The sequence below is a fragment of the Oncorhynchus mykiss genome, chromosome 20 (genome assembly GCF_057628025.1).
Source record: "Oncorhynchus mykiss isolate SJ-2025 chromosome 20, ASM5762802v1, whole genome shotgun sequence".
Lineage (NCBI taxonomy): Eukaryota > Metazoa > Chordata > Actinopteri > Salmoniformes > Salmonidae > Oncorhynchus > Oncorhynchus mykiss.
Window position 1 is genome coordinate 29,792,320 of NC_143041.1, and position 72,089 is coordinate 29,864,408.

General features: G+C 41.4%; 1 protein-coding gene across 1 annotated transcript; it reads right to left on the reverse strand.

Annotated features, from left to right (window-relative positions):
* Positions 1–3,009: 3,009 nt before the first annotated feature.
* LOC149974557 (tektin-3-like) lies at positions 3,010–31,079 on the reverse strand. Its single transcript, XM_090212867.1, has 8 exons — positions 30,831–31,079; positions 27,326–27,944; positions 22,370–22,453; positions 22,193–22,263; positions 15,644–15,787; positions 12,721–12,943; positions 3,477–3,631; positions 3,010–3,342 (listed from the first exon to the last, which is right to left on the reverse strand). Exons 2-8 carry the CDS (start codon positions 27,908–27,910, stop codon positions 3,126–3,128), a joined length of 1,479 nt encoding a protein of 492 aa, XP_090068993.1. The 5' UTR covers positions 27,911–27,944; positions 30,831–31,079; the 3' UTR covers positions 3,010–3,125.
* Between the last annotated feature and the right edge of the window lie 41,010 nt (positions 31,080–72,089).

Sequence of the window (72,089 nt, forward strand, 5' to 3'; positions counted from 1 at the left end):
ACAGTGGTTCTTCCTTTAAAAGTTGAGGCGTGCTGCAGCACAGCTTGCAGGGTGCCACAGAATTCTATGGCACATTATTTAAGTGTCAGCCATTGTTGCCAGAATGATGCAATTTACCACAATCTGCCACCATCTACCACAAACGGTCACTGCATAAGCTCAAAACATTTAAAGGAAGAACCACTGTACATATGAGATGAGTAAAGCAAAAAATATGTAAACATTTTTAAAGTGACTAATGTTTAACAGTCTGATGGCTGTTTAACAGTCTGATGGCCTTGAGATAGAAGCGGGATTTCAGTCTCTCGGTCCCAGGTTTGATGCACCAGTACCGACCTCGCCTTCTGGATGGTCGCGGGTTGAACAGGCAGTGGCTCTGGTGGTTGTTGTCCTTGATGATCTTTATGGCCTTCCTGTTACATTGTGTGGTGTAGGTGTCCTGGAGGGCAGGTAGTTTGCCCCCGGTGATCCATTGGGCAGACCGCACCACCCTCTGCAGAGCCCTGCGGTTGCGGGCGGTGCAGTTGCCGTATCAGGCGGTGATACAGCCCGACAGGATGCTCTCAATTGTGCATCTGTAAATGTTTGTGAGGATTTGATGTGCCAAGCTAAATTTCTTCGGCCTCCTGAGGTTGAAAAGATGCTGTTTGCTCCTTCTTCACCACACTGTCTGTTTGGGGGGACCATTTCAGATTGTCAGTGATGTGTATGCTGAGGAACTTGAAGCTTTCCACCTGCTCCACTGCGGCCCCGTCGATGTGGATAGGGGGCTGCTCCCTCTGCTGTTTCCGGAAGTTCACGATCAGCTCCTTTGTTTTGTCGACATTGAGTGAGGTTATTTTTCTGCCACCACACTCCCAGGGACCTCTCCTCCTCTTTGTAGGCTGTCTCGTCATTGTTGAGAATCAGGCCTACTACTGTTGTGTTGTCTGCAAACGTGATGATTGAGTTGGAGGCATGCGTGGCCACGCAGTTATGGGTGAACAGGGAGTACAGGAGGGGGCTGAGCATGCACCCTTCCATCAGGAAGTCCAGGACCCAATTGCACAGGGCGGGGTTCAGACCAAGGGCTCCGAGCATAGTGATGAGCTTGGAGGGTACTATGGTGTTGAATACTAAGCTATAGTCAATGAACAGCAATCTTACATAGGTATTCCTCTTGTCCAGATGGGATAGGGCAGTGTGCAGTGCGATGGCGATTGCATCGTCTGTGGATCTATTGGGGCGGTAAGCAAATTGAAGTGGGTCTAGGGTGTCAGGTAAAGTAGAGGTGATATGATCCTTAACTAGCCTCTCAAAGGACTTCATGATGACAGAAGTGAGTGCTACAGGGTAATGCCTTTCTCTGTGTGTTATCGTATGTGTCTGGAAAACTATTACAGCAATCCATCACAATTCCCAATTTATAGCCCAATTCTGGACTATAAAGACATCAGGAAGAGGATGAGAAGGAAAGGGGAGAAGAGGGGGATAGGTATAATCTATACAGGGAGAAGGAGAAGATGGGTGGATGTACTATATACACAGCTCCACCATTGTGTCAAATTATTTATATACCACCAGTAAAGGCAATCAAATACTAAATTAAGTTGACAATACAATAAATCTCACTCACTGAATGGTTTAAAAATAATGGTATACCAAGCAGCCTGGAAGTAATAAAAAAAATGGCCACCTGTGTCAGTTTCACTTGAACTTTTAGTGTCTTTCCAGGGCCTGAGTTTTCTTTCAAACAGTAGTAAAACCACCACCAGTGAGTGTCAATGGCTCACAAAGGTATCATCCAGGCTAGTTATTGACTCTGACAGATCAGAGGTTGACTAAGTAACCCTCCAGAGGCCTATATATTTGTTCTAGCCTCTCTCCTACAGGAGCTAATCCTGTATGTTTGTTTGGAGATTACTGCCACATCTGCTGCCCGCCCAGAACCACTGTTTGGTTTCCATGGACTGTCAGACCAATAGGGCTGTCCCCTAACCTGAGTCCCAGACCTGATAATATATTGTCGTGATAATGTTCCACCATAGACTTAGATAGAAATCACATCATTGTATCTGTCCCATTATGGCATATGTTAGAGCATGCGCCATTGAGGCTATCTACATTTTGGAAGTAATCAATGTTTTTCTTCTACTACATATATGAGTTGGCAAACAAACTGAAATGGTATATACTGCCACCGGTAGTGTGTTGTTTGAAAAGGTATAAAGCCAAAGTTAGCGATTTACTGCCACCTGCAGTCATGGAATGTTTACTCACAAGTAAAATTAATTGGCTGATCTCTCCTGATGACCTGGACAACATTATTTAATCATTCCTTAACCTAAAGGAAGTCACACCCAGTTGACGACTCCCAAATGGTGAACGTCCTCAATGGCGGTGCTCATGCTAAATCAAGCTTTTGTGCACTAGAGTCCTCTATCATTCTCTATTGCCAAGCCACGCCCATCTGACTATTACTGCTCTGATCTGGTTCCTCAGCGTAGGAAGAACCAGGCCAGAGCAGTATAGCGCAGATTGGCTTGGCTGGAACCATGCTAGAAAGGAAAATGTGAAAAGCGGAGCCAGAATAGTATAGGTCAGGTCGGTACAATAGCATGGAAAGGATATGCGTTTCCCTATCCCTATATGATGCTCATTGCTATAGGATCCAGGAGTTTTCCCTTGTGCAATGCTCCTGACCAGGAAACATTCTGGGCCTTAGTTAGTGTGTACAGTACTTTGTCATTGCTCAAGTGTAGCCCACCACTCTTATGGTATACATAAGTGGAGGCTGCTGAGGGGAGGACGGCTCATAGTAATGTCTGGAACAGAGCAAATGGAATGGCATCAAAAACATGGAAACAATGTGTTGGATTTATTTGATACCATTCCACCAATTCCGCTCCATTCATTACCAAGAGCCCGTCCTCCACAATTAAGGTACCACCAACCTCCTGTGGTATACATGTACAGTGTATTCAGACCCCTTCCCTTTTTCCACATTGTTACGTTATTCTAAAATGTATACAGCCTTATTCTAAAATGGATTAAATGTTTTTGAAAAAACATTTAATCCATTTTAGAATAAGGCTGTAAAAGTCAAGGGGTCTGAATACTTTCCGAATGCACTGTATGTGATGGCTTTAGGTGTATCCCACCAGGCGTGGGGTGCTGGGGAAGCTCTTCCTTATGCCCATGCACTTCTCCTGATCCAGGAACAAGGAGTTAGCCTTGATGGAGAGGTCATGCTCCAGGGCAGCCTTGGTCTTCACCAGCTTCTGCAGGGTGTTCTCTGCCTCCATCAGTCTCTCACGCAGCTTGTGGATGGTGTCCTCTATCTCCCTCACTTCTCCCACCAGTCTGGAAATAGGGAGTGGGATAGGGACAAGACAAACAGAGGAGAAGAGGTCAATGGCAGAGAAGGAAGGGAATGTACGTGTAAAACGTCCTCATTTTACAGGCTATAAAATACCCACAACATGTTCGAGCCCTACCTGTGGTGTGGGTTGTCCCTGCAGAGCTCCACGTTGGGCCTGCGTGTCCTCTCGTCCAGCCTGGTCTGGGCCACCTTCAGGGGGCATTCCTTGTCCCTCAGAGCCTTCTTCAGGCTCTCTATCAGCATCTCTGTCTGGAAGATTTCCTGGAGGGTCTGCCAGTAGAAACAGGCGAGAGGGATGGTGAGACGATCCAGGGAGTAAGGAAACAGAGGAATTTAAGTGGTCAGGAATGGAGCAGTTCTAGCGGTTGAAATGGCGCTGTTACAACCAGTTTACAAACGGAACTGTCTATAATGCTATGGACGTCATTGCAACCAGTTTTGCCTGCTGTGTAAGGGTTTGAGGTAAAGAGTTCTAGGAAACTCAAAGAACTTGTTTATTTACACCACACTGTTAGGTGATGTGAAATGTATAGTACAGATGCAGGTGTCTAAAAAGCAAAACTAACACCAACTGTAACTGTAGATCAAATCAGATTAACAATGTACTGTACAGTACTTTCCTCCTTCTCATCCCACCATCATATTATCATGTTATCTCATTCCCCTGAATCACTCAACCAATCCTCAGAACCATCCCTGGCTGACTGACTGGCTGAGTGGCGTTATTAAAGACTGTGTGCCTCACATCATAGCTGCTGTCAATGGATAAACCCAGAGAACAGCTGAGGTGGATAGAGCCCTGCAACATCCAATTAACCGTTCGACAACAATGGGCTCCAGTGTCTACTACTCCACTACCAAGGGTATGTATCAGTGGAAAGTGTTGAACACAGGCAATGCAAGATAAATCTATTTTTGGTGTCCTTCTTTTGACAAGACTATTTTGCCTAGCAGTAACAAAGTTTGGTGAATTAGTTTGCATGCCTGGGTTCCATAACAAAATTACAGTAAAAATAAGGCCTAGACCAGTGAAGAGGGTGATCACTCCACCAAACTCACATGTCTCTGCCCATCAAACGCTGATCTTGTGAGACACAAGTAAAAGGGGCTGAAAGGAGTTGTATTTTTCTCCTCATTGAACAGTAAAAGCAATGTGATAGGATTAAACCTTTGTTTTCCATTATCATGAAAGATGTCAGGTGAAAATGCAATAGACCCTTGAATAGTTTGTTTACAACCCTGGAGAAAAAAATTGCATAGACCAGCATAGGCTGGTGACCAGCCTTCGTTGCGTTTTCGCTAGTGATGGAAAACCGAGGCTGTCTGAAGACTTCGAGGCTTTCACCAAATTGTTCCGAAAAACAGTTTATTACTCAGAGCGTCATTATCTGTTCACAATGCACATGAGTGACATTTGCCGTTCAACAATAAATAGCAGCCTGTGACTTTCAGATAGACATTTTTTTTCTCCACTGTTTTCATCAAAATTCCATGGCGCAGCAGTAAGTTATTGACTTTCGTAACCTATAATCAGTTGGAATACCAGGTTTGCATGCATCATGCTTAACTTTTTTTGCCTTGAAGTTGACTATTTTTCAAAAACTGAATTGATGGCATTATTTAGCATGCTTAACACAGAAGCGTATACTATACTAAATGAAACAAATGATTTTAACAACAGTGTGGTTTCACATAAAACAATTTTCAAAATAGTGTGCCTTCAACAGGATTCGACATCATACCCTCATTCCCCTGAGTATTCCATTGTCGACATGCTAAGCTACTGTACCAGTCGGATGAAACTTTTTGTACAAAATCCCAAACTTTTTATAGTCCCGTACCCCTTCAAACATTCAAACTCCAGCTGCGTACCCTGCGTACCCTGCGTATCATTGTAAGCCTGCCACACACACACACACTATACAATATATTTATTAAACATAAGAATGTGTGTGAATTTTTATCACAACCCTGCTTGTGGGAAGTGACAAAGAGCTCTTATAGGACCAGGGCACAAATAATAATATAATAATAATCAATCATTTTGCTCTTTATTTAACCATCTTACATATAAAACATTGTCTTCATCTAAAATTGTGAATAACTCACCACTGGTTCATTAGAAGGGTGTAATTGAAAGAATGCACATAACTCTGCAATATTGGGTTATATTGGAGAGAGTCTCAGTCTTAAATAATTTTCCACACAGTCTGTGCCTGTATTTAGTTTTCCTGCTAGCGAGGGCCAAGAATCCACTCTCACATAGGTACGTAGTTGCAAAGGGCATCAATGTGTTAACAGCGCGATTTTCCAAGGCAGGATACTCTGAGCGCAGCCCAATCCAAAAATATGGCAGTGGCTTCTGATTAAATTCAATTTTCACAGAAAAATTTCGATGAGGCTCTCTTCATCAGATATCGGTAAGTGAACTGGAGGCAGGACATGAAATGGATAATGAATCCATTTGTTTGAGTCATCCATTTTGGGAAAGCACCTGCATAATTGCGCACCCAACTCACTCAGGTGCTTCACTATATCAAATTTGACATTGCCCGCAAGATTGAGTTTATTTGCACACAAAAAATACAATGATGGAAAGACCTGTGTGTTGTCCTTGTTAATGCAGACAGAGAAGAGCTACAATTTCTTAATCATAGCCTCAGTTTTGTCCCGCACATTGAATACAGTTGTGGAGAGTCCCTGTAATCCTAGATTCAGATCATTCAGGTGAGAAAAAACATCACCCAGATAGGCCAGTCGTGTGAGAAACTCATCATCATGCAAGCGGTCGGACAAGTGAAAATGATGGTCAGTAAAGAAAACTTTAAACTTGTCTCTCTATTCAAAAAAACATTTTAATACTTTGCCCCTCAACAACCAACGCACTTCTGTATGTTGTAAAAGCATTACATGGTCACTGCCCATATCATTGCATAGTGCAGAAAATACAACAGAGTTCAGTGGCCTTGCTTTAACAAAGTTAACCATTTTCACTGTAGTGTCCAAAACGTCTTTCAAGCTGTCAGGCATTCCCTTGGCAACAAGAGCCTCTCGATGTACGCTGCAGTGTACCCAAGTGGCGTCAGGAGCAACTGCTTGCACACGCGTTACCACTCCACTATGTCTCCCTGTCATGGCTTTTGCACCATCAGTACAGATACCAACACACCTTGACCACCAAAATCCATTTGATGTCACAAAGCTATCCAGTACTTTAAAAATAATTGAAGAATTAAGTCCTCCACAATAGTATGGGGCTTGCCTGTCCTAGCCACTCAGTAGCTCACCATATAAGACGCTACTAGCCCCTTCTTATTAATGGTATCTGTTGCTTTTATACATGACTTACTACTCGAAAGTCATCTTAATTCTCTTATTTTTCAAATTGGCATGTTTTGTTTCAAAATGTCTGTGCAAGAGTGAAGGTTTCATTGAGTTGTGAGAGTGCTTTTGTGGCTGAGGAAAGGCACTACTCCCAATATAAGTGAACCCCAAATCAATGTAGTTCTCATCATATTTGTGCCTCTTGTATGGTCCAGGTGCAGGTGTAGTACTGCTGGTATGTGTCTCTATGGACGCAGGCCTTATTTTTTTTCTTCCAATTATCAATTTTCGCGCAAACGGAATGAGCAGCAGCTATGTTTCGCTACATACTGACCATTAGTGGAATTCCTGCGAGATGGTAATGGTTCATGTGATTGGATGTTAATTATTTGACTAGGCTACCTGTATTTGACGTTGTGTTGTTATTTCACTTCAACACTAGATGGTTTAATTGTATTTTTGACAGTGAAACGAGGCGAGAAAAAAAAACTGCCCCAGATGTATAGCCCCTTTGGAAAACATAAATGGACTGTTTGAAAATGTGAAGATTTTTTTATTTATTTTTTTAAATACAAAATAAGCTGAATTTTTTTAAATGTGAATCACATTTTATTTGGCGTACCCCGACGGCATTGCGCGTACACCTGAGGGGAATACCTGATCTACACTGATTGATGTGCATTTAACAAGTGACATCAGTTCACGGGCAGTGCAAGCATATTTATGTTTGGGAGAAAGTAAATGCAAAACATTATTGAATTCAAATGATCTGTTTACAGGTCCATAGCAATTTGTTATTATTTTTGTGTTTCAGAAACGATCAGATACAGCAAATGTCATTGAAAAAAACATTCTGTTAACACTGCTAAAGACATTTGATCAAGTTTACCATTTATAATTCCCTTTGATGGTAATATGGCAGTGGCATCTCTTTATTTTGGCCTAACATCTCTTTATTTTGGCCTAATTCCAATACTTACAAAGTAGACAGCTAATAAGGGTGTTATTGTCACCATAAAAGGTGACAATTCAGGCAGAGTTACAATGCTCCTTCACATTTGCACAGTTTTACATCAGGTTTTTTGTATTTTATTAGCTGTTGCGAAAGCAGCAGCTACTTTTTCTGGGGTCCACACAAAACATGAAACATTAAGAGACAAGAATAGCTCAAGGACAGAACTACATACATGTTAAAAGTCTCACATAGCCTACATATCAATACATACACACAAAATATATAGGTAAATTAGGGGAGAGGCTTTGTGCCGTGAGGTGTTGCTTTATGTTGTTTTTTTTTAAACCAGGTTTGCTGTTCATTTGAGCAATATGAGATGTATGGGAGTTTTACGTGATAATGGCTCCATATAATACTGTACGCTTTCTTGAATTTGTTCTGGATTTGGGGACTGTAAAAAGACCCCTAGTGGCATGTCTGGTGGGGTAAGTGTGTGTGTCAGAGCTGTGTGTAAGTTGGCTATGCAAACAATTTGGAATTTGAAACGCATTCACATGTCTTATAAAAAGAAGTGATGCAGTCAGTCTCTCCTCAACTTTTAGCCAAGAGAGACTGGCATGCATAGTATGCACATTTGATTACAATGTAAGACGTGCCGCTCTGTTCTGGGCCAGCTGCAGTTTAACTAGGTCTTTCTTTGCAGCACTTGACTACATGACTGGACAATAGTCAAGATAAGACAAAACTAGAGGACAGTATGACTCAACATAGCAGAGCATCTCTTTATTATGGACAGACCTATTCCCCATCTTAACAACCATTGGATCTACAGTATATGTTTTTACCACGACTCCATAACTTGTTCAACATTATCAGGTTCAGCTGAGGTTAGGGTTAGAGTTTAGGGAATGATTTGCACCACATATAATGACTTAGTTTTAGTTTATTACTGGACACCCATTCCAAACTGACTGTAACTCCTTGTAAAGGGTTTTAATGTCTTCATTAGCTGTGGTTGCTGACATGTATATGGTTGAATCATCAGCATACAAGGACACACAAGCTGTGTTTAATGCAAGTGGTAGGTCATTGGTAAAAATATAATAGTTGAGGACCTAGAGAGCTGCCCGGTGGTACACCACACCCTACATGTTTGACATTGGAGACGATTCCATGAAATAAAACTGAGTTTGATTAGATAGATAGCTAGGAGTCAACAATATGGCAGAGGTTGAAAAGCCATAAAACTATGAAATACTGTAACACATATGGAATCATGTAGTAACCAAAAAAGTGTTAAACAAATTAAAATATTTATATTTTATATTTGAGATCCTTGAAAGTAGCCACACTCTGCGTTGATGACAAGTTTGCACACTCTTGTGATTCTCTAAACCAGCTTCAATAGGTAGTCACTTGGAATGCTTTTCTATTAACAGGTGTGCCTTGCTAAAGGTTCATTTGAGAAATGTTGTTTCTTTTTTAATATATTTAAGCAATCAGTTATGCTGTAACAAGGTAGGGTGGTATACAGAAGATAGCCCTATTTGATAAAACACCAAGTCCATATTGTGGCAAGAACAGCTCAAATAAGCAAAGAGAAACAACAGTCCATCATTATTAAGACATGAAGGTCAGTCAATCTGATTGTTTTTTTTAAAGATTCCTCAAGTGCAGTCGCAAAAACCACCAAGTGCTGTGGTGAAACTGGCTCTCATGAGGACCGCCATAGGAAAGGAAGACCCAGAGTTACCTCTGCTGCAGAGGATAAGTTCATTAGAGATTCCAGCCTCAGAAATTGCAGACCAAATAAATGCTTCAGAGTTAGAGTAACAGACACATTTCAATATCATCTTTTCTGAGGAGACTGCGTGAATCAGGCCTTCATGGTTGAAATGCTGCAAAGAAACACCTACTAAAGGACACCAATAAGAAGAAGAGATTGCTTTGTCCAAGAAACACTAGCAATGGACATTAGACCGGTGGAAATCTGTCAAAATTTGACAGATGTCTTTGTGTGATGCAGAGTAGGTGAATGGATGCTCTCCGTATGTGTGGTTCCCACCGTGAAGCATGGAGGAGAATTTGTGATGGTGTGGGGGTGCTTTGCTGGTGACACTAAGTGATTTATTTAAAATTCATGGAACACTTTACCAGCATGGCTACCACAGCATTCTGCAACAATATAATTTGTTTTTCAACAGGATAATGACCCAACACACCTCCCGGCTGTCTAAGGGCTATTTGACCAAGAAGGAGAGTGATGGAGTGCTGCATCAGATGACCTGGCCTCCACAATCACCCAACCTCAACCCATTTGAACTGGTTTGGGATGAGTTGCACCACAGAGTGAAGGAAAAGCATCCAACAAGTTTTCAGCATATGTGGGAACTCCTTCAAGACTGTTGTAAAAACATCCCAGTTGAAGCTGGTTGTGAGAATGCCAAGAGTGTGCAAAGCTATCATCAAGGCAATGGGTGGCTACTTTGAAGAATCTAAAATATATTTTGATTTGTTTAACACTTTTTTGGTTACTACATGATTCCATATGTGTTATTTCATAGTTTTGATGTCTTCACTATTATTCTACAATGCAGAAATAGTAAAAGTAAAGAAAAACCCTTGAATGAGTAGGTGTGTCCAAACTTTTGAATGGTACTGTATGTAAATTTGATATTTCTGAATTTGATTTTCAATAAAATAGCAAAAATTTCTAAAATCATGTTTTCAATTTGTGATCATGGGGTATTTTGTGTAGATAGGTAAAACATTGATTCCATTTTGAATTTAGGCTGTAACACAACAAAATGTGGAATAAGTCAAGGGGTATGAATACTTTCTGAAGGCACTTTATCTAGCTATATAAACCACAACCCTCTGCAAAAACGCCTGTTCCGATATTATTTACGAGGCAGTACTTATTTGAATTAGGTAAGAGAATATCATGTTACTATCGTTGTATTAAAATGAGAGTTAAGGCGATTGCTCCTTGTTCCCTTAATAATGAATCCAAGTGTTTCACATGGGGTAACGAGTAACTTTATGTTTAAACTTCATCAATGTTGAAGCAACAGTCATTTTTTATACTTTCGTCATCATACTTTGATCTGGTTTCCTTCAAATATCATCTAGTTTCTTGAAAAACATGATTTTTACTGTTCATGACCTCTAAAAACATTACTTTGCAAGCCAGCATAATGTCACTTTACGCTGGTTTTGCTTTAGTTTATGCTGGTCACCAGTGTCCAAAACACAGCGAATGATGGTCATCAGTGAAAAACACAATGAAGGCGGTCACCAGCTAAATCACAACGAAGGCTGGTTACCAGCGAAAACACACCAAAGGCTGGAGCTTGATCAGCTAGACCATGCTGGTCGGCCAGCAGAACCAGCTAGACCATGCTGGTCAGACAAGGTAGACCATGCTGCAGTGTTGTGTTCGAGACCACCTAAAGCGAAACCGATTCACGGCCAAGATCGGAGCCAAAAGAATCCGTGTCAAGACCAAGGCCGGAGGGGGGCGAGACCGAGTCATAACCGAGACCGGGAGGGGGACAAGAGGTCCGAGACTGTATCGAGACCGAGACAAGAAAAATGAGAGTCCAATTCAAGACCATGATGGTAATTTTGTCAAATCCCCACCACAATAAGAGTTCAAAATGTCCAGTATTTCTGTGTTCATATTTCAGAACAACATATGGATTCTTTAGACATTCAGAATAGTGAATAAATGCAGGCTGAGGGAGAATAGAGCCACTATACAAATGATTACTAACCCAAACACAGTGGAGCACAATACGCCTTCTACACCTTCAGAGAAGGGCTAAGGATTTATAAAATAATGATTATAATAACATAATAATAATGATAATGATATTATTATTTTCAATTAAGTTCTGATTTAATCCCTTCAGTTTCAGTTAATAATCTCTTTGAAAATAACGTGTGTGTGTGTGTGAAAATTGTTGCATTTAAAGTGGAAGCAACAGCACTTTAGCAACATGAAATCTTATTAAAATTTGTTCATATACACCCCCAGGAAGAATGTGACACTTAAAAAAAAAGAATTCTGACAACATTCTTTTGGTGAACACATTCGCCAAAAGCCACAATACAGACCTGAATGGATTTCTGCAAATATGTAAACACCACAGGAGTCCTCTTACATTTGGAAACTTTACAATCCTATTGATCAAACAACCCTGAAAAGGTAGGCTCTCCCTCCCTCAGTTATGCACATCAATAACAACAAGATCAACAACTATTGCTAGCCAGAGCAAGATGAGCAGGAATCTAACGAAGGAACATTAGATAAACACTCTCAAACTTTTTCAGTTAGTTCCCTATCAAAATTGCACTGATAAATGATGGGGAACTGTAGCCTCCTCATCCTTCTGCAGCTTGCCTGCCAATGCATACTTGTCCCAACCAAGCACCCAAGCTAACTGGCTAAAGTTGGCTAGCTGGTTAGCTAGCTACTTCCAAACACAAATGAGAGAACACCTCACTCTGCCATTTTACTCTTTGATACAGATCGGATTAGGCTGTTTACATGATATCAAGAGCGTTCTTGACTAACTATTACTTTTCCCCCCTACATTTACTGACACCGGTCATATTCAGCAGGTGTTGCATGTTTGTAAATTTGTAATTTGTTCTGTGCTCTGGCACACTCAAACAATAGTACTCTGTAATCGGAGTAGATAGCATATTTGCATTGCAAATTCACTTTGGCTAACTGTATAGCAGTATGTCAAGTTCTTGCTAGCTAACCAAATGACACCTGCATCTCTGTGTATAGCCACCGAAAAACACAGCTTGAAATTTATGCTGGTCTATGCTGCTTTTTCAGTAGGAAAATCAATCAAAGACAGCAGTAAAATTTCAGCAATCATCAACTATGGTATGCAGGGAGTTAATAACCCCTTCCTTACTGTCCCCTGGACCTGATGTTGAAGTACAATGATGTTTAACAAGATACACGCAAACTGCATTTCAATGAGTTGAATGGAACTAAACAAAAAAGGAATTAACATGAAAGACGAGCTTGATGGTCATTGGTCAGGTAATGGTCAGTCACCTTAGCCAGGTGTGTCTGCAGGCTGTTCTTGGCGTCGGCGGTCTCTGACATGCGGTTGGTGAAGGCCACGTTGACAGTGTTGAAATGTTTCCACATCTCATTGGACGTGACGTTCAGCAGGATCTCAATAACATCACGCAGCTTGTGGGAAGCCGCCCGCTCGCTCTGGGAGTGAAGGATGTTGTCATCCGTGAACTTTGACCACGAGTCGGGCAGGGAGAGCCTGGTCAAGTGGGTGAGAAATGACAATGGACACAATGGTCAATGAATTGGGATGCCTTTGGAAGGCATGCAGGAGATACACTGGGGTGGATGTAGCTAGAGTTGAATTTGGGATTGGTGCTTTATAGTCAGAGAAAATGTGAAGCACCTGTGTCAATACAATCCGAAGGTGATGACCCCTTCTGCTTTACTTACATATCCAGTCCCGTAGTAGTTTGAATGGGATTAAAGATAATATCATCCCATTTGTGGAAATGCAGTCATTTAAAGGTAGAATAAAGGTAGCAAAATGAGGTTGGGTTGCTACGAGCAGCACCGCAGATATTGAGATAGGCGAGATGAAAGACTTCGCTCTCACATTGTCACACACAGTATCTGCACATGTGCAGAGAAGGGTGTGATTGCCGCCTGCAACTCGGGGCATTCCTGCATGTGGGCGTTCCTGCATGTGGGCGTTCCTGCATGTGGGCATTCCTGCATGTGGGCATTCCTGCATCTGTAGGAACCCGTTTATACCCTTTATACTTCTCCCGTCCATTTTTAAGCTAGGACTCTGGTAACGTTACACAGGAGGGAGACGGGAGGCAAATGTAAGTAGCTAGCAATCTAGGACACCAATAGACACTATCCTTCTGCCGAGCACTGCCTTCAAGGCAGGTCTGTTAATGTTACAGCAAGGGCAGGTGTTCGGCAGGCGGGGGCGAAGGACACTGGGTACTTGCTAGTTAGCTGGGCCTCCGGTAGTGATGTTATGTTTGATACAGGAGCTCTGAGGCATGTGTCGAAATCACTAAGCAGTGTACTTCGAAGTAGTGTGCCGATGCCTGTATTATTTTATCAGACACACATGATCAAAGCTTAGTTTCATCAAACAACCACCTGATTGGTTTGGTATTGGTTTGGTCGAAGACAAAAAGGCTATGCTCCGCATGCGCTACCGGAGTGTGGGACGTCATCTATAATAATTTGGCTGCTCTAAATTATTTTGACGAGCAGGTGCCACAAGAGTACACTGTGTTGATCAAAGCCTCGTAATGAGCCTATTTTTTGACACGATTGGCTGGAAAACCTCAATCCTTCAGGAAGCTTTGTTTCTCCATCGGAGTACACAGGAGGGGACGACACCGGTAGTTAGCTAGCTAGGACACCGGTAAACCGTGTCTTTTGTCTCCTCCGGCTGTGCTTTCCCACAGTTTTGTTAACGTTACAGCGAGGGCGTCTGTTTATTTATTACATCACTTCCTCACAGCTTTGATAAAGATAGGGTGGCATGTATATCTGTTACATCTGCTATACAATAAATCAACAGATTATACAGTTGAAGTCAGAAGTTTACATACACTTAGGTTGGAGTCATTATAACTCGTTTTTCGAACACTCCACAAATTTCTTGTTTACAAACTATAGTTTTGGCAAGTCGGTTAGGACATCTACTTCGTGCATGACACAAGTCATTTTTCCAACAATTGTTAATAGATAGATTATTTCACTTTTAATTCACTGTATCACAATTCCAGTGGGTCAGAAGTTTACATACACTAAGTTGACTGTGCCTTTAAACAGTTTGGAAAATTCCAGAAAATAATGTCATGGCTATAGAAGCTTCTGATAGGCTAATTGACATAATTTGAGTCAATTGGAGGTGTACCTGTGGATGTATTTCAAGGCCCACCTTCAAACTCAGTGCCTCTCTGCTTGACATCATAGGAAAATCAAAAGAAATCAGCCAAGACCTCAGAAGAAAAAATGTAGACCTCCACAAGTCTGATTCATCCTTGAAGTCGGAAGTTTACATACACCCTAGCCAAATACATTTAAACTCAGTTTTTCACAATTCCTGACATTTGATCCTAGTATAAATGCCCTGTCTTAGGTCAGTTAGGATCACCACTTTATTTAAAAAATGTGAAATGTCAAAATAATTGTAGAGAGAATGTTTTATTTCAGCTTGTATTACTTTCATCACATTCCCAGTGAGTCAGAAGTTTACATATACTCAATTAGTATTTGGTAGCATTGCCTTTAAATTGTTTAACTTGGGTCAAACATTTCGGGTAGTCTTCCACAAGCTTCCCACAATAAGTTGGGTGAATTTTGGCCCATTCCTCCTGACAGAGCTGGTGTCAGGTTTGTAGGCCTCCTTGCTCGCACACACTTTTTCACTTCTGCCCACAAATTCTCTGTAGGATTGAGGTCAGGGCTTTGTCATGGCCACTCCAATACCTTGACTTTGTTGTCCTGAAGCCATTTTGCCCCAACTTTGGAAGTATGCTTGGGGTCATTGTCCATTCGGAAGACCCATTTCAGACTAAACGTTAACGTCCTTACTGATGTCTTGAGATGTGGCTTCACAATATCCACATAATTGTCCTTCCAAATGATGCCATCTATTTTGTGAAGTGCACCAGTCCTAAAACGGGTTTTAATGACTCCAAACTAAGTGTATGTAAACTTCCGACTTCAACTGTATCTACAATTGTATTTGTTTTTTTGTGGATTAATTTACTTCTACCAGACGCCTTTTGTTAAGATTTTTAATTGTTTTCATTTTTGAAAGTTTTCGCGCTTGAAGATCATGATTTTTTTTTACAATGTTCATGGCTGAGGGGGCAGTCCCTTTCACAGCATATACAGTATCTCCCATTTCAATCACAAAGCTGTATAACATCCACATCTAAAGTAGTGGGTGGGTATGACTTACGATGGGTCCAGTCTCTCGATCCCTCTGTAGTAGCTGATCCCGTCTGACGCATTCCTGAGATGGTGACACCTATTATCTATTCTCTGGGCTGTCACCTTGTCACTGAGGTCTCTCTCCAGCTCATGCTGAGCTGCTCGGTTTGACCTGATGGAAGTAACACACCCAGAGGCACAGTAACACTTTAACACTTGACGTTGCACCGACAGGTGTAATGTTTTTTTATGTTATGAGCATGTATGAGCCGTTGTAATGTGTTATTATAAGACTCATCATTGTAAATATATTTCTATACCTGGAGAGAGACCTTTTTTTAGCTTGCTTTTTCCTGAGTAGGACTATTGGTTAAAATGGCCCCTACAATGCAAATTCTCCAGTGTTAAAAAACAAACAAAACTAACACAGAGTGTTAAATCAACACTCTGTGCACCCATATAGATGCTGGAACAGTGTTACGTTAACACAATGCTTAGTGTAAAGCATTATTCAAAAATATCCCAGAGTGCCTTGGCTTTCGAGTAAATTGTACAGTTACCACCCATGACTGTGGTTTGTTAGTGACATCAATGTTGCTTTATCAATTTTCAGTCGAACGTACTTCACCAAGTGAGATCCTAAGCAAATACGTTATCATTAAATAAATATATTGTTTAAATATATTATTTAACACAATATGGCCTGTTTTAGACAGGCAGCCTAATTCTGATCTTTTTTCACTAATTGTTTTTTTGACCAATCATATCAGCACTGAAAAATAGCTGATGTGAATAGATCTAATGTGATTGGACAAAATACCAATTAGTGGAAAAACTAATTGAGCTGCAGGTATAAACGCCGCCTAGCATACATATTTCATAAGGCCTTATTTTAAGGGGCTAGTTCTACCCTAATAGAGGGGCCTGAAACTAATACACACACTTTGAACCAAAAATATGCCCATCATCATCATATTTCCAAGCATGCTCTATTACAGGTTGCTTTTTAAAATTGTTTGTTTCAATATCTACAGTGCATTCAGACCTGACATTTCATCAATTTTAGAAAAAGGCTATAACGTAACAAAATGTGGACTGGATACTTTCTGCAATGTATGTTTGTGGATGTACATTGATTGATTGATTCATTAATTTGTCTTATGTTTTTGGTCACAAGTCCAGGAATGGCTGAAGAATTGCAATATTTACCTGGAGCTAAACCTGCAGATAGCACTACTGGGTAATCTGAAAAGTCATAGTCAATCAATCAATAATACTTTTAGCAAAACATTTTATTTTCAATATACAATCTGTAGAAACAATGAGAATAGAAAGGTTCAGAACTTTTGTTAAACATCTCAGCTTAGTTGAAAAATATATGGCAAATAGAAATCCAATTAGGATGGTGTTAAGAGATAGATGGGAGGGGTTGAATGGAGCTGAAGTTGGGACTAATAACAACAAGATAACTAATATAAAACATACTGTGTCCGTAAAACGTATATATGTTCAGAACTTTTTTGAAAAAGTACAGTTTGAAAGATATGGCTAATAGAAAAATAATATATGGGAGAGGTTGAGGAAGGACAAGAGTTAAAAACAAACAAAAAAAGTGTCCATTAAAATAACATCAAATTGATCAGAAATACATTGTTAATGTTGTAAATGACTATTGTAGCTGGAAATGGCAGATTTTTAATGGAATATCTACATAGGTGTACAGAGGCCCATTATCAGCAACCATCACTCCTGTGTTCCAATGGCACGTTGTGTTAGAAAACTGTTGTTTTATTAAAGAAGCAATACAACTGGCCTTCCTTAGACTAGTTGAGTGTCTGAAGCATCAAATCAAATCAAATCAAATCAAATTTTATTTGTCACATACACATGGTTAGCAGATGTTAATACGAGTGTAGCGAAATGCTTGTGCTTCTAGTTCCGACAATGCAGTAATAACAAGTAATCTAACTAACAATTCCAAAACTACTGTCTTGTACACAGTGTAAGGGGATAAAGAATATGTACATAAGGATATATGAATGAGTGATGGTACAGAGCAGCATAGGCAAGGTACAGTAGATGGTATCGGGTACAGTATGTACAAATGAGATGAGTATGTAAACAAAGTGGCATAGTATAGTATAAAGTGGCTAGTGATACATGTATTACATAAGGATACCGTCGATGATATAGAGTACAGTATATACGTATGCATATGAGATGAATAATGTAGGGTAAGTAACATTTATATAAGGTAGCATTGTTTAAAGTGGCTAGTGATATATTTACATCATTTCCCATCAATTCCCATTATTAAAGTGGCTGGAGTTGAGTCAGTGTCAGTGTGTTGGCAGCAGCCACTCAGTGTTAGTGGTGGCTGTTTAACAGTCTGATGGCCTTGAGATAGAAGCTGTTTTTCAGTCTCTCGGTCCCAGCTTTGATGCACCTGTACTGACCTCGCCTTCTGGATGATAGCGGGGTGAACAGGCAGTGGCTCGGGTGGTTGATGTCCTTGATGATCTTTATGGCCTTCCTGTGACATCGGGTGGTGTAGGTGTCCTGGAGGGCAGGTAGTTTGCCCCCGGTGATGCGTTGTGCAGACCTCACTACCCTCTGGAGAGCCTTACGGTTGAGGGCGGTGCAGTTGCCATACCAGGCGGTGATACAGCCCGCCAGGATGCTCTCGATTGTGCATCTGTAGAAGTTTGTGAGTGCTTTTGGTGACAAGCCGAATTTCTTCAGCCTCCTGAGGTTGAAGAGGCGCTGCTGCGCCTTCTTCACGATGCTGTCTGTGTGAGTGGACCAATTCAGTTTGTCTGTGATGTGTATGCCGAGGAACTTAAAACTTGCTACCCTCTCCACTACTGTTCCATCGATGTGGATAGGGGGGTGTTCCCTCTGCTGTTTCCTGAAGTCCACAATCATCTCCTTAGTTTTGTTGACGTTGAGTGTGAGGTTGTTTTCCTGACACCACACTCCGAGGGCCCTCACCTCCTCCCTGTAGGCCGTCTCATCGTTGTTGGTAATCAAGCCTACCACTGTTGTGTCGTCCGCAAACTTGATGATTGAGTTGGAGGCGTGCGTGGCCACGCAGTCGTGGGTGAACAGGGAGTACAGGAGAGGGCTCAGAACGCAACCTTGTGGGGCCCCAGTGTTGAGGATCAGCGGGGAGGAGATGTTGTTGCCTACCCTCACCACCTGGGGGCGGCCCGTCAGGAAGTCCAGTACCCAGTTGCACAGGGCGGGGTCGAGACCCAGGGTCTCGAGCTTGATGACGAGCTTGGAGGGTACTATGGTGTTGAATGCCGAGCTGTAGTCGATGAACAGCATTCTCACATAGGTATTCCTCTTGTCCAGATGGGTTAGGGCAGTGTGCAGTGTGGTTGAGATTGCATCGTCTGTGGACCTATTTGGGCGGTAAGCAAATTGGAGTGGGTCTAGGGTGTCAGGTAGGGTGGAGGTGATATGGTCCTTGACTAGTCTCTCAAAGCACTTCATGATGACGGATGTGAGTGCTACGGGGCGGTAGTCATTTAGCTCAGTTACCTTAGCTTTCTTGGGAACAGGAACAATGGTGGCCCTCTTGAAGCATGTGGGAACAGCAGACTGGTATAGGGATTGATTGAATATGTCCGTAAACACACCGGCCAGCTGGTCTGCGCATGCTCTGAGGGCGCGGCTGGGGATGCCATCTGGGCCTGCAGCCTTGCGAGGGTTACCACGTTTAAATGTCTTACTCACCTCGGCTGCAGTGAAGGAGAGACCGCATGTTTTCGTTGCAGGCCGTGTCAGTGGCACTGTATTGTCCTCAAAGCGGGCAAAAAAGTTATTTAGTCTGCCTGGGAGCAAGACATCCTGGTCCGTGACTGGGCTGGGTTTCTTCCTGTAGTCCGTGATTGACTGTAGACCCTGCCACATGCCTCTTGTGTCTGAGCCGTTGAATTGAGATTCTACTTTGTCTCTGTACTGGCGCTTAGCTTGTTTGATAGCCTTGCGGAGGGAATAGCTGCACTGTTTGTATTCGGTCATGTTACCAGACACCTTGCCCTGATTAAAAGCAGTGGTTCGCGCTTTCAGTTTCACACGAATGCTGCCATCAATCCACGGTTTCTGGTTAGGGAATGTTTTAATCGTTGCTATGGGAACGACATCTTCAACGCACGTTCTAATGAACTCGCACACCGAATCAGCGTATTCGTCAATGTTGTTATCTGACGCAATACGAAACATCTCCCAGTCCACGTGATGGAAGCAGTCTTGGAGTGTGGAGTCAGCTTGGTCGGACCAGCGTTGGACAGACCTCAGCGTGGGAGCCTCTTGTTTTAGTTTCTGTCTGTAGGCAGGGATCAACAAAATGGAGTCGTGGTCAGCTTTTCCGAAAGGGGGGCGGGGCAGGGCCTTATATGCGTCGCGGAAGTTAGAGTAACAATGGTCCAAGGTCTTTCCTCCCCTGGTTGCGCAATCGATATGCTGATAAAATTTGGGGAGTCTTGTTTTCAGATTAGCCTTGTTAAAATCCCCAGCTACAATGAATGCAGCCTCCGGATAAATTGTTTCCAGTTTGCAGAGAGTTAAATAAAGTTCGTTCAGAGCCATCGATGTGTCTGCTTGGGGGGGGATATATACGGCTGTGATTATAATCGAAGAGAATTCTCTTGGTAGATAATGCGGTCTACATTTGATTGTGAGGAATTCTAAATCAGGTGAACAGAAGGATTTGAGTTCCTGTATGTTTCTTTCATCGCACCATGTCACGTTAGTCATAAGGCATACGCCCCCGCCCCTCTTTTTACCAGAAAGATGTTTTTTCCTGTCTGCGCGATGCGTGGAGAAACCTGTTGGCTGCACCGCTTCGGATAGCGTCTCTCCAGTAAGCCACGTTTCCGTGAAGCAAAGAACGTTACAGTCTCTGATGTCCCTCTGGAATGCTACCCTTGCTCGGATTTCATCAACCTTGTTGTCAAGAGACTGGACATTGGCAAGAAGAATGCTAGGGAGTGGTGCGCGCTGTGCCCGTCTCCGGAGTCTGACCAGAAGACCGCCTCGTTTCCCTCTCTTTCGGAGTCGTTTTTTTGGGTCGCTGCATAGGATCCACTCCGTTGTCCTGTTTGTAAGGCAGAACACAGGATCCGCGTCACGAAAAACATATTCTTGGTCGTACTGATGGTGAGTTGATGCTGATCTTATATTCAGTAGTTCTTCTCGACTGTATGTAATGAAACCTAAGATGACCTGGGGTACTAATGTAAGAAATAACACGTAAAAAAACAAAAAACTGCATAGTTTCCTAGGAACGCGAAGCGAGGCGGCCATCTCTGTCGGCGCCGGAAGTATTTGTGGGTTCGATTACAGGCTCAAAATGACCAGAAACAAAGACCTTTCTTCTGATACGTGTCAGTATATTCTTGTTCTGAGAAATTAAGGCTATTCAATGCAAGAAATGTCCAAGAAACTGAAGATCTTGTACAACGCTGCGTACTACTCCCTTCACAGAACAGTGCAAACTGTCTCTAACCAGAATAGAAGGAGGAGTGGGAGGCCCCGATGCACAACTGAGCAAGAGGACAAGTACATTAGAGTGTCTAGTTTGAGAAACAGACGCCTCACAAGTCCTCAACTGGCAGCTTCATTAAATAGTACCCGCAAAACACCAGTCTCAATGTCAACAGTGAAGAGGCGACTCCGGGATGCTGGCCTTCTAGGCAGAGTTGCAAAGAAAAAGCCATATCTCAGACTGTTCCATAAAAAGAAGAGATTAAGATGGGCAAAAGAACACAGACACTGGACAGAGGAACTCTGCCTAGAAGGCCAGCATCCCAGAGTTGCCTCTTCACTGTTGATGTTGAGACTGGTGTTTTGCGGGTACTATTTAATGAAGCTGCCAGGTTTTTTTTGCAACCCTACCCGCAGGTCACATAATGCTGTCTTACAATGTTTTGGGTGGTTCCTACTGGAAACTAGCCAGAGTTCAGATTCTAATATGTGATTTATCTTTGTGAAGTATAAGAGTAACCAATCAATTATGCACAAACATAGATATTGAAGTAAACAATTCTCAAAATCAACCTGCTGTAGAGCATGCTGGGAAATATGATAATGATGGGCATGGTTTTGGTTCAAAGTGATGCGTATGAGTTTTAGTCCCCTGTATTAGGGTAGAACTAGCTCCTTAATATAAGGCCTTATGAAATACATATGGTATTGTGTTAAATACTAACAAAAATAACTTACTCACTTAGGATCTCACTTGGTGAAGTCCATAGGACTGAAAATGGATGAGTGCAACAACCATGTCACTGTCACTAACAAATATAGTCATGAGTGGTAATACAATTTACACGAAAGGCAAGGCACTCTGGGAAATATTTGAATAAGGCTGTACACCAAACAGTATGTATTTTAATACGGTTCTGGTGTCTATATGGGTCCATAGCCTTAACACAGTCAGTGTTGATTTAACACTCTCTGTGTTAATTTCTCTCTTTTTTTTTACACTGGAGGATTTGCTATGTCATTTTCAAACAGTGAAGGCCTATTATACAGTAGTCCTGTCCATACTCTAGGAGTGTAGACTCACGCTAGTTGAGCGATGGCTTTGTCTAGATGTCTCCTCATCCTCTCCTGGCATGACTTAATGGTCTCCACTTCCTGGTTACATAATGAGCAAAACAGGTATCAGTTCAGTTAATAAGGTTCTGATCATTAGGATAAATAGTCATAAGTCATGATTGTATTGACATGTCTTTGTTTGTACCCTTATGAGATCTTTCTCCACGTTGTCGTGAACCAGATCAATGGACATTCGCTTCTCTCTGTGATACAGGCATTCTTGGGACACCTGTTGATGGTCACACAATATTAATTCAGTGTCCCGAATGGCACCCTATTCCCTTACATGGTGAACTACTTTTGACCAGGGCCCATCGTGCACTACTTTTGATTAGAGCCCTATGGGCTCTGGCCCAAAGTAGGCACTATATGGGAAATATATTAGTGCAGTAGTGTAAAGCACAGACAGAGTCTGGTGTGGTAGAAGGATGGTCTTCCAATCTAATGGCCAAATAACTCTACGTTATCTAATATTAAAAACAAAAAACAATGTTTTGCTGAAAATTAGGCATTGGTCTGAAGCTGAAAAATGATGGAAATTCACATGCGCACCACAATGCCCACTCCACCCATTCTCTACCCAGATTTTCCAGCACACAGCTCTGACCTACTAAAGTAGGTATGTTGTTCTGTTGTACTTCAAACAATGTGTAGGCAGGTGTCTTCGAATTCAAACCTTCTCAAACGGCCTAATTTATACTCTTACAGGAGGTGCTCCCACAATAATGGGATTTGTACCGCATACAAGGTAAGTAAATCAAATCAAAATCAAATGTTATTTGTCACATACACATGGTTAGCAGATGTTAATGCGAGTGTAGCGAAATGCTTGTGCTTCTAGTCCCGACAATGCAGTAATAACCAAGGACTTAACCAAGTATTTGATTCTTCACACAACACAGTAAGACATTATCCCGTTCCACTATCTTTTCAATGTTTTTTTATGACATGAAAGCAAGCCTTGCTTTTATACTTACAAGACCCTCAGGCTTGATTTAGTTAGGGGTTTTGTTGTGTAGTAATGTATTTCCTTAAACTTTATTTTTTATTTTTTTACCTGTCATTGAGAAAAATAACATCCTTTTTTTGGTCATTATGTGTCCAACATAACAACAAGGGGTATTGTGTCACTCATATAAATATAATGATCTAGCCTGTCTGCATTCCTGATTTACAGACCCATAGTCTTTTTCCACATTTTGTTACGTTATAGCCTTTTTCTAAAATGGATTAAATAAATATTTTTTCTCTTCGATATACACACAATACCCCATAATGAAAAAGTGAAAAACTGATTTGATTTTGTAGCGAATTTATGAAAATTAAAAACCCGAAAAAACTTATTTACATAAGTATTCAGACCCTTTGTTATGAGTCTCAAAATTGAGCTCAGATGCACCCTGTTTCCATTGGTTATCCTTGATGTTTCTACAACTTGATTGGAGTCCATCTGTGGTAAATTCAAGTGATTGGACATGATTTGGAAAGGCATACGCCTGTCTATATAAGGTCCCACAGTTCACAGTGCATGTCAGAGCAAAAACAAAGCCAATAGGTCGAATGATTGTCCTTAAAGCGCCGAGAAAGGATTGTGTCGGGGCACAGATAAGGGTACCAAAGAATTTCTGCAGCATTGAAGGTCCCCAAGAACACAGTGGCCTCCATCGTTTGGAACCACCAAGACTCTCCCTGCCAAACTGAGCAATTGTTGCGAAAGGCCTTGGTCTGGGAGGTGACCAAGAACTCGATTGTCACTCTGACAGAGCTCCAAAGTTCTTCTCTGGAGATGGGAGAACCTTCCAGAAGGACAACCATCTCTGCAGCACTCTACCAAACAGGCCTTAATGGTAGAGTGGCCAGACGGAAGCTACACTTCAGTAAAAGGCACGACAGCCTGCTTGGAATTTGCCAAAAGGCATCTTTGAATGCCAAGCGTCACGTCTGGAGGAAACCTGGCACCATTCCTACGGTGAAAAATTGTGGTTGCAGCATCATGCTGTGGGTATGTTTTTAGCGGCAGGGACTGGGAGACTAGTCAGGCTTGAGGGAAAGAAAAACGGAGCAAAGTACAGAGAGATCCTTGATGAAAACTTGCTCCAAAGTGCTCAGGGCCTCAGATAGGGACAACGGTTCACCTCCCAACAAAACAATAACCCTAAGCACACAGCCAAGACAACACAGGAGTTGTTTCGGGACAAGTCTCTGAATGTTCTTGAGTGGCCCAGCCAGAGCCTGGACTTGAACCCAATCAAACAACTCTGGAGAGATCTGATAATTGCTGTGCAGCGACGCTCCCCATCCAACCTGACAAAGCTTGAGAGGATCTACAAAGAAGAATGGGAGAAACTCCCCAAGTACAGGTGTGCCAAGCTTGTAGCGTCATACCCAAGAAGACTTGAGGCTGTAATCGCTGCCAAAGGTGCTTCACCAAAATACTGGGTAACGGGTCTGAATACTTATGTAAATGTAATATTTTCATTTTTAATAAATTAGCAAAAAAAATCTAAAAAACAGTTTTGCTTCGTCATTATGGGGTATTGAAAAAAACTATTCCATTAATTTTAGAATAAGGCTGTAAACCTACCAAATCATATCCAATCAATTGAATTTACCACAGGTGGACTCCAAGTTGTAGAAACATCTCAAGGATGATCAATGAAAATAGGATGCACCTGAGCTAAATTCCGAGCCTCATAGCAAAGGGTCTGAATACTTATGTAAATAATGTTGTGACTTGACTTTAACGTTAATTTGAGGACTGTTGTTTATCTAATCAACTAACTATGTTTAATTGTTACCCAATTTAAATTAATAATGTAACAATGAACTCATTAGGATTTGGGCACCTTGAGAGTGGTTCTTTTAAGAGTTACCATCTCCCGAAGTCAACTCTAAAAGGTCTTTCCCTATCACATCTATAAACAGTCAACTTCTAAATCATAACCTTGTATCATATCATCATTCTGAACAGTTGTAACCTCCTTGCACCTGCAATGATTCAGTATTACACATATAGGTTTAATTATTTATTTACTAGCTAATTAAATGGTAACACAGGATAAACATACACACTTAACATGTTAAAAACAGGTCCCTAGCGGAATGACACAACATGGCGGCTTGTTACTATAACTTAAGAAGACTCTAACTTAATAAGATTCTAACGTAATACTCTAACAGTAATCATATACTTTGCACACAAACCGCCGTCCTCTTTGAGCAAGTATTCATGATTGTTTATATATGAAATGTCTGGGTTCTCCATGTTTCTCTCTCTGAACCAGGCCTCCTTGGAAAGGGGGTTGGGCCTTTTCCCGGGATGCTTGTAAGGCTATTGTTTGTCCAAAAAGGTTTCCAACAAGTCTTCTATTGTTGTTCTCTTCTGTAGTTGTCTGGTATCCAGTGACTTGTCGTGTAAACCTGAACAGGACAACAGAGTTTATGTTCCTTCTATTCGCTCATGAAGATGCTTCTTTGAGGATAGCCTAGCCAGCCGGGTCGATGGTTCCCAGTGGGGTGATGAGAGTAGCGTAATACGATGGTTTGAGCAGAGTAGTAGGATGGTCCTACTTAAATTCGCTTTCGAAGATACTTTACTTAGGACAGCTAATCAGTTGCACCAGTGATTTACACAGTTTGGTTCCATCAGACTGACACACTCTCTGACCTCACTCGGGGGCGTGACTTGTCACTTGTACAAAGTAATGTAAAACAATTATCTCTTATAGTTTCTCAAATCACGGCAAGCGGTACCGGAGTGCCATGTCTAGGACCAAAAGGCTCCTTAATAGCTTCTACTCCCAATCTATAAGACTGCTGAACAATTAATTAAATGGCCACCGGACTATTTACATTGACAGCTACTCGTTGTTTATCATCTATGCATCGTCACTTCACCTCTATCTACATGTACAATTTACCTCATCTAACCTGTACCTCCGCACACTGACTCGGTACCGGTACCCCCTGTATATAGCCTCGTTATTGTTATTTTATTGTGTTACTCTTTATTATTTTTTACTTAAGTTTATTTGGTAAATATTTTCTTAACTCTTCTTGAACTGCACTGTTGGTTAAGGGCTTGTAAGTTAGCATTTCACGGAAAGGTCTATACTTGTTGTATTCGGCGCATGTGACAAAAAGTTTGATTTGATTTGATCACATCCCTCTGTTAACAAAAACACTAATCATTTTTCAAATGACATGCACAATGCATAGCATGGAAACTTTGCACATGTAGTGGGTATACTTTCCAAATTACAGTATTTCCTTTATAACATTTTTAATGACATCACAAAATAACAAATACAATTTACATTAGTGTTCTATAGATCGCCTCTGACCATTCTCAACGTTCTATGTTAGAAATATTGCTCTAGTATTCAGCTTTGAACGTGTTAGAGTTTCAACGGGAAATATAATCTTGAAACAAAGAACATTCCTTGGGTGAATATTGAATACTGCATCTTCTCCACTTGATTCGAGTAGGTGTGTCCAGACTTTTGACTGGTACTGTATATACACAAATTATGATTTGATTGGTATGACTCTCTATACAGTGAGTATACATTCTTTTCATAGGTTCCAATTACTTATTAGAGGTCCTCTCTGAAAACAATCTATTGCTACCTGATCTCCACTACCATGTGTGGGTCCTTCATGTCACCAGATCTCCAGCCAGATCAAGTTGACGCTACTATACACCCCAAAGAACTTTGGGTTAGGACAAATGACCACCGGTGCTGTTCTGTGGAAGGTTTTGCCTGGTTGCCCAGCAACCTTCACAGGACACGTGTGACCTAATTTAGAGTATTGTGAATGATGACCCCATCTGCTCTGAAGTGGTGTGAAGGACCAATAACTCTACTGTCACTTTATCCACTACCATCAGACACAGTAAGATCCTGTGTTGAGTAAGTGACATGCATGGATGATTAAATAGGTGCACTGGAGATGGAGTTTGTTATGCTTTATACTGCACAATCTGCATTTCTGTGTGAATGCATTGTGTACTGTTGGAGTTACAGGACACTCTTACAGTACATAGAGCTTAGCACGCACACGTGCAAGCGCGCATGCACGCACGCACACACACCATTACCTGCAGAGGCCCCTCCGTCTCCTGCAGGGCTCTCTCCAGCCTTCTCTTCACCTCAGTGAGGGCCATGATCTCGCTCACCATGTTGTCTATCTCATGGTTCAACTCTGACCTCCAGAAACTGATGTCGTTGAGGCGTTCCCCGATGTTCTTACTGGTGGTCTCCTGGGTCCTCCTTGTCAGCTGCTCTTTATCTTGCATCAACCTAATGGTATCCCTTCTCAGCCGCTCCGCACTGTTCCTGGACGACTCCGACTCACGGTAGTTGCTCTGGTTGGACTTGTACCAGTCGTCTGGGGTGTAGCGGGTGATCATGGCTGACCGGTTTGACGGGTAGAACATAGTCTTGGCTCGGACCAGGTCGAAGCCTAGGTTCTCCCTCTGGATGGAGGAGAGGGAGGGGATGGCGGCAGCGCTGCCTGTGCGGTAGTAGGCGTTAGTCCTCCAGGGCTGGTTGGCACTGGGGTTCATGGCCAGCACAGGCTGGTTGCTCCGGTAGGAGGACACCATGTTGGAGATGGCTGGGAAGTATTGGCTGGTTTTGGGTCGGGTGTACTCCGCCGTCAAGGTGGATCCCATTAGCTCCATTTGTCGCTCTTCTTCTCAGGGCTCTTCTTTTCTCCTGAAAACATGCAATATTGGATCTGTGTATTAGTGTATTTGCATATCACATGTCATCTGTTATCATTAAGTCTTTATAAGACTGAGAAAGATTGGTCTCTTATATTTTCTTATATTTTCACAAGACCAACACATTCTAATGTCTTCTAGGATTGAAAAGGAGTCGTGATTTAGCCATTTTGTCAATAAATTGATGATTCTGTCAAACAGTTGAGTCATTCTATCGCCGTTTGCAGTCAACAAATGTTTCACTAAACATGTCATGACGACTGATTTAATTGAGAATCTTTGAAGGCAATAAGATACAAAAATCTGAAGTGATGATGCTATACTTGCTCGGCAGTTTCCACAAGTATAGGTAGAAGCAGCCCAATATGGCAACGGGAGTATAGGCAAGTGGGTATGTCGAAAGGAGTGGGTGTATGGAAAGCGAAAGGAGCCGATAAGCCGGCGACCAGTTCACCGGTGTTGTATTGACGTGCCTGCCGACATGCTTCCTACTGGTTATCACGACAGCTAGAACAAGGGGCCAGATGTTTCACTGGATGTATAATTCTGAAGCATCCGGTTGGAATTTCCACTCCCCACCAATATGGTGAGGAGAGGAAGCCCAGTGGCCATCAGTGAGAGCGAGATGGAACTGGGCTGACATTCTGCTGATTTTCTCATCAAATAAAAGCCTGAGCCCAATACAGTTTTCTGTTGTCAAAACTATGATCTGTTACGAAAATAGTGCATTAAGTTTTGTAGACGTGAACCTTTGCGTTGTTTACAAGGAGTGCAAGGGTGAACTGAGTTATTGTGCTCACTCACTTTACAGAGAAGGTGTTCCCCAATGGAAATATGCAAAAACATCCTATCAAGCGCCAATATGATCTTGCTAGCTCATGCTTGGCTCTAACCACCTCCTTGCTTGTTCTGTCCACTATGCTTAATTTGCTCCCATTGATAACGACACAGATGAACAATCTTGGATTACTTGTAAATATCTTTGGTATCATCATTGTGTTGCTGAAGTTGCCAATTTTTCTCCTTCCCATGATTTTATTTCAAGTAGGCCTACACAAGAAATAACTAAGGTTGATAACCATCTAGATGTCATCTTGATAGATACATACAGTCTACTACTCAATGGGGAGGGCAAGAATGGCAACAACACTGGGACACAGTGCCCTTCGCTCCTAACAGGCACTACTGACCGGCAATAGCATGGGAAGTAGCTACCTGTATTAGTCTGTATTAGTCTGGATGACATTCACAGTAAGCACACACATACTGTACAACACATAAGGAAACAGTACACCCATCGTCAGTACTTTTAATAAAAAATAAACACTTGCCAGTTTAATAACCGACAATGTACCATTCTTTGTGTAAAACCAACAGTGAAATTATTTTAAACTGCAAAACCCTTACGCACCATTGTACATTATATATATACAAGGGTTGGCTGGCCTTCTCTAGTCAATCGTAGGCTCAGTCACTGGTTTACCTTTATTTACAAAGCCCTTTTGGATTTACAACCATTTTATTTAGGCATTTTTATTGTTCAGAAATGTGGTTGGTACTTTCTTTGTTCGCAGGACTTAATCCTGCTAACTGTTCCAAAGGTCCGAACTTAATTTGGTAAAATGGTTTTTATTTACTCTGTGCCATTGGCTTGGAACGCCTTACAAAATACTTTTAAACTGGAAGAACTTGTCCTGATTGGTGTTTTTAAATCATTGATGAAGGATTTTGAGGCTGATTCCCTGACCTGTCAATGTTTTTCATTTGATGTTTTATGATTTTGTTATACTCTTGTGAATTCTGTTTTTTTACTAGACTACCTGTAGTTTTTCATGTTGTCTGTCTGTAATTGTTTAATGACTTGGTGCTGCCTATCTTGGTCAGGACGCTCTTGAAAAACAGATTTCGAATCTCAATGAGCCCTTCCAGATTAAATAAAGTTTAAATAAAATAAATAAATCCTCTGGCTTCAAAACACAAATCGTAGCTCAGTGTACGGTAGTTGAGTGGTAAGAATTGAAATAAATAAAACACTGCTCAATCAAAACCTTCTAACATATAGCAGAGCGCTTTCCACTCACCCACTCCCTTCCACACGCCCACTACTTTCCTTTCCACTCACCCACTCCCTTCCACACGCCCACTACTTTCCTTTCCACTCACCCACTCCCTTCCACACGCCCACTACTTTCCTTTCCACTCACCCACTCCCTTCCACACGCCCACTACTTTCCTTTCCACTCACCCACTCCCTTCCACACGCCCACTACTTTCCTTTCCACTCACCCACTCCCTTCCACACGCCCACTACTTTCCTTTCCACTCACCCACTCCCTTCCACACGCCCACTACTTTCCTTTCCACTCACCCACTCCCTTCCACATATCCACTACTTTCCTTTCCACTCACCCACTCCCTTCCACACGCCCACTACTTTCCTTTCCACTCACCCACTCCCTTCCACATATCCACTACTTTCCTTTCCACTCACCCACTCCCTTCCACACGCCCACTCACCCATACTCCAGTCGCCATATTGGGCCGCTGCTATTCCCATTTCAGTTTCTGAGATGCGATTTGGAAAATTCTAAAGTTAGGCTACTTTCTGATGCCAGACATTTTAAGATATTTAAAATATTTTAGAATATTTCAATATTCCACATTTGCATGAATGTCACAAATTTTTGGCATCATTAACATATCATTGATATATGAAGTAATTGCAAATAATATGAGAAAATTAAATGTCCACTGGGAAAAACGTTAATTGAAAGAAATATCACATGGCCAATTGTCTGCGAAAATAGCCATTTAGTCACAGGTATGTGAGCATCTTTTATAAATAACAGTAGGCTGAATTGAAATAAAATCCACTTACACGTGAATAGGCAAAGGTTTCCCCGACACCCAGCGCTAACGGCACACAGGCTCACCTCGACCGGTCCTCACCTAAGAATGAGCTGAAGAATTTAGAAAGGTAATCCAAGATACATTATTGATGGACAAGTTCGCAGGCCACTCCTGCTGTGGGCTCAAACAAACCAATGGCATCTTGGACCGTCCGAAAAGCTGGTTGCTTCAGTTGGGAGGTGAGTTGTCCTACATTCCGGTTGCCACAGAGGTAGTTGCTATGGGTTGCTATGAGAAGCAGTGAGAAGCATTTGGGGGGTGGGGGGTTAAATACTTCAAGGTAGGCTAGGCCACTACATAGGAGTATGCAGTTACACAGAACCTTTTCCTTCTGCATACGGTTCAGAGCTATTCCTTATAGATTGAATCCATCAAAAAATGTGCTTGTACACTGCGGACGTTATACTTTCAACATCAATGGGTACAGAGAGAGTCCCCACAAAACTGCATGCATTGTGTCTCTTGTAAGCAAAATAATTACTCATTTTGATTATGGGATTTGCTGTGACTTGGAGGACAGTTGGAGTTTAGAGTTACCCACCAAATCCAGCATTCTCTTTGGACATAGTCACAGTATAGCCGATTCCATTTGAACAACAGCCATCTACAGCCATTGCAGTAGCTGTAACAGTTGGAGACATTCTGAAATAATTTGCCATGAAAACAAAGCAATACTTTTCAGAAGGTTCAACACATGCTCACCTGTTTCTCTCACCATTTTGAGCCTCAAGCTTATTTTATCACAGCTAAAAGCCAGGGGGCAGGTTGTAACTCCTGAACTGTAAATACATTTTTTTAAATTTAACCAGGCAAGTCAGTTAAGAACAAATTCTTATTTTCAATGGCGGCCTATGAACAGTGGGCTAACTGCCTTGTTCAGGGGCAGAACAACAGATTTTTACCTTGTCAGACCAGGGATTTGATCTTGCAACCTTTGGGTTACTAGTCCAAGGCTCTAACCAGCAAGCTACCTGCTGCCCCATGAACTGCAAAGAAGCAGTAAATACTCAAATGGATAGTTAATATTAGGAATACAATTTTCCTTTGAAGAAAACACCTGCCACTTCTGATGTGATATTTCACCCCAAAATGAGGAGATCCTTTGCTGATGAAAATATACAATTATTGCTAAATGCCTTGAAGGTTGCATTTCAAGGCCTCTAAATGTGAATATCAACTTTATGGTTTTTAAAATCAGGCTTCCTGCCTGGTTATGACCAGATGAAATGTGAATGTTGAACATCTGGACGGTAAACGTGTCTGTAATATGTGCAGTCTGTCTGGGCGTTAAGCCCCTCAGCTAAATCATCTATGGCTCTGTTGGATCTAGGCCCAGATCCATGTGCAGATGAAATGGACCATGTGTGGGGGAGAGATAATATCTCCATGGTGTGATTTTGGACATTGGCTCCTGTTGGTTAGGCCTAGGAGTGGCAGACACATCTGGTGGGTGCATTTGGACAGTGGTTGTAAATCTTGGCAGGGGAGGGAGTATGGGCCTCCCTCGCACTACAGCTGTGTATAATAACTCACATTAGAACACACAACTGGACTTCTCCACCACCACCCTCCCAGAATACCTTTTAGTCAAATCAGAATAGGAGGAACTCAAACACCAGCAGAGCTGAAAACCTTCTGATTAGCCATGAAGGAATGTTATGGGGGAAACATTACTTTAGAGTGGACATCTGTGAGTCATATGGATAAGTGTCTGCATTATAACAGCCTGAAAATGGTTGATGGATGGAAAATAGCAGCGTAAATTTGCTTTCACTTTGGCATTTCTGGTAGGATCTCCTCATTTTGGGGTGCAATATCACATCAGAAGTGGTAGGCTGCTGTGTTTTCATCACTGAAAAATTGCATTTCTATTATTAACTATCCTTCTGATTATTTACTGCTTCTTTGCATTTCAGGAGTTACATGGCAACTTTTATCATTATAGATGTGATAAAAATATCTGTCACGTATACTCCCTCTCTGGCCTCTAGGTCACCAGGCTGCTGATTATCCCGCACACCTGTCACCATCGTCACGCGTACCAGCGCCTCATGATACTCACCTGGACTCCATCACCTCTTTGATTATCTTCCCTATATCTGTCACATCCATTGGTTCTTTCCTCAGGTGTTATTGACTCTGTTTTCAAGTCGGTGCGTTGTTTGTGGTTCGTGTTTACAGTTTGTATTCATTCGTTCATTCATTGATTCATTTATTAAAACACTCACTCCCTGAACTTGCTTCCCGAATCTCAGCGCACTCGTTACAATATAAACGATATTCAACCAAGATGATGGAAATGCCATTCACGCATTCCCCTTTGGGGGAAGATTCAGAATCTCCTCATTGACGCCAATCAAAATTAGCCTACTTTTAGGCTATTGTTTATATACAGTACCAGTCAAAAGTTTGGACACACCTACTCATTTAAGGGCTTTTCTTTATTTGTACTATTTTGCATTTTCTAGAACAAAAGATAGTCCCACTAAGCGCAAACCAGATGGGATGGCGTATCGCTACAAAATGCTGTGGTAGCCATGCTGGTTAAGTTTGCCTTGAATTCTAAATAAATCACTGACAGTGTCACCAGCAAGGCACACCCACACCATCACACCTCCTCCTCCATGCTTCACGGTGGGAACTACTCATGCGGAGATCATCCGTACATCCACTCTGCATCTCACAAAGACACGGCTGTTGGAACCAAAAATCGCAAATTTGGACTCATCAGATTTCCACCGGACCATTGCCTGTGTTTCTTGGCTCAAGCAAGTCTCTTCTTATAATTGTTGTCCTTTAGTGGTGTCTATGCAGCAATTTGACCATGAAGGCCTGATTCATGCAGTCTCCTCTGAACAACTAATGTTGAGATGTGTCTGTTACTTGAACTCTGTAGCATTTAGGCTGCAATTTCTGAGGCTGGTAACTCTAATGAACTTATCCTCTACAGCAGAGGTAACTCTGGGGCTTCCTTTCCTGTGGCAACCAGTTTCATCATAACACAAAGTTCTTGAAATTTTCCGGATTGACTGACCTTCATGTCTTAAAGTAATGATGGGCTGTCTTTTCTCTTTGCTTATATGAGCTGTTTTTGCCATAATATGGACTTGGTCTTTTACCAAATAGGGCTATCTTCTGTATTCCACCCCTACCTTGTCACAACACAACTGATTGGCTCAAACGCATTAAGGAAGACATAAATTCCACAAATCTACTTTAACAAGGCACACCTGTTAATTGAAAAGCATTCCAGGTGACTACCTCATGAAGCTGGTTGAGAGAATGCCAAGAGTGTGCAAAGCTGTTATCAAGGCAAAAGGTGGCTACTTTGAAGAATCTCAAATATAAAATACATTTTTGTTTGTTTAACACTTTTTTGGTTACTACACTATTCCATATGTGTTATTTCATAGTTTTGATGTCTTCACTATTATTCTACAATGTAGAAAATAGTAAAAAATAAAGAAAAACCATTGAATGAGTAGGTGTGTCCAAACTTTTGACTGGTTCTGTATATATTTCACACATTGGGGTAAAAATTGGAGTGTAATGCTTGAATGGATGTCAACTACAATACATGTCATTGTCACTATTCAACTGCATCACACTTAAAATCGACTAACAACCACCACCGATTTCTATATGGCTAGAGATGCATGTACTGTACATACAGGGCCTTCAGAAAGTATTCACTCCCCTTGACTTTTTCTACATTTTGTTGTGTTACAGCCTGAATTAAAAATTTATTAAATTGAAATTGTGTGTCACTAGCCTACACACAGTACCCTATAATGTCAAAGTGGAATTCTGTTTGTAGACATCTTTACAAATTAATACAAAATTAAAAGCTGAAATGTCTTGAGTCAATAAGTATTCAACCCCTTTGTTATGGTAAGCCTAAATAAATTCAGTGTAGAATTGCGCTTATCAAGGTATAACATAAAATGCATTGACTCAATCTGTGTGTAATAACAGTGTTTGACATTATTTTTTTAATGACTACCTCATATCTGTACCCTACACATCCAATCCAATCTGCAAGGTTCCTCAGTCGAGCAGTGAATTTCAAACACATTCAGCCACAAAGACCAGGTTCAGTCTTCTTTCCAACAGACACTGGGAGACAAATTCACCTTTAAGCAGGACAATAACATAAAACACAAGGTCAAATATACACTGGAGTTGCTTACCAAGACAACATTGAATGTTTTTGAGTGACCTAGTTATGGTTTTGACTTAAATTGGCTTGAAAATATATGGCAAGACTTGAAACTGGTTGTCTAGCAATGATCAACAACCAGCTTGACAGGGCTTAAATAATTTAAAAAGAATAATGTGCAAATACAGTACAATCCAGGTGTACAAAGCCCCTGAGGGACCCAGAAAGACTCACAGCGGTAATCATTTCCAAAGGTGATGCTAACATGTATTTACTCAGGGGTGTGAATACTTGTGTAAATGTGTTTCTACAAACATGTTTTCACTTTGTCATTATGGAGTATTTTATGTTGATGAACATGACAAAATGTGGAAAAAGTCAAGGGGTATGAAAACTTTAAGGCAAAGTATATTTAGTTCAACTAGCAGTTGGTTTTATCACACCAAAGTGCTATCAGACTTCTAATTTTCACTGCAGGGTGATAGGGGGCCATATAATTGTGAATCACAAAAAAAAGAAAAAGTATCAAAGTATTTTGTGTTTTGAAAATACAAATTTCAGTTCTCAAAAGTATTTTGTTATTAAGAACATCAAATCAAACTTTGTCACATGCAAGTGTAGACCTTACCTTATCACATGCAAGACCTTACCGTGAAATGCATACTTACAAGCCTTTAACCAACAGTGCAGTTCAAGAAGAGTTAAGAAAACATTTACCAAATAAACTAAAGTAAAAAAAAATAAAAAATACAATACAAAGTAACACAATAAAATAACAATAATGAGGCTATATACAGGGGGTACCTGTCACGTTCGTTGTAATGAGGAGACCAAGGTGCAACGTGATATGAATACATTCTTCTTTATTAAAACGAAGAACACTAAACAAACTAACAAAATGAACGTGAAGCTATATAACACAAGTGCTGAGAGGCAACTACACATAGACAATAACCCACAAAACCAAAATGTAACCTAAATAGGATCCCCAATCAGAGACAACGCTAAACAGCTGTCTCTGATTGGGAACCAATTAAGGCCACCATAGACCTACATTTACCCAGACAATACCAAAACCCCATAGATATACAAAAAACCCTAGACAAGACCAAACACACATACCACCCTCGTCACACCCTGACCTAACCAAAATAATAAAGAAAACAAAGATAACTAAGGTCAGGGCGTGACAGTACCGTGTCAGTGTGCGGGGGTACAGGTTAGTCGAGGTAATTTGTACATGTAGGTGGGGGTGAAGTAACTATGCACAGATAGTAAACAATGAGTAGCAACAGTGTACAAAACAAACGGAGGGGGGTTATTTCTCCAATTTGAAGTTTTTCACATGTATCCTAAAAAAATTATCTAAAAGTATATTTTAAATGTATTTTTTTCTGTATGTGTAGTGTTTGAAGCAGATGAGTTCAGTCCGTCTTCACTTCCAGCAGCATCAGAGCGGTGTCCCAAATGGCACCCCATTCACTTCATAGTGCACTGCTTTTTACCAGAGCCCAATAAGTAACGCACTGCATAGGGAATACGGTGCCATTTTGGACACATCAACAAACAACCTAACCCCACTCTGAGGTAACTACCCTAGGGCCTATAGGTTACAGTCTCCTGGTTAATAATTCATAGCACAGTAGGAGTCCACACAGTAAGCTAATGTAGCACACAATAACAATATGTGTGTCATGTTACCAGAATCTTTTACACTAATCTGGGTAATCAGGATTTTGGGTTTGGACTGACAATGACCGTAGCCCTCCACTCCCAGGGCTTGTCTCCAGTTGTCGTCAGTGACAGACAGGTGATGAGATGTACTGTATTATATGCAAATTATGGTATCAAAAGTCTGATGGCACTATGATGTGATGAGTGTCTGCTAAATGTATATGCATAGAGTGCCTACAGAAGGTCTATACCCCCTTTACATTTATTAACATTTTTCACACATTTTTCACACAAGAAAGCTGTGAATAATTTGGAATAAGATATTACCAACTGCATAACATCTTTGGGCAAGATACAGTTCTTTCAGAAAATATTCATACCCCTTGACTTATTCCATATTTTGTTGTGTTACAGCCTGATTCAAAATTGATTAATTCCCCCAAAAATCTCACCCATACCCCATAATCACAAAGTGAAATTTTTTTTTTAGAATTCTGAGCAAATGATAATGAAATACGAAAATACACTACATAAACAAAAGTATGTTGTCACCTGCTCACCGAACATCTCATTTGAAAATCATGAGCATTAATATGGAGTTGGTCCCACCTTTGATGCTATAACAACCTCCACTCTTCTGGGAAGAGTTTCCATTAGATGTTTGAACATTGCCGCAGGGACTTGCTTCCATTCAGCCATAAGAGCATTAGTGAGGTCGGGCACTGATGTTGGGCTATTACGCCTGCGTCGCAGTCGGCTTTCAAATTCATCCCAAAGGTGTTCGATGGAGTTGAGGTCTGGGCTCTGTGCAGGCCAGGCATTGGGGCAGGTAGCGTTCTCCTGGCATCCACCAAACCCAGATTCGTCCGTCGGACTGCCAGATGGTGAAGCGTGATTCATCACTCCAGAGAATGTGTTTCCACTGCTCCAGAGTCCAATGGCGGCGAGCTTTACATTACTCCAGCCGACGCTTGGCATTGCGCATGGTGATCTACGGCTTGTGTGCGACTGCTCGGCCATGGAAACCCATTTCTTGAAGCTCCCGATGAGTAGTGCTTGTGTTGATGTTGCTTTTGGAACTGTTCAGACTGATGACGAACATTTTTATGCTCTACATGCTTCAGCACTCGGCAGTCCCGTTCTGTGAGCTTGTGTGGCCTACCACTTCGCAGCTGAGCCATTGTTGCTCCCAGACGTTTCCACTTCAAAATAATAAAGCATACAGTTGACTGGGGCATCTCTAGTAGGGAAGAAATTTGACAAACGGACTTGTTGGAAAGGAGGCATCCTACTGTATGACGGTGCCACGTTGAAAGTCACTGAGCTCTTCAGAAAGGCTGTTCTACTGCCAATGTTTGTTTATGGAGATTACATGGCTGTGTGCTCGATTTTATACACCTGAAATAGCCAAATCCACTCATTTGAAGGGGTGTCTACATACACTATATTCTTCAAACTCTGTCAAATTGGTTTTTGATAAATGCTAGACAACCATTTTCAGGTCTCGACATAGATTTTCAAGTAGTAAATTGTCCACTAAGGAACATTCACATTCTTGTTAAGCATTTCCAGTGTAGATTTGGCTTTGTGTTTTAGGTTATTGTCCTGCTGAAAAAGTGAATTTGTCTCCCTGTGACTGTTGGAAAGCAGACTAAACCAAGTTTTCCTCAAAATGTTTGCCTGTGCTTAGCTCCCTTCTTTTTATTTTTTATCCTGAAAAACTCCCTAGCCCTTAATGATTACAAGCATACCCATAACATGATGCAGCCACTACTATGCTTGAAATTATGGAGAGTGGTACTCAGCAATGTGTTTTACTGGATTTGCCCCAAACACAACACCTTGTATCGAGGACAAAAGTGAATTGCTTTGCCACATTATTTACAGTCTTATTTTAGCCTTGTTGCAAATAGGATGCAGGTTTAGGAATATTTGTATTCTGTACAGGCTTCCTTCTTTTCACTCTGTCAATTAGGTGCTATTGCGTAGTATCTACAATGTTGTTGATCCAGCCTCATCCACAGCCCTTAAACTCAAACTATTTTATAGTCACCATCATGGTGAAATCACTGAGTGGTTTCAAATCAAATTATATATGTCACGTGCCGAATACAACCTTACCTTGAAATTCTTACTTACAAACCCTTAACCAACAATGCAGAGTAAAAAAAAGTAAGTAAGGAGGAAAAATATTAACACAATAAAATAACAATAACGAGGCTATATACAAAGGGTAGCTGTATCAAGTCAATGTGCAGGGGTACGGGGTTGTCAAGGTAATGTCCATGTGAGCAGGGGTAAAGTGAATATGCATAGATAATAAACAGAGAGTAGCAGCAGCGCATGTGAAGAATGTGAATGTATATGTGTGTGTGTGTGTGTGCGTGTGTGTGTGTGTGTGTGTGTGTGGTTAGACTGCAGTGAGTGCACATCAAGCCTATGCAGGAGAGTCAGTGCAAGAAATAAGAAAAAATATAGAATACAATAAGGGGTCAATGCAAATATTTGATTAACTGTTCAGCAGTCTTATTACTTGAGGGTAGAAGCTGTTAAGGATCCTTTGGTCCCAGACTTGGCACTCCGGTATCGCTTGCCGTGTGATAGAACAGTCAATAACGTGGGTGGCTGGAGTCTTTGCCAATTTTTAGGGTCTTCCTCTGACACCGCCTGGAATAGAGGTCCTGGATGGCAGGAAGCTTGGCTCCAGTGATGTACTGGGCCGTACGCACTACCCTCTGTAGCGCACTTCCTTCTGTAGCACCTTGCGGTTAGATGCCGATACCACTGCTTGCCATACCATACTCTCAATGGTGCAGCTGTATAACATTTTGAGGATCTGAGGAACCATGCCAAATCTTTTCAGCTTTCTTAGGGGGAATTAGTGTTGTCATGCCCTCTTCACGACTGTGCTGGTGCGATTGGACCATGATAGTTTCTAAGTGATGTGGACACAAAGGAACTTGAAGCTCTCGACCCGCTCCATTAGAGCCCCGTCAATGTGAATGGGGGCGTGCTTGGCACTCATTTTCCTGTAGTCCATAATCAGCTCCTTTGTCTTCCTCACGTTGAGGGAGAGATTGTTGTCTTGGCATCACACTGCCAGGTCTCCGACCTCCTCCCTATAGGCTGTCTCATCGTCATTAGTGATCAGGCCTACCACAACGCGTCGTTGGCTAACTTAATGATGGTATTGGAGTCATGCGTGGACACGCAGTCGTGGCCCTGAGAGGCCCCAGTGTTGAGGGTCAGTGTGGTGGATGTGTTGTTGCCTACCCTCACCACCTTAGGGCAGCCCATCAGGAAGTCCAGGATCCAGTTGCAGATGGACGTGTTCAGTCCCAGTATCCTTAGCTTAGTGTCCAGGTGGGAAAGGGTAGTGTGGAGTACAATATAGATTGCGTAATCTGTGGATCTGTTGGGGAGGTTTAGGAATTGGAGTGGATCCAGAGTTTCTAGGATGATGGTGTTAATGTGAGCTACTACCAGCCTTTCAGTAGTGAAAAAGCTGTGAGTCGAGAAGCAGGTGCAGGTGAAACGTTTAATAAAACAACAAACATGGAACAAGACAACATAACTGTAGCATTTTAGCCTAACACAGGATTAATACTGACTGGGGAAGCAACCTAAGAGAGTGCCAGATATAGGGGAGGTAAGAAGAGTGGTATTGGAGTCCAGGTATGCCTCATGCAAGTGCGTGTAATGATTGATGCCAGGTGTGCGTAATGATGGTTAGCATACCGGCGACGTCGAACTCCGTAGGGGAGAAGCGGAGGTAGACATGACACTTTCAAAGCATTTCATGGCTACAGATGTGAGTGCTACGGTGTGGTAAAACATTTAGGCAGGTTAACCTGGCATTCTTGGGCACATGGACTATGGTGGTCTGCTAGGTATTACATACTGGGTCAGGGAGAGGTTGAAAAATGCACTTTTTCACCAGTGAAGACCAGTGAAGACACTTGCCAGCTGGTCAGTATGTGTCCTGGCAATCCGTCTGGCCTTGCGGCCTTGTGAATGTTAACCTGTTTAAAGGTCTTACTCACATTGGCTATGGGGAATGTGATCACACAGTCTTCCAGAACAGCTGGTGTTCTCATGCTTGGTTCAGTATTGTTTGCCTAGAAAACGGGCATAATAGGCATTTAGCTCGTCTGGTAGGCTCACGTCACTTTGCAGCTCGCGACTTGCTTTCCATTTGTCCATGATAATTTGATAGCCCTGCCACATCTGATGAGCGTCAGAGCTGGTTTTGTAGGATTCTGTCTTTGTCCTGTATTGATACTTTGCCTGTTTGATGGTTCATCGGAGGGCATAGCAGGATTTCTTACAATCGTCTGGATTAGTGTCCCACCCCTTAAAACGGCAGCTCTAGCCTTTAGCTCAGTGCGGATGTTGCCTGTAATCCATGGCTTCTAGATGGGATATGTACGTACGGCCATTGTGGGGATGGCTTGTCAATGCACTTGTTAATTAAGCTGGTGACTGATGTGATATACTCCTCAATGCTATCGGATAAATCCCGGAACGTATTCTAATCTGTGCTAGCGAAACAGTCCTGTTGCTTAGCATCCGCTTCATCGGACCACTTCCCTATTGAGCACGTCACTGGTAATTCCTGTTTGAGTATTTGCTCTGAGGCACGAATCAGGAGGATAGAGGTCAGGTTTTCCAAATGGAGGCCGAGGTACAGCTTTGTATGAGTCTCTGTGTGTGGAGTAAAGGTTTTCCTGTATTAAAGTCCCCGGCCACAAGGAGCGATGCCTCTGGAGGAGCATTTTCTTATTTGCTTAAGGCCTTATACAGATCGTTGAGTGCGGTCATAGTGCCAGCATCGGTTTGTGGTGGTAAATAGACAGCTACAAAGAAAGTAGATGAAAACTATCTTGGTAGATAGTGTGGTCTACAGCTTATCATGAAGTACTCTAACTCAGGAGAGCAAAACCTTGAGAATTGCTTGATATTAGAGATCGCGCACCAGCTGTTGTTGACAAAGAGACACACCACACGCTCCTTGATCTTACCGGAGGCTGCTGTTCTGTCTTGCCGATGCATGTAAAACCCAGCTACAGTACATTCGGAAAGTATTCAGACCCCGTGACTTGTTGTTACAGCCTTATTATAAAATTGATTAAAATATTTTTTTCCCATCACCAATCTACACACAATACCCCGTAATGACAAAAAAAAAGAAAATTCTGAAAATGTATTACAAATAAAACACTGAAGTATCAAATTTACATAACCATTCAGACCCTTTACATTCCTTTGCTGAAGCACCTTTGGCAGCGATTACAGCCTGAAGTTTTCTTGGCTATGCCGCTACAAGCTTGGCACACCAGTATTTGGGTAGTTTCCCCCATTCTTCTCTGCAGATCCTTTCAAGCTGTCAGGTTGGATGGAGAGTGTTGCTGCACAGCCATTTTCAGGTCTCTCCAGAGATGTTCGGTTGGGTTCAAGTCTGAGCTCTGGCTGGGCTATTCAAGGACATTCAGAGACTTGTCCATAAGCCACTCCTGCGTTGTCTTGGCTGTGTGCTTAGGGTTGTTATCCTGTTGGAAGGTGAACCTTCACCCCAGTCTGAGGTCCTGATGTCTCTGTACTTTGCTCCATTCATCTTTCCCTCAATCCTGACTAGTCTCCCAGTCCCTGCCACTGACAAATATCCCCACAGCATGATGTTGCCACCACCATGCTTCACCGTAGAGATGGTGCCAGGTTTCCTTCAGACGTGACCCTTTGCATTCAGGCCAAATAGTTCCATCTTGGTTTCATCAGACCAGAGAATCTTGTTTCTCATAATCTGAGAGTCTTTAAGTGCCTTTTGGCAATCTCCAAGAAGGCTGTCATGTGTATTTTACTGATGAGTGGCTTCCGTCTGGCCACTACTATAAAGGCCTTATTGGTGGAGTGCTGCAGAGACGGTTGTCCTTCTGGGAGGTTCTCCCATCTCCAGAGAAGAACTCTGGAGCTCTGTCAGAGTGACCATCGAGTTCAAGTCACCTCCCAGACCAAGGCCGTTCTCCCCCGATTGCTCTGTTTGGCTGGGCTGGCCATCTGTAGGAAGAGTCTTTGTGGTTCAAAACTTATTCCGTTTAAGAATGATAGAGGCCACTGTGTTCTTGCATGTTTTGGAACCCTTCCCCAGTTCTGTGCTTTGACAATCCTGTCTCGGAGCTCTACAGACAATTCCTTCGACCTCATGCCGTGGTTTTTGCTCTGTCATGCGCTGTCAACTGTGGGACCTTATATAGACAGGTGCCTTTCCAAATAATGTCCAATCAATTTAATTGACCATAGGTGGACTCCAATCAAGTTGTAGAAACATCAAGGATGATCAATGTAAACAGGATGCACTTGAGTTCTATTTCGAGTCTCATTGCAAAGGGTCTGAATATTTATGTAAATTTGTTTTTTCTTTTTTTGTTTCTATAAACATTTGCAAACATTTCTAGAAACCTGTTTATGAGGTATTGTGTGTAGATTGATGAGTTGTATTTTTTTTTATTTAATACATTTTAGAATAAGGCTGTAACGTAACAAAATGTGGAAAAAGTCAAGGGGTGTGAATACTTTCCGAAGTCACTGTAACTGTCTATCATCCATGTCCTTGCATGTTCGCCAGTGGAACGGAGGTGAAGGCGGATTATACACTCCCCAACGCAGTCTCTCCAGGCATCCGGCTCGTTGTCCTCTGTAGTGGCCTCTCCTCTTTTTACCAATGACAGGGATTTGGGCCTGGTTCGGGAAGTGCAGTATATCCTTCGCGTCCGACTCATTAAAGAAAAAAATCCTTGTCCGGTTCGATTTGAGTAATTGCTGTCCTGATGTCCATAAGCTCTATTCAGTCATAAAAAAGCTCTATTCAGTCAGAAAAGTGAAAAACTGCACAAAAATTGCACAATTGGTCATGAGCCCGAGTTAGGAAGGATGCCTGTATCTTTGTTGTGACTGGGAGTATTGATGCACCATCCAAAGTGTAATTAATAAAATCATCACGCTGAATGGGATATTGAATATCTGCTTTAAAAAAAAACTTTACCACCAGTATTTGCTCTTCTTTCCTTCTTTAGGGCTCCAGAGAGGCACAGCGGTCTAAGGCACTGCATCTCAGTGCAAGAGGCATCACTACAGTACCTGGTTCGAATCCAGGCTGTATCACATCTGGCTGTGATTAGTCCCATAGGGCGGCGCACAATTGGCCCAGTGTGTTCCGTGTTTGGCCGGGGTAGGTCGTCATTTTAAATTAGAATTTGTTCTTAAACTTCATTGGGATAGGGGGCAGTATTTTCACATCCGGATGAAAAGCGTGCCCAAAGTAAACTGCCTGTTTCTCAGGCCCAGATGCTAGGATATGCATATAATTGGTAGATTTAGATAGAAAACACTCTAAAACTTCTAAAACAGTTAAACGCATGTCTGTGAGTATAACAGAACTGATATGGCAGGCGAAACCCAGAGGACAAACCATCCCTCCGCCAAAACAAATTCAGCTTACCACTGTTTTCAATGGCTAGTACTATAATTATAAGTCCAAGTCCTCCCAAATTGTAGTTCCTAGTGCTTCCACTAGACGTGGAAAGAGTTTCAGGCTGGTTTTTGGAAAAATGACCCAGAAATTGTAGTTTTTCTAGGTGGCTCCCATTTTGGCTGTAGTGTTTCCAAGCGCGTGGAGGAAAGCGTGTTCTTTCTTATTTATCTGTGGTAATGAACAAACTATTCTAAACTATTCTCCATCTCAACTTTTATCATTTATTTGTGTATTAGGATACCTAAGGTTTGATTATGTTTGGAAAAGTTTATTAGTAACGTTTGGGATTCATTTTGTATGCATTTTGATGGAGGGAAACTGGATGGATTATTGACTGAAGCATGCCAGCTAAACTGAGTTTTTATGGACATAAAGAAGGACATTATCAAACAAAAGGACCATTTGTGATGTAACTGGGACCTTTTGGAGTGCCAACAGAAGAAGATCATCAAAGGTAAGGCATTTTTTATATCGCTATTTCTGACTTTCTGACCAGCACCTGCCTGGTTGAAATATGTTTTTTATGTGTTGGTATGCGGGGCGCTGTCCTCAGATAATCGCATTTGGCGCTCTGCAATTTCACCGGATGTTGTTGAGATGTCCCGCTAGCGGCACGCCTATCCCAAACAGGTTTTAACTGACTTGCCTAGTTAAATAAAGGTTACATTTGGAAGCAAAAACAAACAAAAACGCAAAGCATTAGAAAAACCTCCCTGTTCTTTGTGGTTAAATCTGTGTTTGAAATTCACTGCTCGACTGTGTGGGTTACAGAGATGAGGTAGTCATAAAGAAAATATGTTTAACACTATTATTGTACACAGAGTGAGTCCATGCAACTGATTATATGACATGTTAAGCACATTTTTCCTCTTGCCATAACAAAGGAGTTGAATATCTATTGACTCAAGACATTTCAGATTTTAATTTTTAATTAATTTGTAAGAAAAAAATAATAATCATAATTCTATTTTGACATGGGGTATTTTGTGTAGGCCAGTGAAAAAACAAATCTCAATTTAATTAATTTTCAATTCAGGCTGTAACACAAAACAATGTGGAAAATAACACTTTCTGAAGGCATCCATATTTTTTGTCAAAATTGCATAAACTCATTAAATTTGGTTGGGATGGACAGCAATATTCAAGCATTGTCTCAGATTTTTTAAACAGATTTAAGTCAGGACTGAGACTAGACCACGCAGGAACACTCAACACCTCCTGAATAGCCAATATAGTGTGCTTTGCATAAAAATGTGTGTAACTGTCCCACTGAAAAATTATACTCTATCCTAGGGTTAGGTTTTCAGAAGACTGGGGTGTGTTTTCCTCTAACGTCTTTGCTCCTTTCATATTTATTTTGATCATAACAAACTCCCCAGTCCTGCCGGTGACAATCACCCATAACATGATGCTGTTTTGTCAAATCAACTGAACTTAGGCAAAACTTAGACTTCAGCAACCAGGAAATTGTGAAGTGATTTCTCCATATTGCACCTTTAATTTGAAAAGATTTGTGTGACTTTCTTTCACTTTGAAAATGTGGAGATTTGTAATTTAAAATGATAAGGCAGCAAAATGTGAAAAAAAAAGATTAAGGGGGTGTAGACTTTCTGGCACGGTCTTTTAAAAATGAACAATTACACACCCCGCTCCAAAACACCGCTCCGAGACAAGACCGATGACAATGCTTTGCAGTTGTTCATTTTCACAAATAAATGTATATCTTGGTAATTTAGCAGATGCTCTAATCCAGAGTGACAGTGCATTCAACTAATGTAGATAAACAACAACATATCACAGTTATAGCAAGGAAGACGTTTCTGTAACCTTTACTGAGAATGTTGTTGCTGTTTGGCCACCTACTTGCACAGTTATTTTTGTGTTTTAAATACAAAATATATGTATTTTAATTCGTTACAATACTTTGCAATAGTATCTTCTATTTTATTGCGATACATTTATCTTTAGGGTATTTTGTAAGAGTAACTTGTGATGTATCGCCTTCCCTGGTTGTCATCAGTGTCATCTCACAGCTGCAGTTACTCAGCAGAGTTTTTTGGATTGTTTGCGGAATGGGTGTCACAAGGAGGAATATGTACACAACAGCAGGAACTATGTACTGTAAGTGCTACTGTCTCTGCTTGATCACATGAATATGATCCTGACAGCAAATGACTGAGGATCACTTCCTATTTCCTTTCCTTTCTGAATGTATTTACACAATGAAAGGCGTGGTTGTGAATGATTTAGGTCCTTCCGTAGTAGATACACTCACGTAGTTGAGCTATTGTAGCCTAGCCTAAATATTCTCACCCAACAGTCAGCCCAATACGGATCCCCTCCTCTGCCTAATATAGACAGTGCCTCATGCTGGACTGTTGTCTTAGCGATAGGACTCCTCATTGTTTTGTTTTCCATGGCATGAGCCTGTCACTATTACTCTACTGTGATTGTCTCCCCTGGGGTCCTGTGCTTTCACTACAATAACACTGCATTACCGCTTTGCTTTTCCACCAGCCTGATTTAACAGGATGACTGGACAGACTGATGCCCTCCAGACCTGGATTCAAACACTATTTGAAATCATTCAAATACTTTGAGCATTTGCTTTAGCCCACCTGGAGTGTCCGGTGGGTAAGGTTTGCACTTTTGGCACTGTCTATTGGTTATTTTGCAACAGGCAAACTAAATCAATCCCAGAATTTTTTTTTTCTTTATGATTTCAAATAGTATTTGAACCCTGGTCTGCTGCTCTCAAACAGAAAGTTAAAAGCTATTCCCACTGAGTCACACTCCCCAGTAATGCTGAATTAACAGGGCTTTTAAAGCCAGAGATTTTGGCAGTGTATTTCCACAAAGGTATGTTCCTATATCATTGTTTGGCACAACATTCATTTGGAGACTTGAACTGTATAGCAAATAAGAACGTTTGGGTGTTCGTTATTAAAGAGGCAGTGTTTCACAGGTCTGTTGTGACTGGAATTACCAGATAAATCATGCTGCCCTACCTGTGAATCTCACAATTTGCATCAGAGATACTAGGCATTTGCATTAGACATTTGCAATAGACAAGCTAACCTCATAGACATACCGGGTCCAGAGTGTGCACTATAGAGATTATACTATACGTTTCTAGGATCAAGGTAGTTTGCTACTGTGCGTCTCTTATACTCTTTCCTGACCTGCTCTTGGCTACACTTACTACACTTTCAGTCCTCTATTAATGAAGGATGTCCAACGGGCTGCAGGCTTCTGTTTCTCACTATCTACTGTAGTTTAACTCCAGTGGTTCTAGGGAGGCGGGGCCTCATGGTCCACACGGTCCATGTTCATTACAGCACCGTTTCCGTTCAATTGAACATTCCATAACGTAAAAACATACTGAACACAGCCCTGGTTATACTGGGACTGAACGCTGCCCGGCCTTATCATACTGGTGAGTGATGCATTCAATTTGGTGCAACCAAGCCAGGGTTACTATTGTCCCAGGGAGGTTTAGATTTAGAATGGAAGGAATGTCATTTCATTGCTCCACCCCCACCGCTGACCCATTGGTGGCCTCCCTTCCAGGCAGATTGCTCAAGAGGGTCTTTAAAAATGGATGTCTATCCACGTCCTGAGGATGTTGGGAAATGCCTTCAAAACTGGCCACTAAGGGCAATAGTAAGTGCTATTCCCATCAAGTAAGCTTGGGTTTTGCTAGCGCTCTCTAGACTGGGGTGGCAGATGAGTATAATCCCATGACTCTGGATCTGAAGGTTGCATGTTTGAGCCCAGTGGTGGACACTTGTTTTTTTTGTTTTGTTTAAACCCTATCCCAAACCTTAACCCTTGCCTTAACTATTCGGAATGAGTGCCCAAACTTGATGTTGAACCCTATCCAAAACCTTTACCTTATACAGTTGATGTTTGGAGAAACAGAACAATACTGAGCCAGGAGTCAACCCAGGGTGTCAAAACCACTTTAAATTGAACGTTTGGAGTAACTTTGATATTTGACGATGGGAAAACGTGGATAAACGTCTAATTGTGCAGTGAGACTGTGAGTGCTGGTTGCTTTCCTCAACAGCATCACTTAACATGCAGCTAAGTTTAAAAAGGCCATCCGTATGGTTCAGCCTCCTGCGCTGACGCCCTGATCTCACACACTAAAAATACAAACCCAGAAAAACACGAACAGGTTTCAGCCCCCTTATGAAAGTCCTCCCGATAATAGTTCTGTTCTAAACGTCCTTTGGAAAAGTGCTCCCTTGCCGTCCCTCTGAGCACTCCCAGTAGGCCTCAGCCTAGAACGTGAGTGGAACGTTATAGGGGCCTATATTTACTCCAGCCCTGTGCACCACATCACAAGGGTCTGTTCTGAACCACTACATACTATATGTCTGAGGGAGCAAACAGACTCACTATCCCAATCACTTAGAGGATTACATTTTTTTTACTGGTCTTCCAGTGGGAACATATGAGGTCATTAGTACATTAGTTCAAATTAAAAATTAATCCACATTGTTTTGCTCAACATCAACACACTGTATTCACATGGGGACCATATTAGAAATAGTCTCTCTCTATCTCTTTGATTCAAAGCCAGTTTATGCAGTACAGGGATTATAAGAATTAAACTAGACACATAAAATATTTGGTATTCAGATGAATCCCGACAACCAGAATGTTATCCATGAAATTCCATCCAAATGCATTTAAATCTGAGGGTATCTTGAAACGGTGACAGCACTCGGTTTAGAGAGATGCTGCCCAACCCAGTTGAGATCCCTGATGAAAAGTGAGCCGGGCAGGGCAGGTATCAAAGCATCATCTGACCGGTAAGCTGAGTCATGTGGTCTGATATTAAGTCAGTGTTGCCAGCCCTGAGCAGGGTGCTGTGGAGAGAGCCAGGGAGGCATTTGAGGCCTTACTGGATTTGTTTGATTGGGGCATGCCAGTACCTGCGTGGGTCTGAGACCTGAGACCTGAGACCTGATACCGTGTTACATTTGGAGAGAGAGAGGAGAGATGGACGCCGGCACAGAACCTAAAACCAGTGCTCTCGGGTGACGGCAGTCACGGCACGCAGGGGCTTGGATTTCAGCGTTCCATCCATCAGTCAGTGTGTGTGACAGTGTGACAGCAACCTGGGGTGACTGGGACTACACACACACATTGGGGAAAGGAGTTGGACAGTCTCACACGCACGCAGACATGCATACACACAAACACGCACCACACACTGCCTTAGACTAAGCCTTGCCACACCCTTCACCCCTCCACCCCAAAACATGTCACACGCTTGTCAGGTAAGAATAGACAGGAGCAGAACCAAGATGTCCGACTTATTCTCTAAACACTGTTAAGCTCCAGTGAAAACACACTCATGTCTGTTGCCTCTCCGGCTGCTATGTTTTTATTCCTCTCTCTCCGTGCCGTAGCTTCAGACTGGTGTTTCCTGCTTGGCTATATGACAGAATGACTATCAAACTAACCCCCCCCCCCCCCCCCCCCCCCCGCGCTGCTTTCTTGCCTACCACTCACACACACGCACACGCACACACACACACACACACACACACACACACACACACACACACACACCCATTGTTGGGAACTCAATCTACTCTCATGAATTGTGGATGGGTCTGCCATTGAGGAGGGCTGTCACACCTGGAAGGAGAACAGGAGAGGAAGTGAGCTGGTAAAACTGATGACACTGTCAGAGCTCCCCTGCCGAGCAGATGGGGTGGCCCTGCAGGGAAAATCAGAGGACCGCTCCAGGCTCTTCTGATGTCATACGGTGCATCCCAAATGGCACCCTATTCCTTATGCAGTGCACTACTTTTGACCTGGTAGGTGGTCTTTTAGGATTATGTTTAGTAGTCTACACTGAGAGACAGTCTACACATTTTTACATGCAGTATTTGCCTTGATTAGCGAATTGTTTTACATTAAACTTGACAGGTTGTGTCTTGCATCAGTATTATCCATGTAACAGCGCTTACATATTGGCATCAGAAACAACTCACTCATATAAAGCAAGATACTATAAGAGCTTGACTTTGTTCTGTAAACAGAGAGACCAACATTTCCCAGTGGTTTGTTTTCTCATTAAGCTGTAACTATTAGTGGTTGGTCTGCCCGTTAGCAACAGCTCGGCTACATTGTGAAATGACTTTGATTGGATAAGTGGGTGATGTTATTTGGTGACCACAGTCCTCTGGCACGGTTGTGTGGCGTTTTTATCTGCTGTTCTACTGCAAGGTTTTGTGAGAACCCTTATTGAGAGACATATGAGGAATGTTCTAAATCTTGTCCTCGGATTTCTGTGGTCTCCATTGTTAAGTCGTTGTTAAGTGGTCTCCTAAGTCAGGTCGGTTTCATATAAGTACGGTATCCATAAGTCCTATGTTTCTTCATGATGCTAAACAGACCAGCTATGACCTCTGTAAGGCAATCAAAGAGTCTAAACAACAGTACGGGGATAAAGTGGAGTCACAATTCAACAAGGGACACAATGTGGCAGGGACTTCAGTCAATCATAGTTCATGAAGGTAAAACCAGCCATGTCATGCTCAGCTAAGCTGAACACCTTCTTTGCCCGCTTTGAGGAGAATGACACTGAGCCACTGACGCATCCCCCGCTTCTCACGAGGACTGTGGGTTCTCGATCTCCATGGTCGATGTGAGTAAGCCTTTCATGCGAGTCAACCCTCGGAAGGAGGGTGGCCAAGACGGCATTCCAAGCCGCGTCCTCAGAGCATGCACAGACCAGCTGGCTGGAGTGTTTATGGACGTATTTAATCTATCATTAAACCAGTCTGTTGTCCCCACTTGCTTCAAGATATTCTCCATTGTTCCAGAACCCAAGCAAGCGAAGGAAAGTGAGCTAAATGACTATCGCCCGGTAGCACTCACTTCTGTTACAATGACGTGCTTTGAGAGGCTAATCAAGGACCATATCAGCTCCACCTTACCAGACACCCTCGACCAACTACAATTTGCATACAGGCCCAACAGATCCACAGATGACTCAATAACCACTGCACTGTACACCTCCCTATCCTACCTGGACAAGAGGAATACCTACAGTACCAGTCAAAAGTTTGGACACACTTACTCATTCCAAGGTTTTTTCTTTATTTTTATTATTTTCTACATTGTTGAATAATAGCGAAGTCATCACAATGATGAAATAACATATGGAATCATGTACTAACCAAAATAGTGTTTAATAAATCAAAATATATTTTATATTTGAGATTCTTCAAAGTAGCCACCCTTTGCCTAGCTTTTGATTATTTGAATACTTTTTTGGTTACCACATGATTCCATACGTGTTATTTCATCATTTTGATGTCTTGTAGCTGACTATAGTAGCTGGAAACAGCATGGATAGCCTTCATTTCTCAGAACAAGTATAGACTGACACGTTTCAGAAGAAAGCCTTTGTTTCTGGCCATTTTGAGCCTGTAATCAAACCCACAAAGGTTGATGCTCCATATACTCAACTAGTCTAAAGAAGGCCGATTTTATTGCTTCTTTAATCAAACAACAGTTTTCAGCTGTGCTAACATACAGTAATTGCAAAATGGTTTTCTAATGATCAATTAGCCTTATAAAATTATAAAATTGGATTAGCTAACACAATGTGCCATTGGAACACAGGAGTGATGGTTGCTGATAGTGGGCCTCTGTACGCCTATGTAGATTATCCATCAAAAATCTGCGTTTCCAGCTACAATAGTACAATAGTCATTTATATTATTAACAATGTCTACACTGTTTCTGATCAATTTGATGTTATTTTAATGGCCTTTTTTGTGCTTTTCTTTAGAAACAAGGGCATTTCTTAGTGACCCCAAACTTTTGAACGGTAGTGTATATGTATGTATGTATGTATGTATGTATGTATGTATGTATGTATGTATCTATCATCTGCAAATCTGTGTACAGTGCCTTGCGAAAGTATTCGGCCCCCTTGAACTTTGCGACCTTTTGCCACATTTCAGGCTTCAAACATAAATATATAAAACTGTATTTTTTTGTGAAGAATCAACAACAAGTGGGAAACAATCATGAAGTGGAACGACATTTATTGGATATTTCAAACTTTTTTAACAAATCAAAAACTGAAAAATTGGGCGTGCAAAATTATTCAGCCCCCTTAAGTTAATACTTTGTAGCGCCACCTTTTGCTGCGATTACAGCTGTAAGTCGCTTGGGGTATGTCTCTATCAGTTTTGCACATCGAGAGACTGAAATTTTTTCCCATTCCTCCTTGCAAAACAGCTCGAGCTCAGTGAGGTTGGATGGAGAGCATTGGTGAACAGCAGTTTTCAGTTCTTTCCACAGATTCTCGATTGGATTCAGGTCTGGACTTTGACTTGGCCATTCTAACACCTGGATATGTTTATTTTTGAACCATTCCATTGTAGATTTTGCTTTATGTTTTGGATCAATGTCTTGTTGGAAGACAAATCTCCGTCCCAGTCTCAGGTCTTTTGCAGACTACATCAGGTTTTCTTCCAGAATGGTCCTGTATTTGGCTCCATCCATCTTCCCATCAATTTTAACCATCTTCCCTGTCCCTGCTGAAGAAAAGCAGGCCCAAACCATGATGCTGCCACCACCATGTTTGACAGTGCGGATGGGGTGTTCAGCTGTGTTGCTTTTACGCCAAACATAACATTTTGCATTGTTGCCAAAAAGTTCAATTTTGGTTTCATCTGACCAGAGCACCTTCTTCCACATGTTTGGTGTGTCTCCCAGGTGTCTTGTGGCAAACTTTAAACAACACTTTTTATGGATATCTTTAAGAAATGGCTTTCTTCTTGCCACTCTTCCATAAAGGCCAGATTTGTGCAATATACGACTGATTGTTGTCCTATGGACAGAGTCTCCCACCTCAGCTGTAGATCTCTGCAGTTCATCCAGAGTGATCATGGGCCTCTTGGCTGCATCTCTGATCAGTCTTCTCCTTGTATGAGCTGAAAGTTTAGAGGGACGGCCAGGTCTTGGTAGATTTGCAGTGGTCTGATACTCCTTCCATTTCAATATTATCGCTTGCACAGTGCTCCTTGGGATGTTTAAAGCTTGGGAAATATTTTTGTATCCAAATCCGGCTTCAAACTTCTTCACAACAGTATCTCGGACCTGTCTGGTGTGTTCCTTGTTCTTCATGATGCTCTCTCTTAACGGACCTCTGAGACTATCACAGTGCAGGTGCATTTATACGGTGACTTGATTACACACAGGTGGATTGTATTTATCATCATTAGTCATTTAGTTCAACATTGGATCATTCAGAGATCCTCACTGAACTTCTGGAGAGAGTTTGCTGCACTGAAAGTAAAGGGGCTGAATAATTTTGCACGCCCAATTTTTCAGTTTTTGATTTGTTAAAAAAGTTTGAAATATCCAATAAATGTCGTTACACTTCATGATTGTGTCCCACTTGTTGTTGATTCTTCACAAAAAAATACACTTTTATATCTTTATGTTTGAAGCCTGAAATGTGGCAAAAGTTTGCAAAGTTCAAGGGGGCCGAATACTTTCGCAAGGCAATGTACTAGACTAATACACTTTGAATTAAAAACATTTTTTTAACACAAAATAGAGACATGAGTATTGTGTGAGACACTATGGTAGGTGTGTGTCTGCGTGACTTTATGGTGTTTAATGTGTGGTTGCATGTTATGTTAGTGTGTCTGTCTCCCTGTGAGGTTGTTGTCTGAGGGAAAAAGCCTTGGAGGCTCAAAGTATGTGGTTCTATTATATAAAGAGCGGAACCAAATGGGCGCTCAGTTCTACATCAGATCAGAGGAAGTACAAAGCAGAGCAGAAAGACATTCTCAGCACTCCAGCTTCATATCAGTCACACCATTGTTCACGTCTTACTTGAAAGAGTAATAGTACTTTGACTTAAGATGTTAGACTAAAGTGATACATTTGATTTGATTCTATAACTACCTTAAAGATGTCCTTACTTCCATGTATTGTGTGTTTGGTGCTGGCCTTAGTAGACCTTAGTAGACCCATAACTCCACTGTTAAATCTTTCATTACCTCTTTAACATGACAGTAATGGTAAGTGTTAATGGGTGGTGGCCCGGCCTGAGGAAAACTGTTAATCAACTACAGGTCTTGTTACATGCCTGGTCTCTCAGGTGTGCAAATCATTATCCTCCTACTTCCTTCCTTCTCAGGAAGATGACATCACTCACACCCTAACATTCCCCGATCCATCCCTGGAGTCAGACAACCAGACACTGAGATACATGTAACTGCCAAAAGAAAGGATGCACCAACATAAAGTGTCTTAAGGGTGTTGGGCCACCACGATCCACAAGAACAGCTTCAATGCACCTTGGCACAGATTCAAAAAGTGTCTGGAACTCTATTGGAGGGATGTGACACCATTCTTCCATGAGAAATTCCATCATTTGGTGTTTTGTTGATGGTGGTGGAAAACACTGTCTCCAGAATCTCCCATAAATGTTCTATTGGATTGAGATCTGGTGACACACACACGCATAGGGCTGTTGTGGTGACCGTATTACCGCCACAATTCCACATGACCGTTTAGTCACGGTAATTAAGCTTCTCCAAGCTCTGATGCTGCTGGTCATTAGTAGCATACCATACTTGCTTACTGCCTGGTACGCAGCACTCCATTGTCTCTCTAATCACTTTTATATCAATGCAAATGTTTCGAAAATCTAATCAAACACTTCATGAGAGCCCATGAGCTCATGTAGCGCAACATGTCTATAGGCTATAGAATTGCAGGAGAAAACAGTGATGGCCGCTAATAAAATTGTTAACAATTTTAAGCGTATTTATGGATGGAATACACGTTTGGTATTAAGGCACATGAAAATTCACATGTTCCAGAAGGCATTTCTGTCCAAAAACGCATTTTGATAAAAAAAATGTATGTTTATGTTCAAATGCCTCTCCTGTGAAGTAGTGACGTGTGACATAAGTCTAGTTTCCTGAAACGAGACACATAAAAACTTTTCTACATTGCAATGGACATGGTGTAACCTTTGGTAGGTAGGCTCCTGGCCGGCTTCAGCTGCAGGACAGCAAAGCCATGTCAGCCCTGCTCATGATTTTCACAGGGGAAGTGAAATGATAGACTACAGTTATTTTGCTCATGATCATTCACGGCGCAAATTATATCAGGGCCCTAACTACGTATGAGGAAAACAAGGTCTGGCCCTCGTAAATGTTTTCTAATTTGAAAAAAAATCACAATAATCATTTTGTACACAATAAAGAAAATAAATGACCTCACTTAAACTCAAACCTGTGTTATGGCCCTGAATGACATATCAGTTCCTTGAATTTTCTTTCGGAGGTGCCATTTAATTTTCTTCAGTTTCTAGCCAACGTTAACACCAATCAAAGCAGTGGAGCCAGTAGTAAAGCAAAAGTTGAGTGTTTAAAACCATTAATCTTGGTGCGATGGGGGGAGCAGGCCTGCAAAATGATATCATGTCATGTCATTTATAAAATGGTCAGATATTTTTTTATACAGACTAGCTCAAAAATAAGTGATGATTATTATAATTTTCTGTAAAAAAAAGGCAATTAATTTGGAAATTATTGCAGAGGACGTCTTACATCAACATTTTTACAACTAACTAAGATGTTTGGTGCAGTGTTTCTCAAGTGAAAATTTGCATGAAAACTAGTCGCCTCTCATTAAATGACAACAAACACTTCATTGAAGAATCCGGTCCATAGTTCCCACTCCTTCTAGGAGTAGTACTGTTGACAAATATCTGATGATGGCACAACAATTTAAGTCAATAAGTCATCGTTTAAGTCAAAGTATGATATAAACTCAGCAAAAAAAGAAACATCCCTTTTTCAGGACCCAGTCTTTCAAAGATAATTTGTAAATTCCAAATAACTTCACAGATCTTCATTGTAAAGTGATTAAACACTGTTTCCCATGCTTGTTCAATGAACCATAAACAATTAAGAACATGCACCTGTGGAATGATTGTTAAGACACTAACAGCTTAAAGACGATAGATTGCAGGCAATCTCAATGCTGTGCTTTACAGGGAAGACATCCTCCTTCCTCATGTGGCACCCTTCCTGCAGGCTCATCCTCACATGACCCTCCAGTATGACAATGCCACCAGCCATACTGCTCGTTCTGTGAATGATTTCCTGCAAGACAGGATCTCAATCCCATTGAGCACGTCTGGGACCTGTTGGATCGGAGGATGAGGGCTAGGGCCATTCCCCCCACAAATGGCCGGGAACTTGCAAGTGCCTTGGTGGAAGAGTGGGGTAACATCTCACAGCAAGAACTGGCAAATCTGTTGCAGTCCATGAGGAGGAGATGCACTGCAGTACTTAATGCAGCTAGTGGCCACACCAGATAATGACTGTTACTTTAGTTTGACCCCACCTTGTTCAGAGACACCTTATTCAATTTCTGTTAGTCACATGTTTGTCGGAACTTGTTCAGTTCACGTCTCAGTTGTTGAATCTTGTTATGTTCATACAAATATTTACACATGTTAAGTTTGCTGAAAATAAATGCAGTTGACAGTGAGAGAATGTGTATTTTTTTGATGAGTTTATTTTGGCTTGGAGTAACATATCCGAACTACCGCTTCGTGCAAATCTGTGTGAATGTATATTACATACAAATTCTTTTCAGCCTACATTTCATGAGCCAAACAGCTTTGTGTCCATTTGGCCGCCTGAGCTATGGAGCAAATTAAAACAAGGGTCGCAAAGTTATGTCATTGCACCTCAACTTTGTATAAGATAGCCACATTAGCAGCTAATTAAAATGTCATTTTTGAGGGTTAATGCAGGTGAAGATATTGGTTAAAGTCACATGGTCCTAAAAAGATTTACACAGTTATCAAAACATCACGCCAGGGTAAGCCTAAACATAACAGCCCTTATTTTAAGTGTTTCTAAAATCCCCTATGGGAAAACTGAATGGTGGAAAAACGATTGGAACAGCTAGGTTTTATGGGTATTATGAGTCACACTGTGGTACTCTATTCCTCCCCTTCCCTCCCCCAACACATTAGATCTGGTAAAAGATAATACATTAAAAAAACGTGCTTATATACATTTTTTTTCATCATCTTTGAAATGCAAGAGAAAGGCCAATACATGACTTAGGAATCTAGGCACAATTTAGATTTGGGCCACTAGATGGTAGCAGTGTATGTGCGACGCTTTAGACTGATGCAATGAACCATTGCATTTCTGTTCAAAATGTTGTATCAAGACTGTCCAAATGTGCCAAATTGGTTTATTAATACAATTTCAAGTTTATAACTGTGCACTCTCCTCAAACAATAGCATGGTATTATTTCACTGTAATAGCTACTGTAAATTGGACAGTGCAGTTAGATTAACAATAATTGAAGCTTTCTGCCCATATCAGATACAGTGGGGAGAACAAATATTTGATACACTGCCGATTTTGCAGGTTTTCCTACTTACAAAGCATATAGAGGTCTGTAATTTTTATCATAGGTACACTTCAACTGTGAGAGACGGAATCTAAAACAAAAATCCAGAAAATCACATTGTATGATTTTTAAGTAATTAACTAGCATTTTATTGCATGACATAGGTATTTGATCAGAAAAGCAGAACTTAATATTTGGTACAGAAACATTTGTTTGCAATTACAGAGATCATATGTTTCCTGTAGTTCTTGACCAGGTTTGCACACACTGCAGCAGGGATTTTGGCCCACTCCTCCATACAGACCTTCTCCAGATCCTTCAGGTTTCGGGGCTGTCGCTGGGCAATACGGACTTTCAGCTCCCTCCAAAGATGTTCTATTGGGTTCAGGTCTGGAGACTGGCTAGGCCACTCCAGGACCTTGAGATGCTTCTTACGGAGCCACTCCTTAGTTGCCCTGGCTGTATGTTTCGGGTCGTTGTCATGCTGGAAGACTCAGCCACGACCCATCTTCAATGCTCTTACTAAGGGAAGGAGGTTGTTGGCCAAGATCTCGCGATACATGGCCCCATCCATCCTCCCCTCAATACGGTGCAGTCGTCCTGTCCCCTTTGCAGAAAAGCATCCCCAAAGAATGATGTTTCTACCTCCATTCTTTACGGGTGGGATGGTATTCTTGGGGTTGTACTTAACGTCCTTCTTCCTCCAAACACGGCGAGTGGAGTTTAGACTGTGGTTCCAGCTCTCTTCAGGTCATTGACCAGGTCCTGCCGTGTAGTTCTGGGCTGATCCCTCACCTTCCTCATTATCATTGATGCCCCACGAGGTGAGATCTTGCATGGAGCCCCAGACTGAGGGTGATTGACCGGCATCTTGAACTTCTTCCATTTTCTAATAATTGCGCCAACAGTTGTTGCCTTCTCACCATGCTGCTTGCCTGTTGTCCTGTAGTCCATCCCAGCCTTGTGCAGGTCTACAATTTAACCCTGATGTCCTTACACAGCTCTCTGGTCTTGGCCATTGTGGAGAGGTTGGAGTCTGCTTGATTGAGTGTGTGGACAGGTGTCTTTTATACAGGTAACGAGTTCAAACAGGTGCAGTTAATACAGGTAATGAGTGGAGAACAGGAGGGCTTCTTAAAGAAAAACCAACAGGTCTGTGAGAGCCGGAATTCTTACTGGTTGGTAGGTGATCAAATACCTATGTCATGCAATAAAATGCAAATTAATTACTTAAAAATCATACAATGTGATTTTCTGTATTTTTGTTTTAGATTCCGTCTCTCACAGTTGAAGTGTACCTATGATAAAAATTACAGACCTCTACATGCTTTGTAAGTAGGAAAACCTGCAAAATCGGCAGTGTATCAAATACTTGTTCTCCCCACTGTATGTCTGTGTCCTGGGAAATGTTCAACCTCATGCTAATCACATTAGCCTTCGTTAGCTCAACCGTCCCGCAGGGGGGATAACCGATCCTGTAGAGGATAAAGAACTACAAGTGCAATTATGATCTGGACGAGACTGCCGAATCGAGACAAAGGTAAGAGCCTCTGGATTAACTATTTAACGTTAGCTAAATGTACTAATTAATAAATGGGCTACATTTCTGAAAATGGACAATTCTGTGAACTGTCTTGTGCAAGTTTTAAATTGGCCCAATACTTGTTACCAAAGTGTCAACCGGATATGACGTGCAAGAGCTTGCAGGGAATTGTAGTTTTGCATGATGTCTACTTTTCTGCTAATTAGAATTAGAATTAGAATCTGAGAGTATATAGAGCTGAATATATTGATAAAAATACATGCTTATCAAAATGTCACACTAGGGTAAACCTATACAAAACACAGTCCTTATTATAAATGTTTCTAAAATCCTCTATGGAAAAAAATGATAGGAACCATTTCCTTGCTCCCGGTTTTATGGATATTATGACACCTCCACTGTGGGGCTCTATGAGAGGGGAGGTAGGGAAACAGAGTGCCTGGACCTGGATCTGGTGCACGGGTGTGTAGGATATATGCAAACCAGCAGGGTCAAGGACCAGACACATAGTGGACTGTGTCCCCCCTGCCTAGCTGTCTGCCCGGCAGTAATCAGGCTCCCAAAGTGGAGTGGGACGCGAGGACATGAATGCAGGGCTTTGTCCAGCACATGGTCATCACATTCCACTGGAGCCACTGTGTGTGTGGACTCAGAGCACAGCAGAGCGGGGGAGAAGAGAGGGCTGGTGGAGGACTGGCTAGCCAGCTGAGCACAGAGCCACAATGTAGCACCAGGGATAGGGGGAAAGCCACGTAGGATACCACTGTCCCCAAAACACATACAGGAGCTACAGCACAGCAATGTCATAGCTGACAATGTCTGGTTTGGAAACATCTCTTGGTTGGGAAATATTTCACTCAAACCAGCAGTATATTTTGCACTTTGGCAAAGTTTTGGCCACACTCAGTTTCAGCAATATTGGAGTTAAATGACCTAATGCATTACTGTTGGTATTTACAGCAAGCCAGGGGAGAAACCTAAACCCTGCTTACCTCCTTGGATCTGAAGAGCTCACAGTGAATGTGATTCAGTATAGGACAGTGCCCCCATAAGACAGTCTGTGGTAGTACATTGTGGTGCTGCTGAATTATGTGTGGTGTGGAGGGATACCGTGTGGAGTAATAGAGTGCTTCATGTTTTAATCGTAGCCTGGGTATTGGCCAGCTATGGAAGGGATGAGTCATTGATATGGCAGAACAGTGCGTAAAAGAGCAGAGAGTGCTACACAGACAGAGGAATGTCTCCCGCTCTGTCTGCAGGGCTTCTAATGTACAGTTGAAGTCGGAAGCTTACATACACTTAGGTTGGAGTCATTAAAACTCGTTTTTCAACGACTCCACACATTTCTTGTAAACAAACTATAGTTTTGACAAGTCATTTAGGACATCTACTGGATGACACAAGTACATTTTCCAACAATTGTTTACAGACAGATTATTTCACTTATAATTCACTGTATCACAATTCCAGTGGGAGGCTTGCAAGCCGAAGAACACCATCCCAACTGAGGGAGGAAAATTTGGGTGACCAATTGAAGCAACATCTCAAGACATCAGTCAGGAAGTTAAAGCTTGGTCGCAAATGGTTCTTCCAAATTGGCGATGACCCCAAGCATACTTCCAAAGTTGTGGCAAAATGGCTTAAGGACAACAAAGTAAAGGTATTGGAGTGACCATCACAAAGCCCTGACCTCAGTCCTATAGAAAATGTGTGGGCATAACTGAAAAAGCATGTACGAGCAAGGAGTCCTACAAACCTGACTCAGTTTTACACCAGCTCTGTCAGGAGGAGTGGGCCAAAATTCACCCAACTTTTTGTGGGAAGCTTGTGGAAGGCTACCCAAAACGTTTGACGCAAGTTAAACAATTTTCAGGCAATTCTACCAAATACTAATTGAGTGTATGTAAACTTCTGACCCACTGGAAATGTGATGAAAGAAATAAAAGCTGAAATAAATAATTCTCTCTACTATTATTCTGACATTTCACATTCTTAAAATAAACTGGTGATCCTAGCTGACTTAAGACAGGGAATTTTTACTAGGATTAAATGTAAGGAATTGTGAAAAACTGAGTTGAAATGTAGTTGGCTAAGGTGTATGGAAACTTCCGACTTCAACAGTAGCTACTGTACATAGAAGAATGGAATTCAGTACAGAAGAGTGATTCAGTGGTCGACTTCCGTTTGCTTTATCTCTTAGATAACTGTGAATACATACTGTCCCTATAATCAACTTTTATTGATATGTTTTCTTTTACAGACACCTCCACATTTAGTTTAGTCGTTTTTAGTTTTGTCTTCTTTTTTTTTACAGTTACAAAAGAATGATCAAAGGAACGCACACAAAGATTACCCTGACCCAAAGAAAGCATGTCTGGGGCGGCAGGGTAGCCTAGTGGTTAGAGCGTTGGACTAGTAACCGGAAGGTTGTGAGTTTAAACCCCTGAGCTGACAAGGTACAAATCTGTCGTTCTGCCCCTGAACAGGCAGTTAACCCACTGTTCCCAGGCCGTCATTGAAAATAAGAATTTGTTCTTAACTGACTTGCCTGGTTAAATAAAGGTAAAAAAAAAAAAAAAAAAAAAAATGTATCTTACCCTTTTCCATCCCACCCCACTGCCTGCCAGCAGTAATCTTCTCTGATTGATTGAGCGATTCAAAGGGCTACCATCATTACGTAACACTATAGAAGCAATGCATTGAATATTTAAATTAATTCACTTCAAAATGTATTTTATATCTTTGCCCAGAAGTATTTCACTGCAGGGCACTCCAACATCATATGAAAGATATAGTGTCCCCTACCTGATATAGGGGACACAATAAACAAATTATGGGTTGCCACAGTCATGTTCTGTTCCAGTTAAATTGTTGTTCAGATTCAAATAGATCTGTGGACCATACTTTTCTAATGGTTAGCTCAGAATATGAGCTTTCTAAAAGTTGTTTATATATGATAGAGATCAGTCTTTTCGGGAGCCCAAATAATTTATTTATACATCCCAACATTGGATGGTTTGGTAGTTGGATTTCCCAAGGGACTCCATAAGCCAGCATAGTTGACCTAAATTGTAAATATAGAAAAGAAAATCAGGTGCCTTTTAATGTGTATGTATCTTTCAAATCTTGGCATGTTCTCAAACCATTACTGTCCGTGATATATGTAAGGGTACAAATTCCACATTTGGACCATTGGCGGGAGGCAAAGGGGCAGTCATGGGGCAGTCATGGGATCCATTATACTACAGAAATTCAGCCTTGGCAATATATACGTTTTGACAATAGATATTCTGCATGTTAAAGGAACTGGGATAGTAGTCCATCTACTGAGGTCAGTTTGAATTGATTTGAGTGTTCTTTTTTAAAATGAATCATCGCTGCAATTCCCCAACGGGCTCGGGAGAGGCGAAGGTCAAGTCATGCGTCCACCGAAACATGAGCCGCCAAACGCTCTTAACACCCGCTGAACCCGGAAGCCAGCTGCACCAATGGGTCGGAGGAAACACCGTTTAACTGACGACCAAAGTCAGCCTGCAGATGCCCAGCCCACCACAAGGAGTTGCTAAAGCATGATGAGCCAAGTAAAGCCCCCCCGGCCAAACCCTCCCCTAACCCGGACAAAGCTGGGTCAATTGTGCGCCGCCCTATGGGACACCCGGTCATGGCCGGTAATGACGCCGCAACACTGTGATGCAGTGTCTTAGACCACTGCACCACTCGGGAGGCCTGATTTGAACGTTCTGGTAAGGCATATGTACTCCCAAATATTTAAAATGGGGAAAGAATTGGATTCCATAAGTCATTTTTCTTTGTGATTTCTGCAGCCAAAAATGCCTGATTTTGCAGCAGCTTTTCTGAAATTCTGCAATACATTTCACGTTAATTTCATATAAAGCAATATGTGCTCACGTTTAGGACGATTTTAAGCAGAATACAATTAGAAACATTTAAAGTGTTCAATTTTGTTTATTTTCCTGAAGAAATAACTTTTTTTAACAAATAAGGGGTGGAAGCTAGCTCAGAGTTCCAACATAAAAATCTACATAATCTTTAAGTACAAAATGATTAAACTTGGACAAAAGAAACACCTGGGGTCCAATCTGCAATTAAGACATATTATATCTCAAGTTCATCGTCCATAAAAACAATTAGAGACAAAGTGCTCTTTTGGGTTTCTTTTTTTGAACAAACACAGGTCTTTTTCTGAACATAATGAGAGGTGGGGATGACCAAGGGCCTTGATCATCTAGGCCTATCGCTCAATGTAATCATCCATTTCATCCTCCCTATCCTCCTCCATATCAATTGCTCCACTGCGGAGTCGTTGGTTTGGTACATTGAATTTTACAGAGAGTTCAAAAAGGCAAAGCTGACCACCTCACTAAAGTCAAGGTTAGCAGAGTAAGTTGAAGTAAAACGCCATTCACCTTGATTCTTTCAGCGCTTGCCACAGTCTTCACATCCAGGTAATTTGCCTTTATTCATGCTATTCAATGCCCTTTTGAGTTCACTGAGAGAGATTTGGGCTCCCAGCGAGTTGTCTTCCTCTGTTGAGAGAAGAGTTCTTAATTCTTTTAGATAGGACTTAGTCTTGCATCGTGTGGATTTACAATCAGAGGTGTATAGTTCTTTATTCAACACCAGTCAAGTGTTTGGAAACACCTACCTATTTTCTACATCATATGGAATAATGTACTAACCAAAAAAGTGTTCAACAAATCAAATCAAAATATATTGAATATTTTATATTCTTCAAAGTATAAACGATCAAAATAAAGAAAGTCGCACACTCCATGTGTAATCTCCCAGCAATTTAATGGGTATTTAATGAAATGTTGGTAAATACCCATTAAATTGATTAGCCGTTAGTAAGCACCTCCACACAAACTATTATACTGGGTGTGCTCCAGCTCATGTTTTTAAAAAAATCGAATATTCTTCAAAGTAGCCAACATTTGCCTTGATGACAGCATTGCACATTCTTGGCATTCTCTCAACCAGCTTCACGTGGAATGCTTTTCCAACAGTCTTGAAGGAGTTCCCAAATATGCTGAGCACTTGTTGGCTGCTTTTCCTTCACTCTGCAGTCCAAGTCATCCCAAACCATCTTAGTTGGGTTGAGGGATGGTGATTGTAGAGGCCAGGTCATCTGATGCAGCACTCCATGACTCTCCTTCTTGGTCAAACAGCCTGGAGGTGTGTTTGATCATTGTCCTATTGAACAAAAAAATGATAGTCTCACTAAGTGCAAACCATATGGGATGGCGTATTGCTGCAGAATGCTGTGTTAGCCATGCTGGTTAAGTGTGCCTTGAATTCCATATAAATCACTGATAGTGTCACCAGCAAAGCACCCCCACACCTCCTACATGCTTCACTGTGGGAACCACACATGCAGAGATCATCCGTTCACCTACTCTGCGTCTCACAAAGACATGGCGGTTGGAAACCAAAATCTCAAATTTGGACTCCCCAGAGGAAAGGACAGATTTCCACCGGTCTAATGTCCACTGCTTTTTTGTTGTTGTTCCAAGCAAGTCTCTTCTTATTGGTGAATGCCTGATGAAGGACTGATTAATGTAGTCTCCTCTGAACAGTTGATGTTGAGATGTGTCTGTTACTTGAACTCTGTGAAACATTTTTTTGTTCTGCAATTTCTGAGGCTGGTAACTCTAATGAACTTATCCTTTGCAGCAGAGGTAACTCTGGGTCTTCCTTTCCTGTGGCGGTCCTCATGAGAGGCAGTTTCATCATAGTGATTGATGGTTTTTGTGGCTGCACTTGAAGAAACTTTCGAAAGTTCTTGAAATGTTCCGTATTGACTGACCTTCATGTCTTAAAGTAATGATGGACTGTCGTTTCTCTTTGCTTTTTGAGCTGTTCTTGTCATTATATGGACTTGGTCTTTTTCCAAATAGGGCAATTTTCTGCATACCACCCCTACCTTGTCACAACACAACTGATTGGCTCAAACACATTAAGAAGTAAAGAAACTACACAAACTGCCTTTTAACAAGGCACACCTGTTTTAATGGAAAGACATTCCAGGTGCCTAGCTCATGAAGCTGTTTGAGAGAATGCCAAGAGTGTGCAAAGCTGACAAGGCAAAGGGTAGCTACTTTGAAGAATCTCAAATATGAAATAGATTTTGATTTGTTAAACACGTTTTGGTTACTACGTGATTCCGTATTTTCTATTTCATAGTTTTGATGTCTTCACTATTATTCTACATTGTAGAAACTAGTAAAAATAAAGGAAAACCCTTGAATGTGTAGATGTGTCCAAACATTTGACTGGTACTGTAGAATCTGAAAAATCTTTCATTCAATAATTTGGGTTCTGATAGTAATTCCCCTGTTTCAGATTCAATAGTTGCTATCAGGAAATTGATCATTACTGCATAGCTTGTTGGCCAGTAAATGACTAGGATAATTACAATGGGAGTAGTGGTTGAGTCATGGTTGAGTCTTACTGGAGGGATGGCAAATTCTGCTCTGTCTTATCAATAAATGAAGTTCTGTTGTGACTTTGGAAAGAGTAATATGTGCCTGGTCTGAAGAGTGTTTGTTGAGAAAACTCTAACACAATTAACAACATTTCCAAATCTGATGTCTTCTTTAATTGTGATTTATACAACCAAGATGCAAATGCGGTTGCTTTATTTAAAAAAAAAAAAACATTTTGTTGAGATTCTGAAATTTAAAGTTGGCAGTAGTAAGCGTGGTGGTCAGACAAGCTAATATGTCCAATTTCTATTTTCTTAAAGAAAATAGAGGTGTAGATAATAGTATGAAATCGATTTGTGAGAATGATTTATGAAATCGATTTGTAAGAATGATTTATGAAATCGATTTGTGAGAATGATTTATGCCTGTTTGAGTAGAAAGTCTACCCTTTTACTTAAGTATTATGTGCTCGCCAGGTATCAATGAGGTTGCAATCAGAGAGTATATGCTGGAGAGCCTTGGTTCCGTGGGGATTGTAGTTGATCTTATTAGATTTGTCCCGCATGTCCAAAATGGCATTCATGTCTGTCCCAATAAACAGATGGAATTCAGTTAATTCTAACAATATGCTGTTCAGAGAATATTTTTGGGGGATTATATAAATTTCAGAGCATATACATTAATAAAGGCAATTTTCTTTCCAATATGGATACATTTAAGGAAAGTGATTCTGCCTTCTTCTTCTTCACCTTTACCCCAAGACGGTAATTCTGAGTTTCTTAAGCATCATTATGATTATACCTTTAGTTTTGTTTGGGGCTTAGGAAAAAAGCAGCCAGTTTGTACAAATGGTTCTCTATTCTATGTGAGTCCTTTGGAAGCATTGCTACATCAACATGGTTTCTTGCTAGGACATCAAGACAGCTGGAACATTTTAATAGGACAGTTTAGGCCTTTCAAATTCCAAGAAAGATTAGCTAGCTTTGCCATTGTAAAAAAAATAAAAACGTGTTATTAATAATAATCATGAATAACTTTTCGTTAGTGTTAATATGCCCTTGGATATGAAACAAAATGCAGGAGCCACATGGAAACCCACACATTGGTCTTACCCCACTCAGAAACCTTCCCTTTGAACCCCCCTCCAACACCCCTTTTTTTGGGGTCTTAAGTTATTGAGAAAACTATGAAACTATGGGCCCTGGTCAAAAATAGTGCACTAAATAGGGAATAAAGAATGAGTCAGGGCTAGAGAATCCCCTGATCTGGTTTGTTTATTTTGTGACTCATAATAACGAAGTCATTGTCAGTCAGAAGAATATCTTTAGACTTCGTCACGAGACTTTGTCACGAGGAACGACTACACAGTTTCCATCTTACACCCTTTTTTTCTCACTGGAAGGATGAGTGGCCGGTTTAACATGTGTTGGTCTGATGTGTGGACCGCAGGGACAGTCTCTGCACAAAAAGACAAATAAAGAGAGGAAGTAATGAGGAAAGTCTGTATCTATCTCTTTCTCTCTCTGTCTTTGTCTCTTCCCCGTCACTTTTGCTTTCTCTCTCTCTTTCTCTCACTCTATTGCTCTCTCTCTCCTCTCTCTCTCGGTCTCTCTCTAGCTCTCCTTCCTCTCCTTGTTTTCAATCGCTTGGTAAGTCACAGAGAGTCAGCCCATGTCCGTCGACACAACGAGGTGTCTGTTAGAAGTTAATAGAAGACTGCACAGCTGGGCTGAGGCTGCTGCTGTCGGGGTTGGGCTGAGCCTAGGGCTTTATGTCTACTGGGGCTGAGGCTCTGTGTCGACACCAGAGGGACTCAGCCAGAGTAACAGACAGTGTCCTCACAATGTTTAACTGGGGCTGGGCTGGTCTGAAACTTGGGCTGCTGCTGGTTCTCTCTGTCCAGATGGACTCAGTCAGAGTGGCAGTCAGTATTTAACAAGACTCCTTCACTCTGCACACACTGCCACACGGTCCTCAGTCAACATTCAAGGGGACACTCAAGGGGACAAATGTTGGTATACACTCAATACAAATACATTTAGTTTAGTGGGCATTGCGTATACCAACTTCTTAATCCCCACTGATACGTATCAAAGTAGTGTAGTGGAGGTGTAAACCATATTTATTAATAGGGATGATGGAACAGATTGGATTGTTTAGCTTCAAATTTTGATAAACTATTATTTCACATTTTAGGCGCAGCAATGTACACACGACAGTAGGCCTATGCGTGAATGTTTGAAAATGCAATTTGCAGGGAAAACACTGTTCTAAAATGCGCTCCACACATGCAAGCAGTTTCATGGACAGAGATTGAGATATCCGTTAGAAAGATGGGTGATTTAAAGATGCAACAACTATCATGGATTGCTAATATGATTAGGATAATAATGTATTTAGCTGCTAGACAATGAAATGAAGTTGGAAAAAAAACAGGAAAACATAATGAGTATGTTTAAAAAAAGAAATGACCTCCATGTTTTTTTTATGGTGGGATTTTGGCTATAGGCTACTTTGAAGCAAGGTGAGACATGCCTCATAATATGAAGTAAAACGTCCAGGTTTCAAACAATTAAGACACAGTCAAATAAAAAATAAAAAATATGATAATGATAGGCCTAACAGTCTTCTGGGAGACGTACCTGTCAGAATGATATTATGATTATTTGCGTCAATCCAGTGGCCATATCTTTTGCAAACTCCATCTCATGTACTACAGAAACACCACTTATCAAACAATAGTTTTAATTGGCCTGCACACTTGAATTAAAGGTTAGAGAAATTCTGGCGAAAAACATTGTGTCCCTGCTGGAAAAGTTTGAATACCACTGTTTAAAAGTGACCATTTCATCGGATGGTGTCTACATAATTGTATTTTTTTTAAATACTAGGGGGAGAAATGGGCTAGAGTGAGAACACTCATTAAATGAGAGCTGTTTTATATTTCTGTGACTTGGTATCTTTCATCTGTGTAGTGTGAGGTTGTGAGGTTGTGTCTAAGCTGACATATGAAATTGTTTGAAGATGGTCAAACTATGGATAATTTAGCAATTTGATTTTGAATTTTAGGACCCCTTTAGGTATAAAAAATATATATATAAAAAAAATGATTTGATAAAATATAGAATTTGGTCTTTACTACTATAGCCATGTTAAATAACACATTCATAAATGGCAAAAAAGAGAGTCACAAAATAAATCATAAGAAACAAGGTTTTTACGTGTTTGTTCTACATCTAGGAGATATGCTCAGAAAAAAAAATTATAATAAAAAATACAGTGCCAGTCAAACGTTTGGACACACCTACTCTTTCCAGAGTTTTTCTATATATATAATAACACATGGAATCATGTAGTAACTAAGAAAGTGTTATATTTTATATTTGAGATTCTTCAAAGTAGCCACACTATGTCTTGTCAGCTTTGCACACTCTTGGTAATCTCTCACCCAGCTTCATGACGTAGTCACCTGGAATGCATTTCACTTAACAGGTGTGCCTTGTTAAAAGGCAATTTGTGTCGTTTTTCTCTTTCCTTCTTAATGTGTTTGAGCCAATCAGTTGTGTTGTGACAAGGTGGGGTGGGGGGGGGGGGGGGTATACAGAAAATAGCCCTATTTGGTAAAACACCATCTCCATATTGTGACAAGAACAGCTCAAATAAGGAAAGAGAAACGACAGTCCATCATTACTTTAAGACATGAAGGTGCAGTCGCAAAAACCATCAAGTGCTATGATGAAACAAGCTCTCATGAGGACTGCCACAGGAAAGAAAGACCCAGAGTTACCTCTGCTGAAGACCCAGAGTTACCTCATTAGCGTTACCAGCATCAGGAATTGCAGAATAAATAAATGCTTCACAGAGTTCAAGTAACAGACACATCTCAACATCAACTGTTCAGAGGAGACTGCGTGAATCAGGCCTTCATGGTTGAAATGCTGCAAAGAAACCACTACTAAAGGACACCAATAATAATAAGAGACTTGCTTGGTCCAAGAAACACTAGCAATGGACATTAGACCGGTGGAAGTCTGCCCAAATTTGAGAGTTTTGGTTCCAACCGCTGTGTCTTTGTGAGACGCAGAGTAGGTGAACGGATGATCTCCGCATGTGTGGTTCCCACCGTGAAGCATGGAGGAGGAGATGTGATGGTGTGGGGGTACTTGGACAAGGGTGGCATCAAGGCAAAGGGTGGATACTTTGAAGAATTAACTATTTTAAATATTTGATTTGTTGAACACTTTTTTGGTTACTACATGATTCCATATGTGTTATTTCATAGTTTTGATGTCTTCACTATTATTCTACAATGTAGAAAATAATACAAATAAAGACAAACCCTTGAATGAGTAGTTTTGACAGTAGTGTATGTGTTACACATATTTAATAGCTTTTTTGGGAATTCACAAATCTACAGTGAATGCAAAGATCCCAGAAAATATAAGATCCCAGAAAATGTCTCTCAAAAATGTGTTAACATCCCTGTTAGTGAGTATTTCTCCTTTAATAATAATAACAATACATGGTACTCACATAGCGCTTTTCAAGTTATCAAAGTGGCTTTGCCAATAAAATCCTTCCACCCGACAGGTGTAGCACATCAAGAAGCTGATTGAACAGTATGATCATTACACAGGTGTACCTTGTGCTGAGGACAATTAAAAGGCCTCTCTAAAATGTGAAGTTTTGTCACACAACACAATGCCACAGATGTCTCAAGTTTTGAGGTAGCGTAAAATTGGCATGCTGACTACAGTAATGTCCACCAGAGCTGTTGCCAGATAATTGTATGCTAATTTCTCTACCATAAGCCGCCTCCAACGTTGTTTTAGAGAATTTTGCAGTACGTCCAACCGGCCTCACAACCGTAGACCACAAGTATGCCGTCGTGTTGTGCGAGCGCTTTGCTGATGTCAAAGTTGTGAACCGAGTGCCACATGGTGGCAGTGGGTTAAGGTATGGGCAGGCATAAGTTATGGACAACGAACACAATTGCATTTTATTGATGGCACTTTGAATGCACAGAGATACCGTGACGAGTTCCCGAGGCCAATTGTCATGCCATTCATACTCACCAGACATGTCACCCATTGAGCATGTTTGGGATGCTCAGAATCGAAGTGTACGACAGCGTGTTCCAGGTCCTGCCAATATCCAGCAACTTCGCCACAGCCATTGAAGAGGAGTGGGACAACATTCAACAGACCACAATCAACAGCCTGATCAACTCTATGCAAAGGAGATGTGTAGCATTGCATGAGGCAAATTTGGTCACACACTGACTGGTTTTCTAATCCACGCCGCTACCTATTTTTTTAAAGCTATCTGTGATAAACAGATGCATATCTATATTCCCAGTCATGTGAAATCAATAGATTAGAGCCTAATGAATTAATTTCAATTGACTGATATGAACTGTAACTCAGTAAAATCGTAGAAATTGTTGCATGTTGCGTTTATATTTTTGTTCAGCATACTTTTACATTTCCATCATTTCTTTTAAACAGGTACCGGTTACCTTCAGACGAGTCCTGTGCCACTTGTTGTAGAGCAAAACGGAGATGACCATCGTGTTCGTAAGAGTCTCCCCTTTCCATAGAATGATCATCATAGTTTGTAGGCCGGATGCTACAGACGTTTTCGTGCAAAGACCGATTTTCAGAATCTCTCATGGTCTGACAAACACTGCTCTAGCTCTGCCAGCTTTCACCATAGATGTGGAAGTGCGAAATCGGCACATGCTGTGTATTGAGATGCATCCCATGTAAAAAAAACAGACATGTTTAGCTTAAACTGAGGGATCTTGATTGGCATTTTTTTTATTAGTGCATCAATCGACTCTAGGGGATATAGTTCAATTTAACATTGTACTTTTCAAGTATCAGTATACAATGTGTCTGTAAAAAGTCTGTTCCCGTGTGAAGCGTATAACATTTTGGGACTGTTCCTCTCTGCATCCCTCTCTCATAGCTCACTCTGTACCCAAACCAAATGCCAACCCAACATCCAGTAATAAACAATGAGGCGGAAAAAGAGGAATGCAAAAGCATTCCTTTTTTGTTTGCTGACATTTTCCGACCCCTGCCCCCTCTATCTCTGTCCCAAATGCCGATGGTGTCTGGTTGAGGAAAGCTCCTCACAAGCTTTCAAATTGTTCTCTGCAACTCACCCAAATTTGACTGAAGTAGAATAGGGCTATTCTTCCCTTTAATGAAGGAAGGCCAGAGTGGCACTGAAAAGTTGTCAACTGCACAGCCTCACACCCAACAGAGAGACATAGAGTAGGATGGTCAGCCATTTTGCGAATGCCATAATTTGATTGACCGTCCCTCTTTCTTTTGGATGCTAACTGACGTTGTAGGTTGAGCTGATCGTTGGTATCATTGGTATGCCGATCAGAGGTGCCAGGATGTAAGGGCGGAGGTATGTG

Bases quoted from the DNA above. Each gene is read 5' to 3' on its own strand.
- LOC149974557 (XM_090212867.1), bottom strand. From the start codon at position 27,910: ATGGAGCTAATGGGATCCACCTTGACGGCGGAGTACACCCGACCCAAA. The intron at 15,788-22,192 runs GTGAGTCTACAC...TACTTCCATCAG, and splicing joins AAAGCCATCGCTCAACTAGC to GTCAAACCGAGCAGCTCAGC. The intron at 3,632-12,720 runs GTGACTGACCAT...TTCTACTGGCAG, and splicing joins TGCAGACACACCTGGCTAAG to ACCCTCCAGGAAATCTTCCA.